At 43.6% G+C, this 72,089-nt stretch overlaps 1 long non-coding RNA gene across 1 annotated transcript; it reads right to left on the minus strand.

Moving 5' to 3' along the window:
• Positions 1–21,777: 21,777 nt before the first annotated feature.
• On the minus strand, positions 21,778–24,246 carry LOC140217215 (uncharacterized). Its single transcript, XR_011893744.1, has 4 exons — positions 24,161–24,246; positions 23,852–24,074; positions 23,650–23,762; positions 21,778–22,052 (listed from the first exon to the last, which is right to left on the minus strand). It is a non-coding gene; the product is annotated as an uncharacterized lncRNA (long non-coding RNA).
• Between the last annotated feature and the right edge of the window lie 47,843 nt (positions 24,247–72,089).

Raw genomic sequence — 72,089 nt, forward strand, 5'->3', positions numbered from 1 at the left:
GCTTCTGCTAAGCTGAATGGATCTTGTTAGCCATATTCCTTACACAGTACAAACAAGACACTTAATGCAAGCTGGATTTGATGGCTTGCACTTGTTTTTCTTTAGACCAAACTTAAACATGAACAAAAAGCTGTACACAGTGGGAACACGAAGTGATTACAGTTGTCCGAATGGCTCCTGTGTGCTTTTAAGAGTTAAGAAAAATGTAACATTTAAGGGCAAGTAGGAGTGAACTCTTTGGAACAGTGGAGAAAGCAACTACTGAATTCTTTGAGGCACTACTACAAGGTGCTGCTGCTGATGATGACAGCAAATGTGCTGATTCTGTGGCATCACCAATAACACACAATAGCAGTTTACTGTATTGTCTGTACAAGCCCTCTGAAGTATTTTGAGCAAGTTTGGAAGGTGTTTTATCCTGACAACTGAATTATGTCGTACTGAGTATGCACATTACAGTTATCAAATTACAGGCTGTGTATTACCTTCTTCCTATAAGACTAGTTTGTATTGACTTCTGCAGGTGCACACAACTAAACTGTGCAGCTTTGTTGCTTCTTTAATTTCACCTTAACGGAGAGTCCACTGTACGTGTACGTAATGTGGATGTATTGCAGACTTCTGGCTATCACTGCACGGCCTGTGAGTGTTTTCCTTGGGCAATTCGCCTACTGTTTAAATGTGGAGATACCAGGGCGGAAGTATTTCAAGCAAAGGAAATTAGATGGTTGGAAACTTGAGATGCAATTTGCTTGCTTTGAATCCAAACTAAAATTAGCACGAAAAGATTGCACGAGGCATTTTCTTGCAGCATGTGTGCATGAGCAAAATTTCTCAGTCAATCCGCAATCATGATGCTGCACTCTTCAATGATCTTACAGGTGCACATTCCATCATAGGCTGCCCTGGAACACCTCAGCAGATTGTCATCATGCTACAAGAACATCAATGTCTTAATGCTAGTAACCATAATAAACATATTGTCTACCGATATCGCTGTCTACTGTACAAGAAAGCTACGCTAAACAATCTGGAAACAACCAGTGAGATTGTGCTTCTTAGCTAGATTGCGAATATCCACAAACTTCAATTAAGGAACAATACCACTAAGTGAGGTCACTTCACCACAAGAAACCACACTTTTCATCGAACAAAGATGGCATCACTGCACATATGAAGTGCCATTTAGCTTCAGAGGCCTGCAATTTTGCAAAATCTTAAAATGGTAGGTGCAAAATAAGTAATTTTAAAGCTGCTTTAAAACCTCAGTGCATTTCGGTGAGCTGCCACAAAATATGAAACAGTATGGGCAAAAAAAGAAATGTTGAAAAAGTCCCATAGCTGTGAAACAAGAACACTTTCTGTGGTAAGGGGTGGAAACCAGGTTTATTTTACAGACCATGATACAATACGTTGAATTTTCTAGAGGCCAGTCATTGGCGCGATAGTTCTTTTTTTAAATTACAAACCCATTTACTTTTGCCAATTGTGGGCTTCTCCTCCGTACTCCTGGGACAAAGGAACGACAACACAGTAGTGCAAACAAACACAAGGGCATTTATTGCACCTTTCATAGATCAATGCCTGCTAGCCGAGTTGCTATACACAAACATGCCGATGGGCGCGCGACAAATCTAGAAGTCCGACTCACCGCGACCGGATAGCGAGCGAATATGTTCGCCCCATGCTGGATCCTAACGGCTGGTCGTCCGCGTGTACGGTCACGAGAACAGTGGCGCGTTTGAAGGCGGCCACGAGAGACAGTCTCGCAGAAGCATGGATCGGCGCCCGCGCGGGACGTCCGCGCCGCTCCACGATCTTGAACCAAAAAAGGAAGTGCCTTGTCTTTCGGCGCCCAAGTAGCCCCGCCTGTCGGTGGCGTTAGCAGCGCAACACTCGCGCCCTCTCTCGTACTGCGCCTCAACCACTCCGACCACCGCGGGCGCCAGGAAACGCGGTGAAGCCGGATTACAGGAGACGCGCCGTGTGGGAAAACAACATATCAGAGGACGCGTGAGTCGCGCATCCCCACATCCCCCCAACCTTAAATCACTACATATTCTGGCGAAACATGTCCCACGCTCTAAAATCAACGCATGCTTCGCGAACAGGGTAGTACATACAACATTGGCCGCGCCGAGGAAATGTCCACACGCTGTCCATAACATGCGAGCCGACATTGTCCCTGGGTACTGGCGTCCGCCGATCACAGCAGCAGCTTTGCAGACTCGACGGCACGATTCCAGGCCAGGACTCCGGAAACGGCGACGCAGCAGTCGGTACGAGCAAGCGTCGCTCGCGCCCTGCTGGCGAGAGCCGCAGTAGCTGTCGGTGACCGCCGGTTCTTTTCTCCGCCGCCGAGGGTTGCGAGCTAGATGCAGGCGGCCGCCGTAGTCGCTGCGCCGAACCGGCCACAGCATCACCATCGCCCGGGGTGGCTTGATCGTAGTCCGGGGCAACAGCGCAGACGATGTGCACGTGGCAGCAAACCAGGGTGACTCCACTCAGGCTGCGTACAGTCAACACACTCGGCAAACAATAAAGTAGTGCAAGGGAGAGGAAGTCTGCATGCGCATCGCCCACGTGGTACGATGTTCAACTCGGCTAGCAAAAGATCGGGCAGCAACTCAGATGCTAAGTTCATGTGAACGAAGCTCGCTTCCTTGAGTCGAACGAGTAATTTCAATTCGTGCGAGGCTAAATAGAATGAGGGAAGCAAATCGCAACATCTCAACGCCACGGTCCACCAGGTTGTGTCCCTCCATGTGCGACAGGCAGCTTCAATACAATACAATACAATCTTTATTGTGCATAAGGAAAACAAAGTACATATAGCAGTTCGTAAAGCCTTAGGCCTAAAGCGTCGCTATCCTGACAACAACCGGCATCCAAAAACAACACCCAAAATGAGCGCAAAACAGGCAGCCGCGAGGAGACGTTAGCTCTGTGAGGTGGTCCTACTCCGCTCGGTGCACACAGCATCCGAGTTGACGGCGCCCACCGTCCCAGACGGTGTCGGAGCGCCCGGTGCCAAGCAGCAATACCAGTCAGCCCGTAGTGCACCCGTGGCCCGCGGCCACTCGGCTCCCAGAGCCGCAACTTCAACAGAGTCAAAGAGATAGAAGAAGCTATTTGCATAAGAAATTCGGACCACCCACGAGGCTTCCGTACTTACTTGCTTCGGGCTTGCCAATGCTCCGCGGGCGCTAAGCCTCCCTCTCCCAGGATGCAGACCACGTGGCTCTCGTACCGACGAATGTCATTAAAAAAGCACTTGCGAAAAGGCTTAGCATGTTGACATGTGCAAACACTACAGCCACCGTCGCCTCGCCCAAGAAAGCACGCCGCCAACGCTAGCGATCAAAATCCACGCTAGCCCTACGCTTCGGTTCAAACAAAGGTCTCGAACGAAGCAAAACTGTTAAATCTATCGTCCGATGCCCCAAGAGGTCCACGTTGGGCAGCCAGATGTGGGGTTCTCCTCCGTACTCTTGGGACAAAGGAACGACAACACAGTAGTGCAGACAAACACAAGGGCATTTATTGCACCTTTCATAGAGCAATGCCTGCTAGTCGAGTTGCTATACACAAAACATGCCGATGGGCGCGCGACAAATCTAGAAGTCCGACTCACGGCCACCGGATAGCGAGCGAATATGTTCGCCCCATGCTGGATCCTAACGCCTGGTCGTTGGCGTGTACGGTCACGCGAACGGTGGCGCGTTCGAAGGCGGCCACGCGAGACAGTCTCGCAGAAGCATTGATCGGCGCCCGCGCGGGACGTCCGCGCCGCTCGACGATCTCGAACCAAAAAAGGAAGCGCCTTGTCTTTCGGCGTCCAAGTAACCCCGCCTGTCGGCGGCGTTAGCAGCGCAACACTCGCGCCCTCTCTCGTACTGCGCCTCAACCACTCCGACCGCCGCGGGCGCCAGGCAACGCGGCGAAGCCGGATTACAGGAGACGCGCCGTGCGGGAAAACAACATATCAGGGGACGCGTGAGAGTCGCGCATCCCCACACAATACATCCCTCAATATCCGCCGACAAATGCCCAGGTATGTGTTAGCACCGACTCTTCGCAGAAGGAAAGAAATGATCGGAACTGTAAATTAAAGTAAAGCAAGAAGGTGTTAAGATGAGTAATAGCTTGTCCCCTTTCAAACGACACGCATTTGCACTTGTACCATTCAAAGCTTTGCATTATGACAAATTAAACAATGTAAGTTACTGTGATGAATACTACAACGGAGCAAGGTGAGCAGCTTAAAATGCGCTGCACCTTCGCACTTCCAAATATTTACATACAACAATATGCAGCACGTTCCAGCAAACATTCGGCAAGTCTTTAGAGAAAGATGGAGCTGTCAGTCTGGAAACACCAACTTGAGATTGCTAGCAGCAATACGCATAAGGTATTAGTATGTGTTTCTCTAATGAGTAGATAATAGCTTTTTTAATCTGCATTGTTGTAATTTATACCACTTTCACACAGCCTTCATTTGACTGTTTCCAAGAAAGCCCAGAATAGGCAAATGAATAAACGTGCCACATGCCTGACTTGCAATTGCATTGGTGTTTATGTGCCATTTATTATGGTGTGGCTGTCAATTAAGTGATATTCCAGATTTAAACAACCGTCAGCGGAATTTTTAAAGGGTAGCTTTCTTTAGCTCTTCCGCCCACTTTTTGGCTTCCGATTGCAACTGTCTTGCCGATTATACAACTTGGGTCACTAGTTATGTCCCACAGAGTATGTGTCAGATGCTGCCTGCTGTCTTAGACAATTGCCGTCCCGGGTAGAGTGCAGACCAGTACCGGATATAATGCAAACCGAGGTGTCTCGGGATGCCAAATGATTTAAGCAAGCGCAGATATGAACTCCTACACAAATGCACTTTCGACCTGCCCTCCCGCATAAATATGAATCAAGTACCTTGTTGCTTTCAAGCAAGTGTAGGAGATGACGATTTCCCATTTTCTCAAAGACTTTGCATAGACAGGTAATAAGCACATCAGGCCTGTAGCTAGCAGCCAAATGGATGACTCCTTTAATTTCTCTCCTTAAGAACAAGAACTACAATGACTTCCTTCATGCAGAACCTTAAATGTTTGCCATAATTGAAAAAAAACTATTTGTTTCGAAGTGTTTTAATATCTCATAAATGTTATTAAATCAGGTGCGAAGTGCAGACGTATCACAAAAATTTGAGGCCTTATAAGTACAGCAATGATAATGGCTCATCAAGGGCATAAAGTTTTCATTCAGCTATTTCATATAAATATCTCAATAATGTGCGGCTCTAAACAAATGTCAGAAATCTGCGCCAGGTACATTCGCCTGATCTTAAGTGTTCACTTGGTTATTGACCAAGGACAAAGCATAGGTTTGCTTCCATTTTAGCCTTCTAAGCCAACCAAGTCATCACTTTTCGTCTATAAGATCGGGTCATTTTACTCGGTGAAATGCACGACAGCCTGCCAAATCTCTGGAACGTGGGAAAAGAAAGCTTCAGCTTACAATTGTGCGCAACAGAGGTAACTACATCAGATTCTTCGAGATCTGAGTTGAGAATGTTTGCACGACTCAGCAAGGCTATGATGCCAACAATATGCACAGCCTTGCAGTAGACATGGCGTCAAGACTGGGTCACTGGGTTCTTCAATCTCACAAACGGCTCACAATGGCATACTTTCATATGGTAGACAGCAACTCACTCAGGGCCTGACCCTACTAATGACAGTGCGAAAACTGCGGTTACATGGATCCATTGCAGTGAATATAAGTCCATACCGCGGCAATCGGTTACTGCTCTCAACACAGCACATGGCGATGTCAACGTGGGCATGCATGCTTGCCACAATTGTCTGTAGAAGAATAGCTTACAAAACCCAGCCATGGACAGAGGAGATAGACATACAAGCGCTAACATTCAACACATTTATTTGAAGCATGATGAAACATATTTGAACACGTATTCAAAGTAAATGTGTATGTCACACAGCTATGACTTCCAAAAATGATCTAAAATTGACCCAAGGAAGTGCTGTTTCTTTTCCGAATAATCCTACAGATGGCAAGCTTACGCATTATTTTTTATTAAATTCTGGGATTTTAATTGCCAAAATTAAAATTTGATTATGAGGGACACTGTAGTGGCAAACTCCGGGTTAGTTTTGACCAGCTGGCGTTATTTAACATGCACCCAATGCACCGCACACAGGCGTTTTTGCATTTCACCCCACCGGAATGCGGGCGCCGCGATTGGGATTCAATACTGCAACCTCGAGCTTAGTATTGAAACGTCATAGATGGTCGTGCATTGTGTGCCCAACCTGTCAATCATCATCGCCACAACAATTAACTAGCTTTTTTTCCTTTGATGTTACGCCAGCTTCTTCAAACAGCGGATGATATCCGCACATTCTGTAATGAGTAGGAAGAAAGCTGTCCTTCTGCTACGAGACGAAACATCTAAGAATGAAGGCTGACAGTTGCGGCCAAAGTGACTGACAGGTTGGGCACACAATTTTTAAGCTCACCATCTGTAGGATTATTAGGAAAAGAACTCGAGTTTCTTTGAGCCGTTTTTTTGCAGTTATGGCTGTGTGACAAGAGCACTTGCTTTGAATTCATGCTATATACGCTGTGTCGTGCTTCAAATAAACATTTGTTGAATGTTAGCACTTGTGTGTCTTGCTGCTTCCATCTGTGTCTTGGTTTCGTGTTACTCATCTACAGTTGCACACCAAGGTGAAAGTGGTCTAGTCAATATTATCATCTGCTGGTGGGAGAAGTTCGTGTGCGACGACGCCAGAGATATGCATCTGTAGAACATCCCTCGGGCTCTGGGATGCCGCATGGTGCACAACATGCTGCTAAAAAATCGCTTTTTTGCTCTGCAGTCTGCCATCAAATGTAATATATTGTACTTCTCTAATATTGAGTGCTATTATTATTAAAAATGCATGGTATTAGAAACATTTTGTGATGACGTCACTGAAGTGTTTTTTGTAATTAATGTTTAAGGCAATGCTGCCTTATATTTTTGTAAGGTAAATGCACTTTCTAGCAGAATTTTATATATTTCAAAAATTTTTAAGTGAACTTATTAAGCACAGGAGATCAGGAGCTGCCACTGTGTGGGTTCATCTGGGATCGTTGAGGTGAGTAGTCAAACCTATGGTCTTTTGGTTCGCAGCTGGATCTCTAAACCGTTTCAACAAGAGACATGCGGAGTGATACTACTTGATGACCAAACCTGCACAGCTTCTACAATGTTACATGCTAAATATGAAATGGAGTATAGTAAGTATTGTGGTAGCTGATAATAGGCTTGTATCTGCTTGGCAACACAGCAGCCAGTACACGTAAAGTATAAAAGACAAAAACATCACTTCAAAGGAAAAACAAAACCAAAAAACAAGAAAGCATCATGCTTATACTTTAATTAGAAGTTTCAGAGAAGCGGGACACAATTTGCACACCCTCGCAGTTCTAAAAATTCCGTTAAAGAAGTCTACAAGCTCTGAAGGAAATGCTACGAACATCTTTGATAAGCTTTTCAACTACATCACAAAAACGGGGGTCTTATAAACCATCAGATGATTTTTCAAGGGTGTGTGCACCACCAGCTAGACTGTGCTTCACCACCGATTCACAGTGGCAATGCGATTATGCCCATGAACATGCTACCAGCGACGTGCGACTTTTCCGTGTCCTGCATGGCATGTTGTGAGAGCTGAAAAGGTTTATCTAAGAACCCAGTGCAGGAATCGCCCATTTTGGAAACTGCGACATTATTTCATCCCTTTCATTCTCTATGTCCTTAAATAATGATAAAAAGTGGCTGTGACATTAACCATCCCGGCACACAGCAAGAGCTCGCCCTCGTACATTAGACAAATTTCATGAGCTTAAGGAACAAAATGTCCTGTTCTTTAATGTCATCTATGCAGATATGTGCTGTCAAGCAGTTTTCCCAGTGTGATTACACTCTTGTAAGGGCAACATCGCTACGAAACACGTTTAGTTTGCACCAGAATTTATTGACCTACAAGCTACACGGTAAAGAAACAGTAAAAAATCTGAAACATACTGAATGCTCTACGATCACGGGGTAACAATAAACATTAAAATGGAAGTGTTAATAGCTCCGCAAATCGTCACAGAAAGCTAACAGTCATTCATAAAAACACCCAGATTTATTGTAAAATAGAGCAAATGTATTATGTTGATTTAGAGATCCAGTGCACGAGAGTATATGTAGTCTATGTTCGAGGACATGCACTAAGCCAAAACACAAAAACGTCTACTCATTCGCCTCGATGAAATGACTGCATAATCAAATGCGCAAACCTCGAACACTGCCGCGCTGCGAAGCTCGAGCGCTTCAACTTGTATCGCAAGGCATTTGCATCGGTAGGCATGAATTTTCACGGCACGTTCGCTAAATCGTTGTCAACTCTCCCGGTATTCGCATCTTCGAAGACATAAATAGTCGTAAGGAAAGAACAGGACTCACCAAAACAGATGGCTGGATTGTTCGCGGGATAGTTCGACTATTACACAAGCTTTTGAATATTATTTATTTACCAACCAGTCCTAAAAGAACGGTTACAAATGATCGTATCGCGAGGTCGAAAGCGCAGAAAGCAGCATTCAGTTTACTCACGTTTACAGGGAGACGAGAGTCAGACACACAATTTTCGCTGCGGTGTGTGCACTTTAGGCGTTTAACCGCTTGCAGAAAAGAATAAATCAGATTTGATCTGTTATTTACCGCGTAGCATGAGATCGAGACTACTCATATCATATATGAATGAATGTATTTGGTTTGGTTTGGTTTGGTTTGGAGCCTGTAGATATAGCACAACCCACTACGAGGGATTGGCCATGAATCGGGTGGCAGTGGGTTCAAAAAGAATAAATGCCTAAAACGTATTTTTTTTTTACTGAAAATGTGATATTAAATTAATTCTAATCGTTAATAATAATTTTCATGCTATAGTTTCTTAAGATTAGAAGTTAATATTTTTTTTTTGGTTTCTTGTTTTGGAAAATAAAACAGTAGAATTAGCATGAAAGTCTCCTTGTTTCCATTATAAAATTATATGAATGTAAACAACTGCCATGTCTTTTTTTCTTCACCACTGCAGGTGGCGCTTCGCAACGCCATCATCATCATCGAGGCAGAAACTGAAACCGTTATAAAAACGCAGCATAACGTCTTCAGGCTTGTTAATAAATAAAAATAAATCAAATTATTTGTTCTCGTGCACGCACTTGCAGCATAGATTTGCAGCTAACACGCGTACGCGTGCGTTCTGGACACACACACGAACGCTAACTACAAGGATTGACCTAAAGATTGTTCACGCGTATTCCAATATAATTAAAAAAGAAAGTAATTTAAAATCACTGCGCATTTCAGTCAGCAAAACCAAGATGAAACTAACAAAAAATGGAAGTCTGTAAAATGCCGCCCCCTTTGAATGAATTCAAACTCAAGAGAGGGAGAGAGTGAGAAAGCTCTATTGAAAAATATTTGCGCAGAGTATTTACGCCTATATGCTACTCTACAGGGAATAGGATGAAGGAGAAAGGTGCTAGAAGAAAGTGGGCAGGAGAAAAGGGGGAAAAAGTATGCAGGTCTGGTGACGTTATCAGCAGTAAGTATCTGATGTGATTAAGTAGATGGTAAATACAAAATAAAATAAAATCACAGTCTTGATGAGGCAACGTGTGAGTCACAGTTTAGACAACAAACCAATTGACTCAATACATAAAACTTTAGGGCTTTGCGCTGTTTTGATGGGCAAGGCCAGGGACTCGGCATCGATGTCAATGTCAAGGGGCCTTGGTCAAGCTTTTCCATGTTCATCTTATATTGACTTTGCTCGTCCCTGTAAGCTGGGCACTCAAGCAAGGTGTGCTCTAGAGATTCCATGGAGTCGCAGTTGTCACATGGATTTGTGGTCTGGCCAATACGAAAAAAGAGGATTGTTCATGTGTGCAACGTTCAGTCAAAGCTGGTGATAGAGGGTCTCCAAATGCTGTGGTAGACATTTTGGTAGCCTTGATTGTAGTTCTGGGTCGATGTTGAGCAAAAACCTTCAATTCCCTGAAGGTGAGGACCATCTTCTACGCCGTTCATTGAGCACATAGCGCTTCGCCATAGCTGAAGCCTCACTTTTAGTGAAAAAACACTTTTATAGATTTTACGTGAACACGTCCTTTGCGGGCTGCCTCATCCACTTTTTCATTACTTGTTATACCGCAACGTCCTGGAAGCCACTGCAATGTTTTCACATGTCCAGCGTTAGATTCCAAGTGGCGTACGTATGCTATGTCCTGAACCGAAATGTGATGCTGATTTAGTGCTTTTCGAGCAAAGGCTTTGGAATGCTGCTTTTAAGTCTAAGATTGACCATTGTTGTTGAAGCTGCCGTAGTATGTATTTTAGCGCCTGTTTCATCGCGTACAGCTCAGAGCTCAAACAATGTTCATGACGTTACTCCCTCTAAGCACCATGAAAATGTCGGACCAGTGGACGGAACGAAAATACCACAGGAAGAGCTACGTTGTGTAGACGAGCCGTCGGTAAATATGTGCTTCGTAGTGAAGTACTTGACGCTCAAGGTGTAAGACACTTCCATTGAATATGGAACAGTAACTCGAATACTTGGATTTTTTAGAAGTTAGAAGAGCCACAGTGAGGTCTGTGACCCAAAGAGAACAAATCAAGCCAATTCGTCTACTCGGTAAAGTACTGTAAAATGTGGGGCTATGTAAGATGGAAAAACATTGTCACAATGATCGCAAAGAAATTGCAGGAGACTATACGAGGTGTGTTCAAAAATAAACTTAACTTTTGAACTAGCGTGCCCACCGCCAGAGGGAGCGTGCTGCTAGTGTTCCTGTATATGCTCCCGCAGGGAACAGAGTTGCGCATAGGTCCGCCGCCGTGATCCAGCTCTGCAGCGAAGCCAATGCTCGCGCGCGCAGGAGCCAAATGCCGCGCGGTGTTCCGCCTTTTTCTCTAGTGGTCGCGAGCTACAAGCGCCAATTGTTCGCAGGCGCTTAGCAAAGGGCACTTCTTAATACAGGCTACGCTCGAACGAGTCATTCGTGCAGCCGGAGGGGGTGGGCTTCCAACCAACCGAAACTTTGTATGTACCTATGTAAATACGCATATACAAACAGACACACGAACGTACAAATAGGGGGTAGGACCGCCTTCGATTCCCCAAAATAAGGTATTCCCGTGGCTCGAACAGCTCCAAAGTTCGCTCGCAAACGCGCAGTACGTTGCCACAAAAATCGGTGTAATGATTTTCAGCATGCATATGAAGTTGTCTTATCATGGTCAGAAAGCAAGAAATGTTTTAAAGAGTGTTTAGAACTTCACACACGTAAGGTGGACACTTCGCGCATTTTGGCTGCCGAAACCAGCCGATTAATGACCGTCGACAAGAGAGCTATCGTGCCTGCAGTTATGTCAGTGACCGTTAACAGAGCGCCATTTATCACTAACCATCGTTCACAACAGCTGCATGTTTTCGATACATGCGGTGCAGACACAGATTTAAGCGAATTTCAAATGTTGACATGCGCACATTTTAAGCAAAGCTTACTTTTATTTACTATTACTATTCAGTAGTACTTACTATTTAGTAGTGCTTACTATTTAGTAGCAGCAAATCTGCAAGTAGAAAAAGATTCAAGATGCAAGAGCTTCTAGCTGCTCCTCTCAACGCACGATCGACGGTCCACTGATTGCAATGGCGATGGTACTGACGGAAACGACGAGTTTGCATGAGTCGGCGATGCGCCCGTAAAGTTGGCTTCGCAGCGGCGCGGATCATTTGACGTCATTTTTCGCGCTCGGCCAATAGCGGTGCGAGCGGCGCCGGAAAAGGTATGCGCAACTCTGCTCCCTGCGGGAGCATATACAGGAACACTACGTGCTGCGGCTGCTGAGCGCACGTAGCGGCAGGTTTAGACAACAAGCTGCTATTTACCATGTATCGCTCTGACCGTTAGTTGGTGAGCTACAGCCGCTGAAGTGAGCACGTTCGTAAGATTAGTGCCAAAGTGACAATGAAAGAGCTTGAAGAACAACATTTGTGTGCAAACTTTTGCTACAAAACTTTGAAAACCTTTCACAGAGAGATTTCAATTGCTTAGCCAAGCAAACGAGGAGGACTGTATGTGTCGCACGTAATGCAATGAATGGTTTAAGTGTAGAACACGGCAGAATGTCGATCGGTGACGATTACTGGCCTGTACGATTTTCCACATCAACAGATGATGACCATGTGAAGAGAGTTCGTGCTATGATTCATGGAAACTGTCGTTTAACTGTTCGAGAAGTTTCTGACGAAGTTGGCTTTAGCGGACAATTTTACCATCAAATTTTGAGTGACAAACTTGAGATGCATTGTGTCAGTGCAAAATTCGTGCTGCACTTGCTGACTGCCGATCAGAAACAGACCCGTGTTGAAATTAGCCAGGAACTGCTTGCCACTGCCCAGTAACAATGAAAACTTCCATAACAAAATCAAAATAGGTGATAAGACGTCGGTTAATGGCTATGATATTGAAACGAAGGGGCAGTCGTTCCAGTGGGTGGCAAAGGGTCTCCTCCTCCAAAAAAGCATGGTCAACGATCAAGGTGAAATTGGTTGTGTTTTTTTACTGCAATGGCATCGTTCATCAGGAACTTGTACCACACAGTCAGATGGTAAGCAAAGAAGTCTACCAGGAAATTCTAGCACGTTTCAGGGATCTTGTATGCAGTAAGGGGCCTGGATTGTAGGAGAACCAGACTTGGATGTTGCATCATGACAATGCACCGGCTCACGCGTCGCTCCTTGTTCGCAGCTATCTAGCAAAACATTACACTTTTGTTGTGCCCCATCCACCGTATTCTCCAGACCTAGCCCTAGAAGAAGTTTTCCTGTTTCCCAAACTTAAAACCACATTGAAACGACATCGTTTCCAAACCATAGAGGAGATTCAGGACAATGAGACAACAGACCTGCGTGCCATCCCAGGAAGTGCGTGCCAGGAGGCTTTCCAAAAATGGAAGAAACGATGGGGAACATTGTATTGCCGGTAGAGGGGACTACGTTAAGCGGGACAACGCTTAAAATGTTGTACAATAAGCAACAAAAATGTTAGAGGAAAAGTTGGGTTTCTTTTTGAACACACGCCGTACACTCAGTGACAACCTAATAATTACACAGAAGCTCCACCCGCAAAACAAGAGTGCATTTGCCCCCTGCTCAAGAGAGATGAAGCAGGACTTTGATTTGGGTGAGTTGGTTCAAAGTTAGTTGGGGAATGCAGCGCAAATAACACAGTGACAAAGAAAACACGGAACACTAGACGAGCACTGTCTAGTGTAATCTAATTTCTGCAGTTATTCCTTGTCTCGTGCGCTGTGATTCACTTACTATACAATAACTGCTACTTCAGTACATCTGTTCAGCAAAGTAATTTTCGAGTACATTCACTGAAAAAATGCTGCAAGATTGGCTTAATATTGCTAGCATGGTCAAAAATAAGTCATACTGTAATCAATGAATGTGTGAAAAAGAAATTATAGGCTTTAATGTGCCAAAACCACAATCGGATTCTGAGGCACGCCGTAGTGGGTTACACCGGATTAATTTTGACCGCCTGGGATTCTTTAACGTGCACCTAAATCTAAGTACCCGGTGTCTTTTCACTACGCATTCGTCGAAATGTGGCCGCCGTGGCCAGATGTGTGAAAACCATTGAAAAACAAATTTCTGAAGATATCATTGTGAGGGCCCTAAATCATATATAAACCAAATAGTGCAAGCTATATTATAACACAGAGTCCTGAATGCTGGTGCGCCTCTGAATAACAACTGCGGTGGGCATGCTACTCATCTTGTATACAATTTGATTACTGCTTGTATTTATTTATTTATTTATTTCATAATACTGTGAGCCTTTCTCAGGCTCTAACCGGAGTGGAATGTACAATAGGTGGTACAACAGGTTTGGTGTTCCGAAACATGAATGAAAAGATACATACCTTTTATAAATAATAGAATCAAAAAGTGTGCAGAGTTGTAGAATCATACAATTCATGACTCATAATCAAGAAGGCTATGGCTACAACACATTTACGAAAGCATTTTCAAAGAAAGATTCAACATTCGCAACAAAAACATCAATTGACAAATCATTCACAATATGGCGGGGCAGGCTATTCCATAGTTCTATGGATCGAGGAAAAAAAGAAAATTTGAATAGATTACATCTAGCAGCAAATGGCCGTACGCACAAGTCGTGATTGATTCTTTTGGAGCGGTGGTGAGGTGGCTTTAGGTACACGTCTTTAGTTATGCTGATGCAATCATGATATAACAGGAAAAGAAATTTCATACATGCAGTTAGTCGTCGGCATTCTAACGTCGAGATGCTAGCCCTTTTACGGAGAAGTGTCACGCTATCGTAGCGGGAGTAACGGGAATAAATAAAACGGAGTGCTAGGCTTTGAATTCTTTCAAGTTTCGTTTTCAGGTAAGACTGATGGGGGTTCCAAACTATAGCGCTGTACTCCAAGATGGGTCTTACTCGAGTCATATAGGCGTTTAGTTTTACATGCGCTGATGCAGCTGACATTTTTCGTCGGATGAATGCAAGTTGTCGGTATGCTTTTGTACGTATGTTATCTACGTGGGATTCCCAACTCAATTTTTCAATAAACGTTACACCCAAGTACTTTACTTCATTATTACGCGTCACAGCAGATCCTGATAAATGGTAAGTAAAATAGATGGGAGTTTTTTTCCTTGTTATGGTGACAGATGACGTTTTGCTTACATTTATTTTCATATCCCAAGTTTTACACCAAGAATCAATGTTAGTTAGTGTTAAGTGCAGATTATTTTGGTCATCTTGTGAACGAACTGTATTGTACACAACGCAGTCGTCTGCAAATAATCTCAGTACAACATCTGGAGTGACACAGGAAAAAATGTCATTTATATAGATTAAAAAAAGTGTAGGTCCTAATACTGATCCCTGTGGAACACCAGAGCAAACGTCTAGGCTACTGGATTTGGCATTTTTTATTTCGACGTATTGAGTACGGCCTGAGAGGTAAGCTGCAATCCAGGAAACTATGTTTGAATTAATACCAACCATTTTAAGCTTCGCTATTAATTTACAATGTGGGACAGAATCAAAAGCCTTTGCAAAGTCTACGAACACTGCATCCACTTGCAAACCAGAGTTAATAGCAGCCGCGAAGTCGTGTAATTTCAAGTAATTGCGTAACTGTTGATAGTCCCTTCCTAAAGCCGTGCTGGTTTACATATAAAAGCTTGTTGCTTTCCAGGTAAGTTATGACTGCTTTGTTAATTACATGCTCCATTAATTTGCAGCAAGAGCTATTTAGTGATATAGGCCTGTACACGGTCGTCCACTTCCAATTTGAACACGGCTCCGGGCGGCCGGCGAGGCCGGCGCTCCGCGGAGCGCCGCTCGTGGGCGCCGGGGTAACTAACGCGCCGGCGCACTGGCAGCCACAGGCGTGGCCTCAGCCGCCAGCACACACTAGTGCAGGCGCGCTGTAGCAGACGACGCGGCTGCGGCCACGGTTGTGGCTGCCAGTGCGCCGGCGCGTTAGTTACCCCGGCGCCCACGAGCGGCGCTCCGCGGAGCGCCGGCCTCGCCGGCCGCCCGGAGCCGTGTTCAAATTGGAAGTGGACGACCGTGTACATGCTTACCAAGAGCCTATTCCCATTTTTTTTGAACACCGGGACCACTTTCGCACAAAGCCAGTCGGTGGGCACGGTTGCTGTTTCCATGGATACGGAAAAAATTTTTTGAAGAAGGGGAGACAGTTGTTGCGCGTATCGCTTTAGGAAAGCATTGGGCAATCCGTCGGGCCCAGGCGATTTCTTTTCATCAAGCTGTAGCAGTAAGTTAAGAATGCCGCATTCTGTTATGACAAGGTCAGGCATGCGGGAGTGGTATTCCGCTTGATTGAACTCTGAGGTACAAGCACGGGTGAACACAGACTGGAAATAGTGATTAAAGGCGTTCGCGATACAGTTTGCGTTATCCGTAATGGCTCCGTCTATTTCCATTTGGTCGATAGACGCCCCCGGTTTTGCCAAGTAATGCCAGAACTTTCTTGGCTCGTGTGTCATAAAATTGGTCAGCGTATTTGTGAAGAAATTGCTTCTTGCTGAAGAAATTTCTGCTCTGAGCATTTGCGAAAGTTCATTTATAGCATCGACGTTGGTTTTCTTCTTACGCATTCTTTGTAACTTTCTTTTGAGGTGGATAATACTGCGTGTAATCCAAGGTGTCTTCCTGTTTACGCGTTTTTTTATTGATGCGATAAATTTTTCTTCACAGTACGCTACTATTCGTTTCAGCTTTAACCATAAGTCATTCGCGTTTTCAAATCCCGACTGTAAAAGACTATCGAGCGTTATTTCAATGTAATCAATAACACTGACATCGTCTGCCCTGCTGTAATCCTTGACAGATATACGAGGTATACTGGTGATTTGGTTGGGACTGAAACTGAAGTTATCAAAAGTCAGTAAAAGCATTTTATGGTCCGAGATTCCATTTTCGATACTGATATCAGGGTTTAGCGTCTTGGAAACGAAAGCAAGATCAAGAATGGAGCTTGCTTGCCCTTGTATACGCGTACTTTCTTTCTTTAGTTATGCACATTACTTCACACAGAGTCCACTCAGCTACTTCTGAAACCTCTTAAGCTCTAAAAATAAATTATGGAGCGAATCATTTCAAATTAACACAGGGGTTATGGGGGGCACTGTAGTCACAAAGTTTCCTACAGAAATTTCTAGAGAGAACTCTGTCACTATTGTCACTGGAAGCTGCAAGTATAGCAGTTCAGCCAGAATGGGAATGACGGTGTAACGACTGGTAGTACATAGATTTGCATAAACTTTGTCCTTCTGACTTCTAATCGCTTTGTGACTTGACGAGTTTATCATACTCAACAAAACATTGCTTTATATATACAATTCACAATGGTTACGCATTTGAACAAAGACGTATTAACTGGCGGGGTTCGAAAAACTAGTAAACTAGTATGATTGCGTGGATATTTAGAAAGTGCAATAAGCAACACCACAAGACTATTTAAAGCCACAAGCACAAACAATAGACAAATACGTGTACTGCCCAATGTTCTCTTGGCAGCTGAATGATCGCAGCACTACAGTTTCTTCTAGCCATTCCTGTCGGAAAATTTGGCTATAGAAGGGAGGGCATCTGATTAATTTTGAACACCTAGGTTTCTTTAATGCGGACACAAATCATGGAACATAAGTACTTTAACACTCAGCCCTTCAGCACTACAACTGCTGCGGCCAGCATCACACCTGTAATCTCATGCTGACCTCATAACCTTAAATTCAAGTACTTTACTTTTTTAGAACGGAAGTACCACATCTCCCAACAAAAGACATAAATACATGTTTATCAAGCACGTAAACAATGCTTGCCGTGTTCGTCCTTTCTTCATCCTGTTTTCCATCAATTTTGCGCTGTTTCACTACTTTCGCACCATACACCAACTAGTCCAAGCCACAACCCTAATATAAACCATACTACCATAAAATAGTGCATCATTATTCTTAATGATGACGGGGCCAACTGTAATTTTCCTGTTTGAACACATGAAAAATGAAAAAAGTAGATATGGCTTGTAAGCAACCATCCCTAAATTGATTTCAATAAAGTTATTTAAAAAAATTATTAATCTAATCAACTTAATCTTTTAAAATAGACACTCAAATATGTTTAATACTTCTGAGCCTTTTTTGTCACCATGAAGTGCCTAATCAAACGTACAGGGTCTTGCTTAACACATCCACTGTGATGTGGGTTACTCTCCCTGTACAGAACTGAACATGCTGGTAATTGTTATGGTGCAGAAGCAACAGCATTGTGAAATATAAATACAGACAAAAATATTCATGCTACATTTGATTACAAATGGCTTGAAGAAGCTGTAACGCAGCAGAAATTATGCGGACATTCGTTTACTCAATAGAAACTGTGAATATGTCTGCAAAATGCTTGATGGGTCATGGATGGCCAATGTTTGTACCAACCATTGAAGCTGTGATATCTACACTATTCCATGTAACACAACAGTGAAAATTTAACTGTTTTTGACTGGAACACAACAACAAAACAGCAGCAAACAAATGGTATCCTAGTACGCCTGCCAGCAGAGTGTGGTACAGCAAAGTAACAATAGAGGTGTTCTCCCAACATGCTTGCACGAATACACCAGTAATATCTGACATAGTCAAAGGAGGAAGTGGTGTGCTTATAGCTTTGAGCCAATTTGACATGATGACTTTTCAGTATTTTTACCATGGGAATGAAGAGACATGCAGGAAGAAGTGCTTCCACATGCTGTATAAAGATGATGAAACAGCATGCCAAATTAAAGAAAAGGTGCACCGAGTTCTATGTGTCCATTATTGCCAGCAGCCACACTCGGGAGGTCAAGGTTATAAAGCAAATACAGCAGACACTCTCTGCAACAAATGTCAGGCAAACTATTAAATGTGAACGTAAAACCCCATAATTAAATTTTTAATTTAACTCCTGCGGGGACGGTAGAGTATCCGGATCCCGTGCAAGAGGACCGTGATTCAAATCCCGGTGCCGCACAATTCTCCACCGGAAAATACAAAAAAAGAAACCGTGCCTTGAGAAAATTGCACAAACAGGCCTGGAGTGCGGCCTGATCCCGGTGACCAGAACCGGTAACGCACTCTCTCACCAGAGCAGGATTGGCCACCCTGGTGCAGTACTTGGCCACAACCTCCTATATGAACACAACAATCAAACCCCGGCCCTCAGTCCCCAGCAGCTGCGAAGCAACTGACCACGGCGGCGGTCAGACCTGCGACGCTGCAGAGGGTGCTAAGAATCCCTGGCTCCGGACAGGCCGCCATTGGAATATGAACCTGGCAACGTTTAACGCTAGAACGTTATCTAGTGAGGCGAGTATAGCAGTGCTGTTGGAGGAATTAGATGGCAGTAAATGGGATATAATAGGGCTCAGTGAAGTTAGGAGGCCAAAAGAAGCATATACAGTGCTAAAAAGCGGGCACGTCCTGTGCTACCGGGGCTTAGCAGAGAGACGAGAACTAGCAGTCGGATTCCTAATTAATAAGAACATAGCTGGTAACATACAGGAATTCTATAGCATTAACTAGAGGGTGGCATGTCTTGTTGAGAAACTTAATAAGAGGTACAAAATGAAGGTTGTACAGGTCTACGCCCCTACATCTAGTCATGATGACCAGGAAGTCGAAAGCTTCCATGAAGACGTGGAATCGGCGATGGGTAAAGTCAAAACAAAATACAGTATACTGATGGGCGATTTCAATGCCAGGGTAGGCAAGAAGCAGGCCGGAGACAAGTCAGTGGGAGAATATGGCATAGTCTTTAGGAATAGCAGAAGAGAGTTATTAGCAGAGTTTGCAGAACGGAATAATATGCGGATAATGAATACCTTTTTCCGCAAGCGGGTTAGCCGAAAGTGGACGTGGAGGAGCCCGAATGGTGAGACTAGAAATGAAATTGACTTCATACTGTGCGCGAACCCTGGCATCATACAAGATGTAGACGTGCTCGGCAAGGTGCGCTGCAGTGACCATAGGATGGTAAGAACTCGAATTAGCCTTGACTTGAGGAGGGAACGGAAGAAACTGGTACATAAGAAGCCAATCAATGAGTTAGCGGTAAGAGGGAAACTAGAGGAATTCCGGATCAAGCTACAGAACAGGTATTCGGCTTTAACCCAGGAAGAGCACCATAGTGTTGAAGCAATGAACGACAATCTTATGGGCATCATTAAGGACCCTACTAAAAAATCCTATTTGTTTTCAAACGGGTTTCATCAAATAGGGTTATGGAACGGGACCCCGTTTGACCCTGTTCAGTCCTGACCCGTTTAAATCCTGTTTAGGCCTGTTTAATCCTGACCCGTTCAATCCTGTTTAATCCCGACCTGTTCAATCCTGTTCAATCCTGACCTGTTTAATCCTGACCTGTTTAATCCTGACCCGTTTAATCCTGACCAGTTTAACCTAGTCCTGTTTACTCCCCTACCGAGACGGTGTTCAGTTACTATTGTCTGATTTCGCTCAATATAATTCCCCCGTTAAACTTATTTGGTAAACTTATGGATTTGCAATCAGCCAAGCAAACAAGTAGATCTGCATTATGTTTGCTCCAAGAATGACATTGTCACAAACAGGTTTGCCAGTATGTTGCTTGATTCAAAGATGAACACATTCTCAGCATTAATTCATAACAAATTCATAAGGAACTACTAGTACTCGATATTTTATGTAATACATAGACAAAAAATAGAATGAATGCCAGATTGAAAATTGTGGGATAAAATTGGAACAGTTTGTAAAGACGCACTTGTATTTGCTATAGGAAAGAAACGTAACAAATATTATGAGACATACAAAATGTATTGCCGCCAAATAGGCACCATCTCCAAAAAAATAAAAATTTTTCATTAAACAGGTCTTCCACTACAATAATTTAACTGCAAACACCACAGTTGGGCGTGCCATACGACGAAGCAGTTCCTCCATGTAATACATAACAGAACATTGCATATCTTGCAGTAAACTCTTGTTTTCTACTCCGTTTTCTTGCCGGCATAGCATTTCTTGTAGTTTCTATAAGTCTCCATCTTGGCAGGCTCTCAAACACTTCAAACAACCACAGACGGGCCAAAGCAAAATGCAAACACGAAACTAACTGGGCTTCAGCTGCCAGTATTCAGGGACTGTTTGCACTGTTGTTGCTCTAGGAGTCAAAGTCCAATGAAATGGCAGCATCCTCTGATTCGCTGCTGCTCACTCTATCAATAAAATCGGTTGCAGACACAGCGAGATTGCGAACTCTGCTATCTTTCGAAGCACATGCATGCCGCTTCCGAAGGTGGCCATTTTTGCCTTCTGCTTTGATGTTCGCAAAACTTCAGAGTGCGTTTAAAAATCACCGCCTTGTGGGAAAAAAGTGAACTGCTTAGGAAACAATATAAGTTCTCCTCCATGTCCAATGGCAGTGTGTCTGTGAGCAGTGCAGGTCTCAAAGCGGTGTTTCAATCCATTAACGTGGGCTATAACAACGCCTAATGGCGCGTTAGAAGAGCTAACAGTAGTTGCAGTTCTAACGAACCAGTTGGGAGCATCGTTGAGGCTGCTGGTAGTTTTCCTTGTCTAACAGCAGTATGTCCATGACTGGCATCACACGTCACATGTATACTGGGTGTCGAGCTCTGGCAGACCAACCGTGTCAGCTTGTGCTCACACCGTTGACAGGAAGAGCTTTAGCTTGTAGTGGTGCGTCCATGCCCAGCGTTGCAACCATTGGCACGTACACAGCTTTTGATTGATGAGGCTTAGAATTGACTTTTACTCCAGGTGTCACTTGTCACATGTGACACAACACCCCCGCAACTCCACACGAGTTTTCACTCCTTGATGACTACTCACATACCTCAGCGCCGTGCCCACACTTTTACTGCACCCAACACTCACAACACTGAAGTTCACATGAGAAGTCACACCACCACATAAGCTATCATGGCACACACAATATGCTTTTTCACACACACAAGGACGATGCCACTCGGTGTCCATTGAGCTCCACCAGATCAACCATGCAACACAGCAAGTTGTGCTTATGCCTGGGACAGGAATAGCTTTAGCCAGTGGTGGCATCCATGTCAAAGGCTCAGAAGTGTCCAAAGAGATATAACTTTATTATATCTGATTGGGTCCAGGGGTGGCGGTGGTCGGGTGACTAACCCCCAGTCCCCCCTTCCTTAGAAGGCGGCCATTCAATACTTGCTGCCGGCGTCTTCGGACAGTCCAGAGTTCCTCCTCTGGGTCCAAGCAGTCAAAGCTCCCATGCAGTAGGCTCGAGCAAGGATCGGTCATGGCAGGAGTGCCACCTCGCCAAGCCTGCCTCTGAAAAAAGATGTCTTAGATTAAGCCACAAATATACTAACTGTATTTTTTCAACATACTTTACAGAAACAGACACCATATTTATTCAAATGTAAGGTGATTCTCAATTTACTTGGCTTAGAAGTAATCTCCCACCTTATTGTGAGGCTGATGGCTTCAGTTACTGTTAATATGGTAGCAGCAGTGCCATGTTTTAAGTAATCTAGTTGTAAACTTCGGAAAGCAAAACTGCACTTGCCACCAAAAATACAAAGGGAGTGCCTTTGATAAAGTCACAGAGAGAACAATTTAACTGCCCGAAAATAATGCAATGGCAGCTGTGACATTGAGAGGCTTCCATAACTAAAGCCTGGCATGTTTACGGTAAACACTGAAATGCTGAAAATGCAAGCAAATGCACCACAATTGCACATAAATAATGAAACCACGAACATACGGCAAGGGTGTACTTTGTCTCGGAAATAGAAAAAATATTACAATTAAAATGCAAAACGATGCTACAAAGAAATGGGAAAGGACACACAAAAGTGCATGCCCACAGGGCTTCATTCATTGTTACTGTCAACTGCAGTCTCAAAACCGAAAGGAAGGATGAGTGCTGTATGCCTGTCCCTGTCAGCAAGAACAGGTCATCTTCCGTGAAATCCACCAAGGTCTTCAGAGGTGCCCATGACACAATAGAGCATGGCAAAGTTGATTACACAGTGAGCTGCCGCACAACTTCGAACACTGCTTCTATGACACACCTGCATAAGTGCCAACTGCACTAGGTCACGTTTAACAAAAGAAATCTTTATATCTGTATCAGGGATCCAAATGTAGGGCATGCTCAGAAGTGGAAATATTGCAATAAAAGTAAAGGTTGCATTATATTCATGCAAATACAATACGTCAACAAGTGTTTGTAAGGAGAGGCATAACAGATATGCAGAGCATGCCCATGTGCCCTATTTGTTTGTTTTTTTCCTTTTAGAGAAAGCCAGAAAACAATATATGCAAGCAATTGCCCAGCACTTGTCTGCGATTACTTATTACGCGATATAAATAATGCATGCCAACATGTATTTGTAAACACAAGTTTGTCACATGAATTGTGAGCACTTCCTTTGGTCACTATAAAGGTCATGCAAGTTATTTCATTTAAGTAAATCTTTTGTGTCCGAAAGGAAGTGCTCGGGTGGGAGTCAAACCATCGACCTTGTTGGAATTAACAGGGATGACTAAGCAAATTAAGGGGAACGAGCAAGTAAATTAAGAGGAGGACAACCAAGAGGGATGACCAAGCAAATTAAGGGGGATGTGTACATCATGTCTCCATCGTTAACGCATCAGCACTTGGGTCTTCGCCTTTAAGTCTTAGGGATAACATAAGAGACCATGTGAATTTTCTTTATGGCCTTATTCTTATTGGCTAAACAATGAAAGTAAACACATACCGAGAAAACGGACAAGACACGGTGCTGCATTTCGTTACACTGTTTAGCCACAACGAATACATACCAACTAGGCCACTTTACTGCCTCTACACCTTATAATAGTTTGCATATTCTTCTTCCCTCTCTGAACTGAGCAATCGTCTCATAAGTGAATAAATTACCTATTTTTTTCTCATATCTTGGAGCATTTCTCCAATGAAGTAATTCAGTTTTTTTTTTCTTTCACCCGGGTCCTTGTTTTCGGGATGCCGATCCACGAAGTGGGAAAATGCGTCTGTTAGAGGAAAGAAAACATATTCGGTGTGAGTGTCAGCACTGATACTATAGTACCGTATGTAAGAACAACTTGCAAGCGGCACTTACTGTTTAAGGCCAGCAGTTTTTTTGGCGTCATTGGCTTTTTGGCAGTTGTGTCAGGGTTGTTCACGAACCTTCGGCATATTTGGCCCTTGACACTGCGTTGTTTTAATTCGGCCGCTGTCCACAAGCAGCGGGCTCCCTCTTTGCAAAAGAGGGAGTCCCGCGGCACACACATCAATGCTGCCCACTTGTCCGACGGTATGACAATGCCGTGTCCAATGTGGACCTGTGCAATTATTAACATTGAGAAAAAACTAAATACCAAGGGCATAAGATTGCAAAAGAACTAAAACAGTAGTGTCTCTGAATTACCTGGCCATTGTCATCCTCAAAGAAAGGTGGCAGGTGCCACGGGACATCGCCCCCTTGTTGCTGCACATTCAAGACAAATGAAAGTGTGGTGTCCAAATACTTTCCTATAATCATATATCTAAGGCAGAAGCAAGCAACACAACACAAAAGACAACCAGTAAAATTAAGACACAGGTGCAAAATTCAGCAATAAGCAAAAAGTATAAAATAATAGAACTTCCTTCTTGGGCATTTTGGGGAGGTTTATTAAACATTTTTGGCATCCTATCTAGGGCCCCCCAAAAAATGTTTAATAGATTGGAATCTAGAGGTGTGCCAGCAGCTGTTTGTGATAGGGATGTGCGAGTAGTACCTTTTCCTGTATCCAATACAAATTGAATAGTACCAGAAGTGAGTCATGCTGAATATTGAATGTTCCTAACAATTTTGTTTTGTTTATGTGAATCAATCCCACAGTGCCAACAGGCATTATCTTGGGGCACATAAGGTAGTGTACAACATTATCAGTAGTTTCATCTCACAACTCCCACCTGTCACAAATTCCATTCCATTCCACATAAATCATGTTGTAAACACAGATGTAACCAGCAATGCAATTGGAAAAATTAAAGATAGTCATTTTTCTCAAAGAATACTTAGTATCTTTTCGTCAAAGATATGCATATAGTTTAGAAAACGTATTCTAGCCCTGCGAACTGTTTTTTAACATTCCTTTAACATTTGACTCTACAATTAGGGAAATGCAGAATACCTGTGGCAAAGCTGCGCTGATTGCAGCTGGTGCTGCAGGCACATTCTGAAACTGCAAGGACATCAGCAGCATGTCAGAGTGGCATATATCAGCATTAATTCACAGTTTACTCAAACAAGGGACAAGGAAAGTTTCTATTAATGCACACATGCACAGTGCACCATAACATTTCACTCCACGAACACATGCAAATCACCTCTGCCGAGGCCCTGCTGGCTGCAGCTGGCACTGCAGGCCACACATCCTAGAACGTGCAAGGAGCGACGTCATCAGGATAGCCACAGCATGTCACAGTGACACATCAGCATTCATCCCCAGTCCACTCAAACATTTTCTATTAATGCACACGTGCACAGTGCACCATAACATTTAACTCCACGAAAACATGCCAATCACCTCTGCCAAGTTTCTGCTGGCTGCAGCTGGCACTGCAGGCCACACATCCTAGAACGTGCAAGGAGCGACGTCATCAGGATAGCCACAGCATGTCACAGTGGCACATCAGCATTCATCCACAGTCCACTCAAACATTTTCTATTAATGCACACGTGCACAGTGCACCATAACATTTCACTCCACGAACACATGCAAATCACCTCTGCCGAGGCCCTGCTGGCTGCAGCTGGCGCTGCAGGCCTCACATCCTAGAACGTGCAAGGAGAGACGTCATCAGGATAGCCACAGCATGTCACAGTGGCACATCAGCATTCATCCACAGTCCACTCAAACATTTTATATTAATGCACACGTGCACAGTGCACCATAACATTTCACTCCACGAACACATGCAAATCACCTCTGCCGAGGCCCTGCTGGCTGCAGCTGGCGCTGCAGGCCTCACATCCTAGAACGTGCAAGGAGAGACGTCATCAGGATAGCCACAGCATGTCACAGTGGCACATCAGCATTCATCCACAGTCCACTCAAACATTTTCTATTAATGCACACGTGCACAGTGCACCATAACATTTCACTCCACGAACACATGCAAATCACCTCTGCCGAGGCCCTGCTGGCTGCAGCTGGCGCTGCAGGCCTCACATCCTAGAACGTGCAAGGAGAGACGTCATCAGGATAGCCACAGCATGTCACAGTGGCACATCAGCATTCATCCACAGTCCACTCAAACATTTTATATTAATGCACACGTGCACAGTGCACCATAACATTTCACTCCACGAACACATGCAAATCACCTCTGCCGAGGCCCTGCTGGCTGCAGCTGGCGCTGCAGGCCTCACATCCTAGAACGTGCAAGGAGAGACGTCATCAGGATAGCCACAGCATGTCACAGTGGCACATCAGCATTCATGCACAGTCCACTCAAACATTTTCTGTTAATGCACACGTGCACAGTGCATGCACCGTAACATTCTACCGCACGACCACATGCAAATTATATGTGCTGAGACTCTGCTGGCTACAACTGGTGCTGCAGGCACAACATCCTGAAACATGCAAGGACAGACGACAGCAGAATAGCCACAGCACGAGATTAATGTGTGGCACAACTGAGACTCACAACCCATTACTGCACTCACACAGAATCTGGAACCCTTGACACTTTAACAGCCAAGTGGCTGGGCACAATACAGAATCTGGCCCCAAGTGCCCTACAGTATGCTACATTAGGGAGTAGCAGCTACTAAAAATGCAAAGAAAAAATTATCTACAGTTCACCACTGCAAGAAGGCATATTAACCATAACCACTTCTAAAACACAGTTACTGCAGAAGAAACATACGTGTCTCAGTTTGCAGCGAGATTCAAAAAGGGGAGCTTTCAATGCTGTTGAAACTTGCTGTATGTTGTTAGCAGCAACCTTAAAAAGCATCCTAGACTTCTAGTGTACTTTCTAATTACCTTGACGTGATTATCAATTTTCTTATACTTACAGCAGATATGTCAATACTAGGTTTACAGCACCTACGAAAACATCAAATTGTTTGCAGCATGCTCTATTGCATAGCTTTGATTTCCCCATTAAAAAGAAAGCTTGGGAATTCCAAAATTGCACTCTGCAACAACACACTCACGTACAGCAACAACAGCACTCTCAAACGAGCTCAGCAGAGGGGAAAGGCAATTGTCTTCCACACCGTCCTGCACAGCAGATGTGCGTTTGCAATGGTTCAGAAGAACTTTGGCAGCATTGTTCCATCCCTCTCCCCTAACACAATGTGACTATGCAGAAAGCTACTAAAAAATTTAGCTGCCCAAAAAGCTATCCAATCCTTCTATGCATGTTACTGCCTTGCCATAGCCACCTTCAGTCATGCATTCATTTTTTCCACCATGAGCCACTGGTATGCAATCAACGTTTCAGAACCAGTGCACATGCGACACACTGTGCAGGATAGTGCACTAGAGGCAAGGCAATTATTTTCACAGTGAACTTATTTGAGTGCTATCGTCATTGCACACGGGAATATGAAGCATTTTTAAATATCTTGTTGGCTTTCTTTTAAACATGATATAAAGAGCCATGCATGAGAGAGTGCTGCAAATAAATAGTGTTTATAGCGGTGCTCTAACAATGTTAGGTAATGTAAAGTAATAATAATAATAATAACCAATAGGTAAACATAAGAACACATAAGGTGTCAAACAATTTTTCAGGTTGCTGCTAACATACAGTTGGTTTGATCCACATAGGTTTAACTTTTTGAACATTGTGCATGGTAGACACCCTGTTTACTAATACACGTCAACTTTTGTGTGAAATATGGAATGTTTTCCCTCCTGATGGCAGATGTTGCATCCTGAAGCACAAGACTGTGTGAGATGCAAGGAAAGCTGCTTGAGCAGCAGGCATGCTGTGGTCAGCAGAAGCTGATATGCCTGGAGATATGCCTCTGATATGCCTCTGCTGCTTTCTGCTGACTCACAATGTATAGCATGTAAGACTGTTAGCAGCAGAACGATTTAGCAACAGAATGACTATGCCACAGACAAAAGATGCCGTAAAGTAAGGTAGACTATAAGAGGAAAGGTTTTAAAAGCCCAAAAGAACCGCACTACACACCTCAAAACACTCGCTAGTCATCATCTCGGAGTCTAATATACTTTTAGGCTGGAAAACAGAGTAATATCATGGCATCAGCTGCAGCAGATGCCGGCTTAACAATGACAGCTCATATTGCACCTCAATTAATGGTGAATGAAGAAAACACTGCCAACTTACCAGAAAAATGTAATCATTATTTGAATAATCAAAATCCTGGAAAACAGGGTGATAAACTACATAGTCGTCATGTCACAATGTGCAGCTTAATCAATGATAGTACTATGTGAACTGCACAATAATGCAAGCTTAGTAGGACAATAATTCAAATAAGTACTACTAAACCCCCTCCTAACGACAAAAAGGAATGTTATCTTTTTACTAAATGAACCTGACATGAGATTGTAAATTTCTTGCTGCATGCACTGTAATATTTGGCTCACATGTTCACAGGAGCCTCATTTACAGATCAGCAACATTTTCTTATTAAGTTAAGAAAGTGTTTCAATGCCCTGTTAAAGCAGGACACTAAACATGAAGGCTTGCTGCATGCTCACAGAGCAATGACATTTTTATTCAGTGTAACAAGCACTGCCAATGTGTAAATGCTTTCTTCCTTATACTTTTTCTAGTTAATTTTTCCTTGCACAAGGCATGGTCAAACTTGAATGCACAATAGCATGTAACGTAAGCCTGCAGGAAGTGTATGTACAGGCATCGTTTAGGACAAAGATAAGCAAACCTCGAAATCTGCTTGGAATTATACAAATTAAGCCCCATATAAGCACACTAAAAAGATGATAAAATAAATATTCATGCTGTTTACTGTATATAACTCAGATTAACAGTTAAACGAAACTGGATATATAGAAATACAATAGAAACAAAAACTAAGCCACAACAGTGCTTTAAATTTTTACTTACCATTCCACTATCAACACAAGCCAACTTGGGGCGGGCATCATTGAGGTGTGTCAACAGCAGATCTAAAAAGGTATAAGCAATCACACTGATCACATGTAGCAGCTGGAATAGGGCAAACAACTTCAGACACTGTTTCACAAGCAAGATGCGTTGCAGTGACTATTCCCAGTATATAGCAAAGTTAAACCAAGTGTGCTTATCCCAATCAATAGATGACCAAAGCAATCCACATGAAGCATATGACCAATACACCCAATTCATCAACAACGAACTTTGTAAGTGCCTCCATGACATAACTAAGACAAAGGAAAAAATTTTTTCTTAATTTCTTTGCCGAGTCTTCATTTGGCCATGCACTGCTATCATGATCAAATTCCAACTCGGCCTATTCGGCATCCTTTTGCTATCAATTAAAAGGCCTCCTGCTATTAAGTAGTTATTTTACAGAATGCGAACATATCTAGAAATTAACTTGGTTTAAAGAAGCACTCACTGCTGCCCAAGATGCGAGAGCTAGTGAACACTCGTTCACTAGGTTTTATAACTTATGTCATAGCGAGCAAGCACCACGTGATCAGCAAAATTTCAACTCAGGGGCACAGGTTGAAAGAGCATCTCATTTTTTAAAATATTTTATCGAAAAACTGCACAACTATAAGATCACTTACGGCAATACAAGATTAAACTTCGTAGTACAAAGTACCTCCAACTGCTGTTCATGTGCATCAATTACTCCTGCAGTGCTTTGGATTGCTTTAGCACACTTCTCGGCTTTAACAGTGAAGGTTCTTAAAATTCACAACTCCTGTTGAAGTGCAGCTGTCAAGACACATCATTTGCCTTTTTTCCTTAAGTGTTTACTCTTTCAGCCACTTTACTTACTGCATATGGCTTCTGTTTTTTGGTGCTGGCTGTGCATGATCGTTAACACTAAAGGTATCCAAATAATTTATCCGTGGCTGTGTGCTTCCTTGGTGTCAGGGGCTTAATAATGCACTGACTTAGCAAGAGCACTTTGTAGTGTAAGTTTTCAGGCTCCCTTTCATATGTATGCAACTAATATTTAATCAGGTGCTCACAGTATTTACACCTAGTTATTAGTGTGTTTATCCTGTTTCAGGGTCCCCTTTAACAGCTCATATCAAAAAGAAAGCAGGAACGCACCAAACTTTGTAGTCAGGAGTGACTGCAATTCTTCATTTTTCTTTTTTTCTTTCTTCAGTCTTTCAAAGAGCACTCTGTTTTTTTCCTCAAGCTGTTTGTTTTTCCGTTGCTCCTTCTTCAGGAGACTTTTTTCCACAACTTCGTCGTCACTTTCCGAAAAATGGCTGCTGCCCCGCTTCCTTTTCTTCTGCAAGATTTCTCTTTGTTTGGTGCTTTTTGAGAGCTGAAGCTTCTCCTTAGTCACCTGCCGAGCAAGCTTGGGATCCTGTTGTATATAAAAAGCACAGTCAATACCAATTAGTGCAATCATGACAGATTCTCCCTACTACAACATCTGCTGAATTTTCAAATGACGTCACATTATGAAGCTGGATTAAAGGATGAGGCGCATTTGACCCTTGTGAAGTCACGTGCCCATTCGTCCTTTAAAGAAACTGATTATGGAGTCTTACACAGCTAAACCACGACCTGATTATCAGACCTGCAATAGTGTGGATTAACGGAGTCAGATTTTGACCACCTGAAGTTCTGTAATGTGTGCCCAATGCACGTTAGACAGGCGTTTTTGCATTTCACCCCCATCAACATACAGCCACTATGTCATGATTTCATCTCACAACCTCGTGCTTAGCAGCACAATGCTAAAACCACTAAGCTACCACAGCGGGTCATTCTTGCTTAACTGTGCTATATACATAATTTTCTTTTTCTTATTTTAAAACATTACCATAGCATGTAATACAACACATGCTGTGTGTAAGGGATAATGAAATGCTGTGTGCAGGACCACAATGGCCCTCATTCATAATTCCATAGCACCTCATCAAGAAGCGTCATTATCGACTTACCACAGCTGACTTGACCAGGAGGCTGGGTGGGCAGTCGAATTCAGTCTGTGGCACGGCCATCCTTTTTCGTGTCATCGAGGAGATGAGATCCCTCTTGGACACTGTATGAACAAAATTTGTTTAGTCGTCTTTCGTGTGAATAAAAGAACAGTATAAGGGGACATTATGCAGCGACACCACACAGTTTCTCACCCACATAACCAGATTAAGGCTTTTATTCATGCAGCTTCACACACTCTCTCTCCCTATGCATATATATATATACACAATAATTCTATAACTAATATAGAACCATATAAGTGCAATCAGGTAAAACACCCTGCTTTATGATATAAAAAATTACTCCATGCTCATTTGCATACCGACCACATGATGACAAGCCCATCGCGATTCTTCTGTCGAAACGATAGCGAGCCTCACGAAACAATCACGCACACGTCGCTGTTAGGCCACCTGTTTAGATATGACCAGCGCGAAAGTGGGCACGGAACACAAGAAGAAGCGACTAGGTCAAGTACTGAGTTCCAGTTGCCCTTTATTGCAAAGAAGCATGAATGTATAACCTCGCGCACGTGATCACAACCACACAGTTGTGCAAGTAATCAAGCCCACCACAAATCAACAAGAACACACCAAGGCCTAAGGCGGCTCCCAATTTATCCGTAAGCACTATGGAAGGTTTACCTATGCAGTTGACTTCTGCAATAACTGCTGCTACAATGGTGTGTTATATTGTCATATGCATTTCATGCTTATTTGCAATAAACCGCAGTTGGAAGTCAGCGCTTGTCCTTGTCACTTTTGTGCTCCGAGTCCACTATCACGCTGGTTATAACATTATGGAATACCAACTAGCCTGCTCACACCTTGCTTCAGCTGCTTAAAGACGAATAAATAGACATAGGAGTTATTTTTTATGCTGGACCGGAGCATACCGAAAAGGCTTTTTTTATTTTTTTTTCTTACCGGTTCTATACCGAAACTTCATTTCCAAGTATTACTTTACAGCGTCAAGGTAATTAATCGCAGAACAGTACGGGTGGGCAAATCTTATACAGGGTGTCACACGGCGCAGTTTTTATCGCGATCAAGACCGATCCGGATCAAATTTCCCGGTCGTGATTTGCATTTCTGCGCAAGCTGGGCGAGTGTGCCAATCGCAGTCATGAATTTCGACCCGGATCGGGCTTCATCGCGATCAAACGTGGTCGTGTGACACGGCTATCAGTGATGTGCGGCAACATTAAGTTTCAAGATTAGCTTTCGGCAAATGTGCGTGAATGTTACTCACCACCAAGCAACACCACGTCGGCCGGGTAATAATTCTCGGCCGCTTCTTCACCTTCCAGGCCTGGTGCCGCCCAGTACACCAGTTTGTTTTTCGCCACGTCGCTCACCGATTGTGGTGAAAACTCGCGGATCAGCCCAACCGCGACCAGTGCGCTCGCGCCATCATGGTAGCGAACATAAGCGTGTGTCGGCACTGTCATGGCCAACGAGACACAAAGATGAAATGGAATATATAAATGAAGAAATGAAAGAGAAAAAAGCAGAGTATTAAAGAAAATGCACGATTACAATTAGTATGGAATAGTATGAAAAATATATGAGTAGTATGAATAGCAGCACAATAGTATATATGAATAGTATGAAATTAGTATGGAATAGTATGAAATGGAATGTATAAATGAAGAAATGAAAGAGAAAAAAGCAGAATATTAAAGAAAATGCACGATTACAGTTATTACAAGTTAAAGAATGAGGTTAGTATTACAAAAGAATAATTATGCAATTTATAGAAGCACAGAGATTAAAGAAGACACATAGAATTGAACGAGCAGGAATCGCAAAGGCACACAAGTTAAAAAATCAACGTGTAGCACACAATGCGCGCTGGTTGTCTAGACTTGGCCCTAACATGGTTGTTGAACATGTTTTGTAGATGGCGCTAGCAACGTTTTTCTTTAAATAAGGAACAATTGGAGGATTGGTGGAAGAAAAGTATAGAAACGACAAAAACGGAGACGTAAAAAAGCACAGTTCGCAATAGGAGATCAGAAAATTTGGTTGTAGAAGTTAATAGTGTTCTTTTTTCTTGTTTAACTTAGGTAGGACATTAAGCACTATAATAGCAAGCGCTTAGTGGCGCAACCCACCGCCCCGTTCCAAAGGGGACCCTCATAACATCCATCCATTTTTCTGTTTCGTTTTAGTTTTGCGTTTTGCTATACTGAGTAGCGCCGCCGAGGGGTGTTATATTTGATTTGTTAAAGCTGTAACGTTGAGGATTATAAGGAGCCATGCCAAAGTGTAGCGTTACTGAAGTTCACGTGAACATAACGTTTTCTTTTTTTTTACTAATTTAGTGCGAGGCCAAGAAGGCCACCTTACCAAATTTCCAAAATTATATTTAATTATGTCGTGTTATACATTCTAAATTATTTTGGGTCGGCATTCATGATATCTTTCATCCCATCTCCGTATTTTTGTTTTCTCGCCCACTCTGGTATTTAAGTTTATTCTTTTTGTTCTTTTGATATATTAGGTTAGTAAAGACGCCTGGTAAAACCATCTACATCATCTCCAGTAGCCCGGTTGAAACGTTGGCTGGATTTACTACTTTTCACTAGCTAATGCACAAAAGGAAAAAAAAAAGAACACGTATAACTCAAACCTTGCAATTATGCTTTGTGCAGATACAGTATCAAGGGTCATATGGTATTTGAGATTCGTATTCCCTATTGCGCATATGGCTTCCAGGTTAATTTTTATTATCATTTGGGCGGGCTTAGAAGGGGCGTGCAGGCAGAGGTGGAATGGAAGGAGGGGGAATGCTTACCAAATGCATGACCGTAAGTACGATACGTATTAAATTTTCTGTGTACCAGATTTCTTGCATAAGAACGACCTATGACAACCTGTCGTCCAACTAAAAAAAAAAAAAGATCCCTGGCTACGCCACAGGTGCGTAAAACCACGGTGCTCAGGACATACCAACAACACCGCAACTGTTGTGGATGATCAGCATGGGTTGCAGAAGATAGTGCTAGCCTTTCCTCCTTCCCCACAAGAACCACTTCTCTCTCTCTCAGTAGACACAGCAGCAAAACAATTGGTTACTGCATATATATATACGCTCCTCGGATGGTGGAGCAAAAAATCAAGTGCCGAAGACTCCAAAGTCAGATGTGGCCTGCAGGCGCCGGAAATAGTTTTCCTTAAATTTATCCAAAACAGATTGCGCGGAAACATAGACATGCAATGTAGCACGTGACCTCGAAGGCCAATAGGGAATAACGCCCGTATTCAGAAGCTTAATTGATTTGATCTAGACAGCTCCTGGCGTGAACGTGCCCAAGAAGGTCAGTCATAGTGTTTCTTTGAGCGCGTTTGCGTCAGGTGACCAAATGAAGCGTGGGCTTCAAGTTAAGGCGGATTTCTGAATACTGGAGTTAGGGTTCTTGGTCAGCAAACTTGGTCTTTTACAGCTGCGCATGACCATGTCGACCAGTATATTCGAATAGTGAAAGCTGCACTGGCCGGGCTTGTTCACAAGTGCACAGAGTTGTAATGACTTGCTTAAACTGCTTAACTGCCCACTGCTTGAGTCTAGTGTGGTTCTCGTTGAGGCTTGAAAACCGAGCATGCATGGCATGAAAGCGATCGAGTGTAAAAGAGACTACAGCAGAGAAGTGTTCATTAGTTACCACAGATTTAGTTATGCTGGAAAACAGTGATGTGCATCACAGTGGCATCCTGATGTGCATTATCCGTCTTTTATCAAGCATACTAAAATACAGCGATCTGCTAATCATACAGGGTCCTAATATATCGCTGCGCGTGTTCGAAAAAAGGTTTTGCGCTCACCGCTGCGCTGTTCTTTCTCAAAATTTGCATAACGATCAAGTTTTGGCGTCGACTTCATTTAGTATAACACCTGGCACAGTTAATTGCTTGGTTTTTAAGAAGAAAGTGCAAAATTTTCTGCACTTATGATGGTGCGAGTTGTTGCCGCGACGGCGCAAGCATAAACTTGTGTCGCCGCCCGCCGTCATCTGCAGAAAGCAGCACTTCAGCGAGGGAAGTCACCTGTTCTAGCAGTGGGCAACAAGCGGCAGCCTTCCCTGAAAGGCTGCTTTCTAAAGATGACGGCAGGTGGCGAGACAAGTTTATGTTGCGCCGCCGTGGTCGAAGCTCAGCTCGCATCCCCATAAGCGCAGGCAAATTTGCACTTTTTAGTGCACTCTGTAGTCCGTTCGCCCTGTGGACACACAGGGAAATAAAGTGATAAAATACTGTACTCTAGTTGGAGTTCATAGTTTACAAAATTGTTATGCAGGACAGTTGGCAGGACACTCACTCGACCTCACACACGGGTATACCCTTGTTTAAACGAATTGAAACAAGTCAAAACGAATCGATTGATTCACCTGCGTTCGTAAACAGCTGTTTTAGAGCGCAAAACGTACGTTTGAGACTACTCCACGCTCAAAAAACCACTACAGAGCGATTACACGTTGAGCTTCCATGTAATTAGGCATAATAACTTATAATACGTTATTTTCTGTTCGCGCCTCCGAGAGTGCACATCCGTGTTAAATCTAAAAAACCATGTGCTTTTCCACATTTTTAGAAACTCGGCAGTCGTGGTTTATGGCGGCGCTTGCAATAACTACGAATCAAGAAAACAAGTAGCCCTATCATCATCAAAAAGTATGTCTATTTATCCTGTACTGTTGTTCAGGTCCAATTTGTCGTGCGAGCAGTGTGTGTATTCTTTGTGCTAGGCTTTTTCCATTTCATTTTTTATTTGAGAGTTGGTGAACTTATTTGCCGCATTTACAAAGTGCATCATGAGCTCCGCGTCTTCAGAAAAACGACGGAAAGTTTATTTGGAGAAAGACCAGCACTTCTGTCTACCTCGTTCGACGGCACGCAGACGTCGGCGAGTAGCGTGGTTGCCCCAAGATCAGGCGCCAGCCAGCGCTGCGTCTACGTTCATGGACGATGCCTTCGCTCCATCAACCAGCTCCGGTGTCAACGCACAGGAGAACGAAGGACCGTCGATGAACCAGAACACAGGTGAAGCGGGACCGTCAGCGGAGCTCTCCAGTTCGCAAGACGGGAGGCAGGACGCGGACGCAACTGAATTGTCGTCGGAGCTAAGTGATCATGACGCAGAAGGGGAAGACGATGGCGTGGGCCCTTCGCCTACACCATTGGATGAGAACGATGGGTTTGCATCATGCCTTAAAGAGTACGGCGAAGAAACACTGCCAAACTCCACTACGACGAAGGGTGCCGCAATTTTGCTCATAATGGCGTTCGTCGTCGCCTATGGCCTGCCCTGGACAGCCCTGGAGGATTTGTTGCGGCTAATCAACGCCCTGTTTGGCCTGAGGCAAGGAGTGCTGCCTACAAGCGCTTACCTGTTTAGGAAACTGTGGGCCGTACAGAAAGAGAAAATTGCTGAACATCATTATTACTGCGATGTCTGCAGCAGCCTTTTAAATAGTAGTGGGAACAACCAGCTCGAGTGCCCCATATGCAAGAAAACAACAAATGCAAAAGAAGCCAGGAGTAAAGGAAATTTTTTTAACATATTTGATGTCAAAGAGCAAGTAAGGCATATCGTATCAAAAACAAAGGCCTTGCTGGCGGACAGCCTCATCGCCATTCGAAATAGAGCAACAGGACAGTCTACCGGCATCACTGATATAACTGATGCCAGACTGTGCCGTAAGATACGGATGAATCAGGCGTGCAACTGGGCAGACCTCACCATTGTTATCAACACCGATGGAAGCCCGCTCTACAAATCATCAAATTCATCTATCTGGCCCATCCAGTTCATTGTCAATGAGCTCCCCCCAAGAGAGCGCCTACAACATGTGGGGCTTGGAGGGCTGTGGTACGGAACGCGTCACCCTGACATGTTGTTGTTTCTTGACAAGTTTGTGGACATGGTGCGCAGAATTGGCACTCTCACATGGGAACATGCATCAGGGACCGTGACATCTGCTGTACATGTCATATGCTGTTCTGTCGATTCACCGGCGAGAGCACTTGTCTGCAACCAGCTGCAGTTCAATGGACATTTCGGGTGCCAGTGGTGTTTGGCATGTGGCCAGCATGAACAAGGTACGTTTTCTTTCTTGCCTGTTACTTTGGTTAGAAATCCAAATGCAACAGTAGCACATGACATGTATAAACTATGACACGAATGATGCAGAAACACGCCTGTAGGAGACGCAGGGTTACCTATAATTTATGCTGGTATGTCACCTTTGTAGTGTGACCAGGGAGCAGTTGGCTTCGATATTAATTTCAACAGCCTTTTGCTGTTTAAGAAATATTTGCATCACTCATGGCAGCAATGTGCAGCACAAACTAAATATGTGAGGACATATATGTCTACATTGTACGGTGATGAGCACAGTTAAAGTCAGCACGTGAGTGCATTGCCGTGTTTCGCACAGCACCATTGCAGTGATGCCTGGAGGTGTGACTCCATGTGTGTCGATTGCTTCATTGTCTCCACGTCCAAACAGCTTGCGCTTAATCACACGTCGCTCGCAGCAGTGCTGTGCGAGCACTGTCGTACCTGCAAAGCCAATTTTGCGTAAGCGGCTGACAGATATTTCACCTTGAGCGAAATGAACTATTTCCGCTCCTGCAAACTGTTCCCTCTTGAGGAAAAATTCTTTGGCTCTGTATGTGCAACCACTAACCTTTGAACTACTGTATGCAAACACAAGGAGGGACTGGGATATGCTGCGGAAGATGGAATTATCTTCAGTGAAACACAGGCTTGTTGCACTGAAAATTCGTAGCAGATAACATATGGCAATGCCTTCAGGCATCATTACACCTGTGCAGCCTTGTTTTGAAGTGCAGCTGCACTGGCTGCACTGGTGCTTCACGGAGTATCGCCACACACTTGCGTATTCACTCTAACTCTGCTCATTAATGTGCTTACCTTAATTCAACATGTTAATTGTAGCAGCATCAATCTTTGTGAAGTCTGGTTTATTTCATCATGATTTGCATGTGAACAGCAATTGTTTGTTGATTTTATGGTTGCAGTGACTTAAGCAAACCTTAGTAATGTGGGTCGTTTCAAAATAAAGCAAAGTGTGTGATTGTGCCACACTGTTGACGTTTAAACAGAGTGATGGCAGGGAAGAAAAATTTGTGAGAAAAAGAAATGAACTTCTGACACATAAGGAAGTGAAAATGACTATGACATTGTTGAATTGGCAATATGTTATGTATTTTTTTTTTCAGGAGCATTCCGATACGTTGACACTGAGCCAGCCCAGGAGAGGGTTTCATTAGGTGTCCTAAAGGACATGAAACGGGCCATGGAGCTTCAAATTCCTGTGAATGGACTCAAGGGACTTTCTCCCCTTGTAAACCTTCCAGAGTTCGATCTCGTCCATGGTCAAGCAGTCGAATACATGCACTGCATCTTGCTGGGCGTCACGAGGCAGATTGCAGACCTTTGGTTTGATCCCTCAAATTCTCAAGAGGCTTTCTACCTAGGTAATGTCTGCATAATGTGTGTGCCATTTTCTTGTACTGTTTAGAATAGGTGTTGAGCATTTGCTTATTTTACATAGTGAGCCACATACTGCACTCTAATGAAGGTAACATTTCATGTGCTTTACTTGCTACAGTAATTCTTCTGTGAGAGCCAAATGTAAGCCACGAGTGTTGCTAAGAGCTGGCTGTTTACTCATAGAGTACATTTATTGCTTTCAGTATAGCCTTCCCCATTTGTATGTACTTTCTTGATGCAATTCTTCCAGGAGCAACACACGAGATGAAAGTAGGAACTGTTTTCATCACGCAGTATATCATGGCAATAGTTTGGAGAAATTGGTTTTGTTTTCAAACTTCTATGTGCTTTGGCATGCATAAACCTCATTTTCAAGAATTTTCATTGGCATGGCACCATGAGTAGCATTTTATGGCATATAAACTAAAATATGCTAATGTACCAGTCTTTGTGCAGCTGGTAAAAAGGTCCTGGGGGTGAAAATTAATTCTGAGCCTTCTAAAACAGCATGTGTTGGTCTTACGTGTGACTAATTCACTAAATCACTGTATTGTGCGAAATGCATACTATAACCTGGTATATGAACTCATGGCATTATACACAAAGTGCCAGACCAAGAAGTTTTTACTCGATATTCTATGTGTGTAGTCAGGCACGTTGCCCTCAAGGGTCACATGCTTGTTTTCACTTTCTGACTTGCCAATGGCCACACATTTACAGCTGTAAAAATACTGGTATAAAAGTTTGGTTGCAGGCAAAGTTTATGATCAGCTGTAATTTAAGGACTTTTTAAGGATGCCCAAGCAACGGTGTCGTAACTTAATGGGGCCGTCATTTTTAAGTTCTTAATTTTTTGCTCTAGACCTATGCTCAGCATGTCGGAAGAACTCAGAGCGAGAGGAATTATAATAATTCATGCTCACAAATATAAGTTATTAGTTGTAGAAAATTCTAACTATCAAAATACAAGTAAAATGTAAGCTACCGTCAACGTGAATGTTCGCGTCTCTAGATCCCTCAACTTGGCACCTGGTAATAAATTTAAAATATGTCCAATGTTTGGTTTCGGACCAAGTAGTTCCAGCACAGAAGCCCGACACAATTAGACCGCACGCTGGAAAAGTTGGGATATTACATCCTTAAGAATTTCGGACATGCTAGCCAGTGCTTTGAGACACATTTCATGTTAGCCATGTTGCATAGGAACAACTTATATAAAGTGAGTGTGTGCATCATCTAGCTGACACTGAAAGTAGCAGTTACAGGCCGTGTTTGTTGCTGAAGTTCATGGCACGTCTCTCAATGTACTGTTGTGCTTTGGTAAATTTCTACAGGGTTGAGCAAATCTTCTTTTGATTCAACATTTTAAATGCTGCGTAAATGTTCCGCTTTCTTAGGAAGATTCGCCATGGTGGCTAAGGGATGCGTTCATCACTGATATCTACAGGGGGTCTGCTGTCATAATTCATTTTGCCTTAATGGCTCATGAGAGACTCAAACAACGTGTCATGAATGCTTGTATGAGTGAGATGAATATTATGGTGTATAAAAGGGTGCTCTGTTGTGTCCTTTTCTCAGTTCTTTGCTATGAATTGCCCTTTACGAATTTCCCTGTGGTTACAAATGGTATGAATGATGCTATCATGTACGACTATTAACCCAAGGTTTTTTTTTGCTGAGAATTGTTTGCAGTAAATTTGAGCATCTACAGGTATGAGGAGTGCACATGATTTAGCTATACATATAAACAATATAATTTCATGTATGCATAATGTTGCAAACTGCCTGCAGGTAGTCCTTCCCTGGTGGCAAAAGTGGACGCACGGTTAACAACAATCTGCCCACCTGATTTGATCACACGGCTGCCAAGGTCACTTAGAGAAAGAGCTTTTTGGAAGGCAACAGAGTGGAGGAATTGGCTCTTATACTACAGCCTGCCATGCTGCCTTGGTGTTCTTCATTCCCGGTACTGGAGCCATTTCGCCCTCTTAGTTGAAGCCATCTTCACTTTGCTGACAGAGGAGCTGTCTCCTGGAGACCTTACTCATGCTGGTAGGTCTGTTTACCTTGTTGTGATATACTTGTTTTTGTTTGCTATATAAACACTTAAAATGCTTAACAGCAGTTAGAACAAGACACACTTATTTTATATCCTCATACTTCAATGGTTCATTTGTTTCATGTAATGATAAGGCCATGCAACATTTGACTGCCATACGTCCACTTCCTTTTCTTATTTTTCTTTTTTTGATGCATGGTACATATTCAGTGGTGATATTGCCTGTTCTGTACTGACTTGCCAAAGTCGTGCGATAATCGATGATGCAAGCGGTGGGTTTTATGTAGAAGTATTAGTGCTTGGGACCATGACTCTGAATCGAAGTGAAGCTACGTCGAGATCTTGAAAACGTTTTTATGTAGTGCATTGGGTGCATAGATACAGAGAAGAACAGGACACACACACAGTGCATCTTGTTGTTCTGTGTGTCTGGGTATTAATTGCGCTACACCAAAAAGCCTCCAGGACGATGTACCAACAAGCCCTAATCTCCACACTGGTCTCCCTCAAAAAGAATGGCGCTGTTCTTGCACCTGAAGTTTGATATTTTGCTCGCAAGAGTGCCACCAAGTCACCTGCACATGACACGTGTGTTTTCAATGGCCAAACCAGTGAGGGACCCTTTAAATAGCACCTAAAGAAATGACACGTATAGCTTGTGGTTAGCAGAAGGAATGTAAATTACAGTAAATTGCCTCCAATATTTTTCAGCACACAGCAGGTAGTACCCAAATTGGTCACACAAAGCAGCCATGTATTCTAGGCAATGCGTTCAGTTGCAGTGTCAAAAAAGTTTACTTTTGTAAGCTTTTCACGATTCATACAACTGTATTTCAAATGTAAAATTTTGCTAGGAAACTGCTGTTGGTACACAGTACAAAATTCAGTGCAATCAGCCTTAAATGCTGCTGCAGACAGTTTAATTCATTTACACAATCAGGTATATTGTATGGTTCTCCTTTCAATTTGAACAGTTGCATGAATGACTCAGGGGATAACTTTTTAAAAAAGCTTTAAAGGTATCATTGACTACACTTGATCAGTGTTCTTGTGCAAGACATTGGAGCAAGAATATCAATTACCGAATTTACTTGATTCTAACGTGCCCTCGATTGTAACGCGCACCCGTTTTTCTTGACCAAAAAATTTAAAAAAATGAAAACCTCGATTGTAATGCACACCCATTTTTCATGACTGAAAAAAAAAAACAGGAGTACAAAAAACAAAAGCACCTCGTGCTTTCATTCAGAAATACTATTTTTTCTCATTAGGAAAGAACAGATTTATTCTCAATACTCTAAAGTTGCGATGAATGAAAACACAAATAGGAGTGGCCTACCTTGCCGCCAAGATTCTCACTGCGCCGGTACGAGCCACGTGGGGCAATAGATATCGCTCGTCATTGCTATCAGACAACTCCTTATTGCTATCAACAGACCAAAGCATTTCATCCTCGGTGCCGTCCATGGCATTCGAAATCCCGCACTTTTTAAAGGCCCTGTTAACCATGGCAGACGGGATCGTGCACCATGAATCTTTTACCCATCCAGCAAAGTCCTGCAGCGAGGCACGCTTCATTTTATTGGCGGGCATGAATTCGTCGCAGCCACTGACAAGCCATTTGGTGTACAGCGCCTGAATTCTATCTTTCACTGGCTTGATAAAACATTGAGCGGCTGGAGCTGCGATGTTACGCCACCAGGTATCACAAGGTCGGTGTTGCATGCAGCCAGCTTGTCCTTGATGCGCTGGTCAAGGTGGCACCTGAACGTGTCAAGCACAAGCATCCCACACAGACCCAAACTGCCGCCGGGTCTCTTCCACCAAACTTTATCAATCCAGTCAGGGACCAAGTCCGTGGTCATCCAACCGTTTCCATTTTGCACGCACAATCACGCCACTCGGAAACACGATTCCTTTCGAGAGCGTCTTCCATCTGAAGATAAGATACAAGGGCAGCTTGGGCCCATCTGCAGTGCAACAAAGCAATGCGGTGACTCTAGTTTTTTTCATGGCCGGAAGACAAAAGACGCTCTTGCTTCGCCCCCTTCTTTCCAACGGTTGTGGTAGCAGACACATCAAAGTACAGCGGCGTCTGATCAGCATTTCCAATTTGTCCGAAGTGGTAGCCGTTCCTATGGTGCAACTTGAAAGCGTACCGCTGAAAACTGTGCAATTTCTCCTCATATTCTCTGGGCAATTTTTGGCATATCCCTGTCTGCCTTCGAAGAGAAAAGCCTTTTCTTTTCCTAAAATTTGATAGCCAGCCCCTGCTCGCTTTGAAGTCACTCTGCATTAGCCCTTTCTGTAGGGCTAACTGCATCGCCCGTACTTTGAGCAGATTGGTCGTCACAGGCCGCTGTGTCGCTCGCTGCTCTTGCACGTATGCCGCGAGCAGCTCTTATGTTTTGGCAAAGTGGCCCTGCTTCGGTCCACTGAAACCCTTCCTTGTTGCTTTTCTGGCGAAAATATGATTTTTCTGTTTGCGCCAGTCCAGCACACAAGCTTCGGGAACTCCGAACGACCGTGATGTGGCCCGATTTCCGTCCGTCTCCATGCACATAATTTTCCTTCTAATGCGGCGTCATGGTGGCCTCGGCATGTCTTTGCAGTCGGTGCTTCCATGCTGATTGAATAAACGCAGAAAACGGGAAGAAAGGTGGTAGACTAGGTTACACTAGCGTCTCGGTTCACGTACAACACACAAGTATGCACATGGAGGAAGCTACGGCAGCTAGGCTAGAAGTGCATACGAGGCGGCCATTTTTCGAATGCCGATGGTGATATGATAACGTGGATTTAGGGTCGTACTTGATTGTAACACACATGCAATTTTCGGACCCATTTTATTGGAAAAATGTGTGCGTTAGATTCGAGTAATATGGTATATTGAGTTAAAAGTTGCTTAACTTTGCTGATATGAGGAGCATCTAATTATAATTAATCCTTGTATGGCTATTGCGCAGCTATGCGAATGTTAAGGCTACCTTGCATTTGTTTTCATTCTTTTTCTTCCAGGAAACCTGCTCCAAAGGTTTGTAAGCCGAACAGCAGGGTTATATGGTGTGAAGTCCTTGACCTTCAATGTCCATCTCCTACAACACATCACAAGCAGTGTGAAGAATCTTGGACCTTTATGGTCCCATTCGGCTTTTGTTTTTGAAGGTGGGAATGGTACACTTTTGAAGCACGTGACAGCAGCGAAAGGTGTGCCAAGTCAAATTATTGAGCGAATAGCCATGTCGCAACAACTGACTGAACATCTATTCATACATCCACCTTCTCCAAACATTTTGGAGCTGTGTCAGGATATGCTAGGCTACAAGAAAATTATCAAATCAAGGGTTATTGACGGAGCACGCATCTTTGGCAATCCTAGGCTGTCCGTATTGTTGTCAAATGCTGAAAATCTTGCACTTAATGCATTTTGCCCAGGGTGGAAAGATGTGGTGGAATACTTTCGCTTTGCCCATCTTGGCACTGTTTTTTGGAGTAGTCAGTATTCAAAAGGAAAAAAGAAAGACTGCAGTGTTTTTGAGAGCAAAGATGGCAAGACATACATAATTGACCGCATTTTCGAAATTTCAGGATTTCATGGCACTCCCTCACTTTTACTTTTGTGCAAAAAGCTAGTTGCCACAGACAGCTCTGTCAGTTTCCCTTGCCACATTATTGAATGCTTCATTTCATTAGAAACTCCCATCACTGTGGTACCCTTGTCAGACATAGTGAAGCCTTCTGTTTTCATTGATTTCCGGGATGAACAAAAGCAGTACGTTTGTGCTGTCCCAAATCTGGTAGAACGTGATTAAAGGGACACTAAAGAGAAAGAGCTGAAAAGTTTAAACTGATAGCGTATTTGTTCAAAGCAATATTTTACTTAATTTCACAGTAATAGGTTGAATATTCAAAGCGAATGAAAGTCAGTGCGCCATGGCATGAACTTGAGCAGAAATCCAAGCATCAGCACAAATGACATACTAATTTTAAATTGTGGCATCACTAGTTTTAAAGAATTTTGTATGTTTCAGCCATTTTGGCAGAGTACAAGTGCTCTAAACTTGCTCAGTTCAGTCTTTGACCCTTTCAAAGTACAATGCAGTCGATCTTTACTGACAAACTTAACTAGGCCTGAGCAGGCACCATCAAAATTCCTGACATCATGGCTGGCTGATGCAAAAAACTTGGAACCTGTCTTTCGTCTTTGCTCCTTCTGGCTTGCCAAGCTTCTTGCAGTAAGAGTTTTTTTTTTTGTTGTATTGTCGAAGGATAATTTACTACTACAGCTCGCGTTGTCTTTCTCTTTAGTGCACATGTCCATTAAATGTAATGTTTATTGTATTTGCTATGATAAAGAATGTAGAAGCACGTGAAAGAAAAATTGTCATCCACTTAAAATGTACAGCATGAATCTGCAAAGGAAACCCATATGGCTTTCCCAGAAAAAAAGCCTCACAGTTGAAGAAAAATTTGTCCTTGTCCAGGATATGAACCCAGGACCAGTGCCTTTCCAGGGCAATCACTGTACCATCTGAGCTAACCAGGAGGCTAGCAGATCACAGCGCAAGGGTGAATTTACAACTCATGGGACTGAAACACAGAATATGGCAAATCAGTTCCGCAGCCTGCAAGGTGGTGGAAAGTACATTAACGAGAAAAATTGTCATCGATCTTAATGGTAACACAAAGCTAGAAAGGAAACCCATACAGGTTTCTCAGAAAGAAAACCTCACAGTTGAAGAAAAATTCATCCTGCACAATGGAACCTTGGTAGTATTTCATACCAGGCAGCAATGTGACATAAGTACACACTAAGCAATATTAGACAGTAACCAGCAATTGCAGATTTGTGTTTTCTTTCAAGTCCACTGTCAGCAACAAAGCGTGCAACACTGCAGTAAATGTTACCTAAAATATGTAGTGTCTTCTACTTTTTTTTCCAAAGCAATGAAAAGCTAGCTCAAGTGTTTCACATGAGAGTGTGATAGAGGAGAGCTGTAAATAGCACTGAAAGAGACCTTGGTCAGAATCGTGCGCTACATTGAAGGAAACTGGCATGCTTGTATTCTACGAATAAGAAATCTTTAATTTGGCTCTGGATGTGATGCACAAATAACATGGAGTGTTGCTCGATAGGTAAACAATGCAGCCAATCTGTGCGCCATCGCTTAACCAATACCCATGCAGGGGGAGTTATTTTGCTTGGATACTAATATATTGTATTGCCAGAAATAGTAAACCATGAAGGAGACATTAAAATCTTGGAAGTCCTAAAACTTCGGGAATGCATGCATTTCTATGTTGTATTCATTACTGCTCTAGACCCAAGGTCTCAAACTGGCTCGAAATACAGGCAAATTTACAAGGACATTTGACCGTTGCAAGCTATCCTCACTTTTAGGCAGTATAGCTTAAGTTCATCAGGGTGCTTCTGTTCCTACCAGGAAAGAAAGATGTTGCTATATTCTTTGTATTATATTTGTACCATGCAAGATGCTATGCAAATTTTCTTGTTTGGTACGTTGCTTTTTTGCAAATGCAATTTAGCCGTCATGAACATTGAAGCTTGCAGATTTATGTCATGTGATGTGTAATATGTGCCCCATTCTGTATTTCCTGCAACCATACAATTAATCTTGGCCATTTCCAGTTATATAAATGCATAGTTAAGTGTCAATTTTTCCTCATGTTGTCTATTGTGTAAATTGAGAATACTGATTCTTGAGTTGCAGAGTTGAGTGATCTGTGACATAGGCTTGTTTCACCCAAAAAAATCACTTAAAAGCCTTCACCTAAAAAGATCACATTCTCGTGACGCCTGCGGCAAAAAGGACATTCCACGTCCGCCGCCAAGGTCTGTGAGTGGTGGCGCTGGCTAACACTCCCAGTGTTCTACTGGGACACATAAATACCCAAGAAGGTGGATGAAAAAGCGGCGTCGCGGTAGCTGAATTGGTAGAGCATCGCATGCGAAATGCGAAGGTTGTGGGTTCGGTTCCCACCTGCGGCAAGTTGTTTTTTCATCCACTTTAATTTCCATTAATTAATCATTTCTTTATTTTTATTTACTAAACACAAGTAATTTCCCCTATCTTGTCCTTGGTTTCAGTGTTTGTTGGCTTCTCATGATATGACTAATAAAAATTGGGCCCCTCGGTTAACCCCCTTCTCGTTCTAAACATTAGAAGTAATTAAAATTTTTGTTTTAATACATTTGTTAGATTCACAAAAAAAACTTGTGTTTGCAAAACAGTATCGCAGGCGCTTTATCAATGTTTGCAATTTTAACATTCTTTTTTGTGTTGTTTTCTTGTTGAAATATGAAACTGCTACTTATCACATTGTTTTGTTTATATCCTAGATTCCTATTAGCCTTTACGGCTATGGATTCAATCATGATCAAATTGTGCTAAAAAATACATACTGATTCTTGTAAAATAGTTCAACCTAGAGGTGTGCAATGAAAGAGTTCATTCATGCTTTTTCTGAAAAGTCAGTGCATTCTGCTGCTTTGATTTGTACACATAATTTGCATCACAAGTAAATCCGGTTATAAGATCTTTAGTTTCTAGATAATGAAAGATGTATGATGTGACTGTAGATTGTTATGCACTGTTTTGTGGAAGAAGTTAACAATGTATAAACATTTCAGGATTGTAAGGTGTTGTCAATGTGCGAGAAAGATTGACTGTAAATGATGCACACAGTCATCTACTTTTAAAGAAAACGCAAGTGGCCGTGCTCCAAGGAGCGTCAGATGCGGCCATTGGACAAGCTGCTTGCATATGCATGTTGAGAGCCAAAGGTGGGGCATGTGGCTTGTCATCTGCTACTGTTCTGGCACGTGCAAAACTCAAGCATTGAAGCAATTTCTTGGATGCTTGACAGCACACTTCTATTAAAAATGAGTCCGGGACAACTTGTTCACCATTTCTAGCAGTTTGTTGTGCTACTTTCCATAAAACACTTGGTGCTTTATGTAGGGCAATATGGAAGACTGGTGTTTGTGTGCTGCAATGCAAGCAAAATCTTTGATGCCAATATCAGGTGAGGCTGTGCACATGCTGGCAGAGTAGCAGGTGGCACGCTAGACGTGCTCCCTCTGGCTCAATGCACCTGCATAATTAGTTCTAGTGGCCACATGTGGCGCACCGTAATTGTACGGGCACTCGCATGTTTCCTTTTATAGCTGATGCCCCTGTACATGTTTATCAGAGCTTATATATATATATAAGCTTATACACTGGAATCACGTTAAACCATACCTGGCAGGGATGAAGGAAAAGTATGCACAAACTGCTTGTACAGCTTAACAGGTGACAAAAAATTTGCAGCCACGTACCTAGAAAAAAGTTCAGATACATTGCTCAATGAAAAAAGCATCTGAAGATGCTTTTGTTCTCAAGTGCAGCGAAAAAAATGTGACACTTCAGCAGCCTGAACGAGACAACTGCAGCCTCAAATTTGTTTATTACTGGTGTCAGCTTCTTCAACAGCTCTTTTTGAATCGCAAGGAGGCACATAATATCCAATGCCTTTGCAGCATCCACAACTGTTGGGCATGGCACATCTGACATTGCATCTTGCTCGTCATTGTCGCATGCTCCCAGCGATGGTTGGGGTGCAACAATACCAACACTGTCGTCAGTTAAGTCTGGACGCGTTGCAATATTGCTGTCAATGTCACGGAAGGTACAGAATGGGATGCTACTTGCTGCACATTGCTGCTTCAAAACCTCCACTAGGAGGCTGTCGCAAGCATTGATCGTCCTCAATGTCACTTCGTGTCCCACCTTGCAAGCATCACCCGTTCATGAGTCAAACTTGGCATAGCTAAAGTAGGGCTGCACAGCTGGTTGCTCTCCTTGCTACCGCGAGTAAGTGAGCAAGTGCATGCAGGGCTCCGAGAAAGGCAGTGGAGTAGAATTTCCCTTGTTCCATCGCAAGCAGAATGCTACACAGCAGGTTCTTGTAGTTTTGCTTCACAGTGCGGATGACACCCTGGATCAAAGGTAGTGCAACAGTGGCTGTGTTGGAAGGCAGAGAGTCTATTGCCGAGAGGTTTTGCACTTCAACGTGTGATGACAAATTACCTAAAATGAAAAGGATGTTTCTTCCCAGCACTGATGCTATCCAGGTTCCTCACATATTCTTCAAATAGCTTGGTCATCATCCATGCTTTCTTCTTGCAATGCAGCATGCCGATGGCAGTCGGCTACCCTTAGAGCATCTAGGCTTGCCACCCTTTCCAATTACCAAGAGAGGCGTGTGGTCACTTCCTGTCATGTTCGCAACCAAAGCAACACAAATTCTGTCTCGCATGCTTGCAGCCTATACAACTTTCCCCTTTAAACGCAATAGTCCTTTCAGGCAGCAGCTTGTGGTACAGGGCAGATCTGTCCGCATTAGATATGTCCTTGGTGGGATAGATTTCCAAGAACTCGTGAAGTTGCTAGTGCTTCCAATCCTCTGCAGCATGTGTGTCTGCTGCTGCGCCTTCTCTGGACATGACTCTCACCTTGATGCAGTAGCGGTTCTTAATTCTTGACAGCCACCCATTGCTACAAACAAGAATCATGTGTGAGCTGCAAGGCAAATATCTTAGCTTTATTCTAGCACGAGGGGTCTGCTGACAGAAAAGTTTTGTGTCCAAGCACTATAATGCCTCTTCGACATCCAAATACATTGATCCCCATAAACGACACCTTTTGAAATTGCATACCAAAGCCGCACTGAGCCAAGATGGAACTGGCCCTGGTCGTGTCTGCAAATTCGTTGTCGCCATTTTAGATGCTAGCTTTACATCGTGCTTTTAAGAAGAATGTTAATTCTAGTTGAATCTGCAGTATATCCTGAAAAATCTTGCACTATAAGAAGGTTATATACCATACTACACCATACACTATAATGTGTATGGTAACCTACAGCTAGGTACGAAATAAATCGTGATTTAGGTGGTCACAAAATGCATCAAGTTCAATGGTAGCATTAGCTGTCACAGTTTCAGGTTGCACGGCTACTGTTTGTGCATGGAGCTGTACAGCTTAATCGGATATGGTTTGACGAGGTTCCACTGTATATAAGTGCAATGGAAGATTTCTGCATTGATGATGTATATAAAATATACACAGGTTAATAAAGGACATTGCTTGCAAGTGTTTTGTGTGTATGTCTCTGTGAATGCTAGCATGCATGCAGCTTTATTAAAAGCCATAATGCTAGATATTGGTCACAATTTCTATACAGCTAAAAAAATGGCCCCTGTGCATATACCTTATTTACTAGGTGTTAAAATTGTCTGGACAGCCAAAGAATTTAAAAGTTTCTAAACCTGTTCGAGCATTAAATTGCATGGCATGATTTCATCCAGTATGGCTGCTACATAGGTGAAGTTTGATTAAGGTTTTCTGCCATACAGGCACCTGTATGGTGCCAGAGGGAACAGTATGAGTCAGTTTAATTACCAAACAGGACCCCTGTTTAGGCCCATTTCTGTGTCGGATCTGAGGCCTGTTTAAACTGGTTTGCAGGCTAAACGGGTCCTTGTTTAGACCTGTTTGTTGCCAGTGTCCAGTATATACCAGTTTATTTACCAAACAGGGCACCTGTGTAGACCTGTTTATATATGTCAGAGGGTCCAGTTTAAACCTGTTATGCATGCAAAACTGGTATGCATGATACCACCCAGTAGGGTTGCCACAAAGCTCCAGATTAAACCAGCTTTTGTGCCAAATAGGCGCCCTGTATGGTGCCAGCTGCGTCCAGTATAAGCCAGTTTATTTGCAAACAGGGCCGGCCCCTGTTAAGACCTATTTCTGCGTAAACTGGTCGTGCCTAAACCTGCTTGCATGCCAAACGGGACCCTGCTCAGACCTGTTCGTGTGTAAACCGGTCCTGTTTATACCACTTTGCATGCCATACGGGACCCCGTTCAGACTTGTTCGTGTGTAAACTGGTCCTGTTTATACCTGTTTGCATGCCAAACGGGACCCCGTTCAGACCTGTTGGTGTGTAAACTGGTCCTGTTTATACCTGTTTGCATGCCAAACGGGACCCCGTTCAGACCTGTTGGTGTGTAAACTGGTCCTGTTTATACCTGTTTGCATGCCAAACAGGACCCCGTTCAAACCTGTTCCTGTGTAAACTGGTCCTGTTCATACCTGTTTGTTGCTAAACAGGTCCCTGTTAAACCCAGTTTAAACCTGTATAATCCAGTTTGAATTTAAATAGGATTTTCCAATAGGGGAGTGCGCAATAGAAGTCGGTGGTAACGCCGTTAAACAGGAAACCAGTAAGCTATCGCAGGAGACGAAAGATCTGATCAAGAAACGCCAATGTATGAAAGCCTCTAACCCTACAGCTAGAATAGAACTGGCACAACTTTCTAAGTTAATCAACAAGCGTAAGACAGCGGACATAAGGAACTATAATATGGATAGAATTGAACTGGCTCTCAGGAACGGAGGAAGCCTAATAGCAGCGAAGAAGAAACTAGGAATAGGCAAGAATCAGATGTGTGCGTTAAGAGACAAAGCCGGCAATATCGTTACTAATATGGATGAGATAGTTCAAGTGGCTAAAGAGTTTTATAGAGATTTATACAGTACCAGTAACACCCACGACGATAAGGTGAGAGAGAATAGTCTAGAGGAACTTGAAATCCCACAAGTAACACCGGAAGAGGTAAAGAACGCCTTGGGAGCTATGCAAAGGGGGAAGGCAGCTGGGGAGGATCAGGTAACAGCAGATTTGTTGAAGGATGGTGGGAACACTGTCCTAGAAAGATTGGCCGCCCTATATACACAATGCCTCATGAACTCGAACGTACTGGAATCTTGGAAGAACGCTAACATAATCCTAATCCATAAGAAAGGGGACGCCAAAGACTTGAAAAATTATCGACCTATCAGCTTACTGTCCGTTGCCTACAAAGTATTTACTAAGGTAATCGCAAATAGAATCAGCAACACCTTAGGCTTCTGTCAACCAAAGGAAAAGGCAGGATTTCGTAAAGGCTACTCAACAATAGACCATATTCACACTAGCAATCAGGTGATAGAAAAATGTGCGGAATATAGCCAACCCTTATATATAGCCTTCATTGATTACGAAAAAGCATTTGATTCAGTCGAAACCTCAGCAGTCATGAAGGCACTACGGAATCAGGGTGTAGATGAGCCATATGTAAAGATACTGAAAGATATCTATAGCGGTTCCACAGCCACCGTAATCCTCCACAAAGAAAGCAACAAAATCCCAATAAAGAAAGGCGTCAGACAGGGAGATACGATATCTCCAATGCTATTCACAGCATGTTTACAGGAGGTATTCAGAGACCTGGAGTGGGAAGAATTGGGGATAAAAGTTGATGGAGAATACCTTAGCAACTTGCGATTCGCTGATGATATTGCCTTGCTTAGTAACTCAGGAGAGCAATTGCAATGCATGCTCACTGACCTGGAGAGGCAAAGCAGAAGGGTGGGTCTGAAAATTAATCTACAGAAAACTAAAGTAATGTTTAACAGTCTCGGAAGATAACAGCAGTTTACAACAGGTAGCGAGGCACTGGAAGTGGTAAGGGAATACATCTACTTAGGGCAGGTAGTGACCACGGATCCGGATCATGAGACTGAAATAACCAGAAGAATAAGAATGGGCTGGGGTGCGTTTGGCAGGCATTCTCAAATCATGAACAGCAGGTTGCCACTATCCCTCAAGAGGAAAGTGTATAACAGCTGTGTCTTACCAGTACTCACCTACGGGGCAGAAACCTGGAGGCTTACGAAAAGGGTTCTGCTGAAATTGAGGACGACGCAACGAGCTATGGAAAGAAGAATGATAGGTGTAACGTTAAGGGATAAGAAAAGAGCAGATTGGGTGAGGGAACAAACGCGGGTAAATGACATCTCAGTTGAAATCAAGAAAAAGAAATGGGCATGGGCCGGACATGTAATGAGGAGGGAAGATAACCGATAGTCATTAAGGGTTACGGACTGGATTCCAAGGGAAGGGAAGCGTAGTAGGGGGCGGCAGAAAGTTAGGTGGGCGGATGACATTAAGACGTTTGCAGGGACAACATGGCCACAATTAGTACATGACCGGGGTAGTTGGAGAAGTATGGGAGAGGCCTTTGCCCTGCAGTGGGCGTAACTAGGCTGATGATGATGATGATGATGATGATGATGTCATTCATAAACATTGGTCAGAAGTCAAGTTTATTGACTCCCAAGTAACCTATGACAATGATAGCCGGAATTTCCTATAAAAGTTCACAACATATCTGAAGTATTGGGCTCAATGAAATGTTTCTTTTAATTCAATAAATGCTTGCACCTCTCCAAAAGCATCGTATATAATTTGGTGATGGCATATACAGAGCAGTGTGGGTTACCAGTTAATTAAGCAGCGTGGGCACAAAACGCCTCAATGTAATTCCAATTAGACATACAAAACACTAACCCCAAGCACAGTGGTATGAGCCTGTGACAAAGCTTAGCGTGTAATAAAATTTCGGTGTTCAGAGTCTTTGTGTAAAAACATTATCGAGCTCGACCGTGCTGGAAAGTGGCCGTGTGAAGCCGGTATAATTCATGTGATAAAGTGTGAAAGGCTGGAACCTATGGGTTCACATGCGTAGCTGTGGTTATCTTACGTATACATATTTCACTGGGAGCCACGCGCGGTTGACCAGACCTCATTTAAATGCTGCTTTGAGCTTTGAGAACACCGATAAACATCAGAACCGTGGTCGCACTGTGTTAACAAACACGAAGACGCGCGACATCGTCTGTCGCCAATCTACATGACATACAAACAGTGTACATGGAAAATGTTCATGAAGACCACACAGACATCGAAAGCAAACATCGTTAAGAGAAGGAATAAACAGAAGGCATACGAAGGCGCACATCAACGCGCGTAATGCCACACATACATGAAGGGAATTTAAACTGCTCGTTGTTTAAACAACTCGTTGCCACCAAACGTGCGTTGAAGACATTTCGAAACGAAAAATCCTTGCGCCGTTTTTGATAGTGCACCGCCGTGATCTGGTTCACAGTGGTGCCATAGAATAAAGAACAAACGTGCTGGCGAATCGAACGGAACGACGGAACATTCATCTCTGAAAACCATGGCTGAAAACTTTTGCCATGCTCCTCGCGCCATACATGCGCTGCGCCGTTTGCGCATGTTGCAAAGAGCAGAAGCCAAAGCTAGGCTCGTATCCAGCGAAGACCGCGACTTTAGGGACGTTTTCGAATATTTCAGGGCATCAATTGTACCTAGGGGCTCCCTATATCTTATGCAGAGAAATACCCAAGTGCATGGATCATTTGGTCACGTCACCAAATTCACCCATATTGGTCACACATATTCACCCATATTGGTCACCCATATGGTCACGTGACCTGAGGATCGATCCTCTCTCTTTACCGCGACGCCGCGAGGGCTCTATGGTCGTTTCGCATGCGTTAGCTGAGAGAAAGTGAGAAAGGAGAAAAAGTTTGTTTTACCGTATGTGACGTCACATGGCTTTTTTTTAAATTACTACTCTCTAACTCAGATGGCATGTATTCCTATGTGTATTCTTCACAACACAGCGAATCTAAGTGGTACAAAATGGGATGACGTGAAGGTCAGAGTGCGTCAGTGCTTCAGGTCTTGTGGCAGGCGTCGAGGAGCGTGAGGAGATTAAGATCGTCTCCGATGCGATCCTTCTGCTCTCGAGGCCGCTGTCTGGCGGGCCTGGTGTTGCTCCGGCGCTGGCCTCACTCCGAAAGGAACTTCGGATTCTCCTGCAGCGACGCTGGGATGGCTTGAGGGCCACAACCCGAGCAGAGCTGTGAGAAATGGAAGCGTGGTGCAGCAGAAAGGTCCTACGTAGGCATTTTTCAAGGAAGAGCACAACTCTCTCTTCCTAGTAGATCCAAGTGATGGTAGCATAGTTGATTCACCAGATGGAGTTCTTGCACTGGCGAGGCAGTTTTACATGACCTTGTATGCCGAACCATGCAGTTGCCTCTCCAGCTATCTTTCCTTTTGCTTCACCAGCTGAGCCGCCGCAAGTATGTGACTCAGCCATAGATGAGGACGAGCTATTTTCGGCTTTGAAGCCTATGAAGCGTAATCGCAGTCCAGGATCCGATGGTCTGACAGTCGAATTTTATGTTAAATTTTGGACACTGTTAGGGAAGCCGTTCACATCACTGGTGAACAGGCTACTCAGTGAAGGGACTTGGTCAGCGTCTCAACGAGAGAGGCTAATCACTCTCCTTTGTAAGGGCGAGTCGAGGAGCTCCGATGTGAGAGCATGGCGTCCAATCACGCTTCTGAACTGCGATTATAAGCTCATAGCAAAGTGCCTGTGTATGCGACTCACACCAGTGCTCAGCACTGTTTTGGGTCCATACCAAGCATGTAGTGTCCAGGGGTGCTCTACTCAGCTTCACGGTTTAGCAATGAGGGACTTTCTCCTGTTGGTAAATACCAAGAAACTTCCAGGTATTATTTGCTTCTTCGATCAGGAGAAGGCTTTCGACATCATTAGCCATAGGTACCTTTTCCGTGTTCTGGAAGCTGGTTTTGGTGTGGGTTTTTCGGCAGATGGTCCAAGCCTTGTATTCTCGACCGACTTCTGCTGTTCTCATACGGGACCGCGTCTCGGAGGCATTCACTGTGGGAAGTGGTGTACGGCAGGGGGACCCTCTCTCACCTGCCCTCTACGTACTCGCTTTTGAACCACTTTTGCAGAGGTTGTCCTGTGACAGCAGAATTGGTAGGTTCCTCCTCCCACCAGGTTCCCCTCCGGTTCCACTCTTTGCCTATGCGGATGACTTGTCCATTGTCGTCCCGGACGAGGCATCAGCTTGCGGCGTCTTGGAAGTCATGGACAGTTACTGCAAGGCGAGCGGTGCAAGGTTGAATAGGTCGAAAAGTGCAGCCATGTACTTGAACTCCACTCCGTCCTGTCCGCAGCCCGTTCATAGCCTCCCCGTGAAAACGCGGCAGTGCATTCTAGGTTTCCAATTCGAACCAGACGGTCTCTCTCCTGAAAACTGGCAACAGGCTAATGAGAAGCTTGAAACCAGGATTCAGGAATTCAGCGCGTTGTCATGCCCATTGACTGCTCCAGCGACAATTCTGCGCTCACTTCTGTTTTGGTTACTCACGTATGTAGTGTGTGTGTCTCCTCTTCTAACCAAAACCAAGCTTATCTTGGAGAGGGTCCTTTTTCGCTTCCTCTGGAAGGGGATAAATGGTTGTGTAGCTAGGCGGGTGCTCAAGTTACCCAGGCATAAGGGAGGACTCGGAATTCCCGACCTGGGCATCATGGCTACTGCACTACACGTCAGATGGACCCAGGTCGCTCTTAACTGGGATATGCTCCCGACTCGAAGCTTTACTTCCTTTTTTCTTAGCACCGGACTTCGCTTGTTTTCGCAGAGCACATTTTCCCATTGTGTGCCTCGCTCGGGTTCCCCGTCCACCATTTATGCGGCGGCTACCAACTCTTTGGTCAGCCTCCGCACGGTTCACCCCGACATCGACGTAGTATCAACTACACTCCAAGAATTAGTCGATATTGACACGTGTACTTGTCTTCATCGGGCGACACGTTTCACCGCCTAACAAATGTTATCGCAGAGCACAGGATGCACCTGCATGTATCGGAAGTTTCTGGAATGTTATCGATGGTTCCATCTGCTGTCTGTGACCGAACCTTGTGTAATCTGATTGCATGTGTGCGCGACGCGCATAATGTAGAACTTTGTGGAAGGTACGCGGGTCCCAGCGATTACTCTGGAACATTCGACGACTGATGTATAAAAGCGGACGCGCTTGACCCGCTCATCAGATTTTCGACGATCGACGACCGTGTTCACCGCTATCGTTTTGCTATAAGTGTAGCCTGTTTTGTGGGCACAGGTTCGCCCAATAAAAGTTAGTTTTGTCGTTCACAGTATTGCTACTGTGTTCTTCAACTTCAACACCACGTGACAATACCCTCACCCCAGGTCTCCCCCCGTATTGCCAAATGTATGATCTGTCCATTCACAGGCCAAACTGGAAGCTCATCATGGCCAGTTTCCTCGACGCTAGGCGTGCTACGTTCATGTACCGCCTGGCTCGAGGGTGCCTGCCGTTGAGCTACAGGCCCTTCACAGCCGTCCCGGCTCGTGGGGTGTGCCCTTCTGTGGCGCTCGTGAGAACTCGGTTCATACATTTTCGCAATGTTTGCTTCCTGCAGCTCTTCTCCGAAGAATTGCTAGTCTATTTAACCTGCCAGGCGTTCCTTATCAGACAGTTCAATTTTTGCACCCTTTGCTTAATCAGGCGGTCAACCAGTTCGTGCTTCTCGCCGAGTGCTCATATCAAGTTTGGTTGGCACGCCGCGATGCTGTTTTCGGGGGACGGGCGCCGGGCCTTCACGAAGTGCTTGCGAAAGCACGGAAGGAGGTCTGGTTCCATCTCACCCGGGAGCGGCACCACTTGGGCGAAACGAAGTTTCTCGATCTGTGGGCTCGTCCTGCCGTGATTTTTGATGAGTCAGGTGGAAAGCTATCCATTAAGTTACGATGCATGCTCCTACGGTCGCTCGACTCGGCCGTTTGTGCCAGTCGATCTACAGGGTTTTGTTTGGCTCAGTGGAACCCAGAGCTGGAACCGGTGGTGGCGCACACTCGTGTGGTCGCGCTGCTCCGCGGACGGCTTTGGTGCTCTCCATGGTTGTACGCCTTGGCCTCTTTTGTGCCAAGGTAGTCCGAGGGTCAGTCAGGCTTGCGTACTGTAAGACCGACATGGCTGTTTGTGTGTTGAGTGCAGTAACTCAGTGGCGCTGCACCACAACAGTCCCCTTGTCCAGGAAGGACCGTTGGCCCGAACCAAAGCCGCCCGCCCAGTCAACCCGGGTTGAGGGGGAGAGCCGGGGCCAATGTATCGAATGATGCTGAATTGATGAGTACACGAAAGCTCATGGACGCGGCACCTTCAAAGGTGCCAAGTGCTCTTCCCATCTGACAACGGCTCGTATGTGTATTCTATGACGTGGCTCGCGTCTCGTTCGCGCGTGAACCGTGTGCATGATGTGGCTCGCTTTTTGGTTTTGGCGAATGTTTAGAAGCTTTAAGTTGCGGGCACTGCGGTGGGCCAGGGCTTGATGACATTTGTTGCCCAGCTGCCGGTGCTGCCACGACGCACTTGGAGCAAAGGTGAGTGTCGTGCGATTACTCTTGTCGACACGTAAAAAAACTGGTTGCGCATTCGAGCTGTGGTCGATGCGATCTCGGAATCCGAAGGAGCACGAAACGGTTGTCGCAGCTCCCGCAGTGATTGCAGGATAATAGATTCGTTCGTGCCTTCAACAATTACTACTGCAGTTCCTACGCGTTGCACCCATGTTAAATAAAGAAACGGCGACAGCTTCCACGCGCCAGCAATGCATGCGCTCAACTAGTGTGGATGTCGTCCTGTGATATTTATCGCGTGCGTTAGTCAATTTTTCTCCATCTCTATGGGATTACTACGCTATGCGCCTCTTATTTACCCGTGCAGCGCATGGCTACATTTGATTACCTTTCTCGCTGCTTGCACTGACCGCGGTAGGGGCATCAGGAGCTTTCATTCGTTGCAGTGAGATAACGAAAGCGTATTTCCTTCACTTAAAGCTTCTTAGCAGCTCCTTTGTGAGCCGTGGAGTTAAATCATAGAATGCGTACGTTATGAGCGAGCTGGTAAACGAACCCACTTTACTTCTGCTGCTGTCGCTTTTACGGGAACTTTCAATATTAAACATATGTGAGTGTATGAATCGGCTCACAAAGCTTTATATACACATCCGTTGACTTCGTTCATAGATCATGTGCATAGCTTTGCAACTGTGATGGATATTGTAAAAGCAGCAAAAAAGGTAAATGACGCATGTTGTGTGTCTGCTTTAATTGTTGTGTGTGCTGTTTTTAGAATATCAACCAACTCTATGCACTCGTGCTGTTTACAGCTAAAACATGTTTTTTTTTTCTTGTTGGTTGAGGAGCAGTTGCTTCTAATTATGGCAGTAACGTTGTGAATTCTCCTCGACCCAGATCGCTGACTGTGTGCAAATTTGTCGAACTTGTTTCACTGTGCTGCTGTCTTTACAGCTTCTGTTTATTTCATCCGCCTGCACCTTATATTTGTTGTGTTTATCAAGACCTGGCCTGTCTGCCTCGTTGAAGACAAATGGACACAAGTACTGGTGGCTGTTGGTTTGTTTGGTTTGCTCAGTCTGAACCTGGCATGTATATCCATTTGCTAAAAGGGTATGCTGCTGCGTCTAATGCAGGCACTGCTAATCTAAAGTTAGATTCAATTAGTAGTGGTTTGAGTGATGTATGACACCAGAGAGTTATTGTTTTAGAAAGGTGGCAAAGCTTGTCCACAAATTTAAGGTATGGAGATGCTTAACCATTTAAGTGTTCTAAGTTACCATGAATTATTACACACATTTAAAATTTCAGTCGCAAAAGACATAGTAGAAAAAGAATCCAGAACATTTGCTGCCACATGTCTTGAGACAATATATTGTAGAGAAATAATTATAGTGTGAGCTGCCAATGATTGTCGTCAGCTCTAACCCATTTTTTATTAGTCACTGTTGCTTCGTTGTCTGTTGCCATCACATGCTTGCTATGAACAAAAAATTGAGCCGCGTGGTTCTCCTGATTTTTCTCGCTCATGAGATACAAATGTCTTGACTTTGGCTGCCTTGGTGCATCATGGTAGAAAATGAGTTTTTATTAGCCAGTTGCCTGCTTTTAAGATCATGTGCTTTGTAATGTGGGTGTTTTAAAGGATACTTCACATCTGCCATCATGACTGTGAGTGCTGCTGCCTAGCACTCCCAGGGCTATGCTTAGTACACATGCGCAGTTATCCAAGAAAATGGACGCTGGGACAACAGCCGCTGGAGCTCACTTGCTAGAGCATTGCAAGCACAAGTCAGAAAACGTGGGTTCAGCTTCGTTGTCTCTTGTGCAAAGCATTATCATGATCTGTCTCCGGGCTTCATTGTACATCCGGTCAGGTAGGCTCACTAATAATTAGTGACGTGCCTGATGGTGTGTCGTGAATCTGGATTCCTGCAGCAATGCAGGAACTGCAGCAGCATACAAACTGCAGCAATGTTCAGAATGTGGTATGAGGTACTCTGTCTGACTGGAAGTTGAAGATAGAAATAATATTAGTAGTTAAAATATAGTAGCCAGTATTGAAACTAAACATGCACTCAAGGCTGAGCCACATCATGAGAACAGAGAAGAGCAGACACACACGGTGTCACCTGAGCTGGCATTGTGTAGCTTTACCAACAAGCCCAGCTGTACACTGAAGTAAGGCATGTTGTTGGGCTAGTCAGCTCGTAGCTTCAGCAAAATTTTAAACTGTGCGAGGAAGACAGGAAATGAACAGAAACATAGATGCATGCACAAAGGGTAGACTTCCAACTGGCTTTATTTGGTGAAGGCAGAGAACTTATAAGGTTCTTCAAAAAAGCAAAAGAAAGAACATTCGCAAAGAAATCGTGCACGAGGCAGCGACGAAAAATAGCAAGGCCATCTGCGCATTAAGGGCGCAGTAGAGTCCCAATGTGCCCATCTAAGAATTCTATTTCTTTCTTTGATAGGGATAAAGCAGGTGAGCTAACTTAGTTGTCAACTTTTAGCAATGTTGAATGCCTTGATTACTTGTCTTTCTGTTTTTGATTTTGCCTTCGAAAGGAATTTATTCTGTTCCTCATAAGGTAGGCAGCTTTTGCTGTCACAGCTCTTGCACTGCAAGAGGAGATTCTGAAGGAAGGAAATAAAATTGTGAGATTGGCACATTAACACTCTCCTGCACTCTTAATGCATACATGGCCTTGATATATTTTGTCACTGTCCCGTGCACGATTTCTTTGCAATTGCTCCTCGTTTTGCTATATTGAAGTGCCTTATATATTCCCTGCTTTCTCGAAATAAAACCAGTTGGAGGCCTGCACCTTGTGTGTGCGTCTAAGTTTTAGCTAACGTCCTGTCTTCCTTGCGCAGTTTAACATTTTGGCTAACCCCCTGTATAGCTTGTGTATACGATGAGTAATTAATATTATGATGACTGCAGCACAGCAGTGGTCTAGTGGCATAGTGTCGATATCGTATAGAGATGGTACTTAGTTAAATATTTGGAAATGCCGTAAATTGTGCATTCAACCCTTATCCCTCGGTTTCCTACAGCTGCAAAGCACTTGACCCCTGCAGCAGTCAGGCATATTGGGGAGTGCCAGGAATTGCGAGATTGAGACCGGCTGCCACTGGAAGTTCCTTGGGCCAGGTGATAACTCAAATGCATCCAAATATTTCTATATTTCACTATATAAACCTTTGTAGAATGATAAACTTTTCAAGGGTCAAGTTACACACACAAAAAAACTATTACTAAATAGTGACCAGTTTCTTTTGTTTTGTAAGCCAGATTGCATGTATTTGACATTGCTTACTGACTTACTTGTTCTAGCTGTCCGATACAAGCATATGCACTCACATATGTTTTCAAAAAAACTATTGTGTGGAGCCATGTTTGTGGTGGAATAAAATTGGTCCCAATACAGAGCTCTGCGGATCTTACTACAGAGCCCCGGATCTTACTAGCGATCGCGGAGAAGAAAGTTCATTAGTGGTTACAAATTGGTACCCATTAGGTAAAATTTACTAATCCGATTCATAGTCCTGTCAATTCGAAGTTTACTGTCGTTTGTGTATCGGACCAAGCCGATGTCCCCTGACCAGCTGGGCGAGCCCTGGCGCTTCACCTAGTGGTGGCCTTTGAAAATAGCAGCGTGGTACCAGTGGTTGCATAGGGATCTAGGCTCATGAAGATAGACAGCAACGTTCGCAGGGCAAGGAGTTTGGTGGCTTGGTACTCGTGACAGTTGTGGAGAACACTATAGTTTTTGCGAGTCCTAGCCCCAACCTAGGGTACCAGTTTGCGCACTGCGTATATATATATATATATATATATATATATATATATATATATATATATATATATATATATATATATATATATATATACATATATATATATATATGTGTGTGTGTGTGTGTGTGTGTGTGTGTGTGTGTGTGTGTGTGTGTATATGTGTGTGTGTGTTGTGCAGGATTCCTCGTTGGCAGCACGTGATCGTGCGGCAGCTGAAGGGCCTTTGATGCGTTTCGCCCTGGTAGTGCGGTCATCTTCGTGGTGCAGAATTGCAGAGTAGGGGTGCTCCATTGTATTCCCACTCCATCCCTTCAGAGTTGTGGTTTATATGATTCCAGTCCTTTTAACTCGTCGGAATTGTGACAGTTGGACCATTCCCACTCCTTGACTGGTCGAGCTAATCTACTCAAATCCTCCAATTCCAGTAAATAAAACGCTTCCTGTGTAATAACTTACTACTTGCGCCCCGGTGCTGCGATGGCGTAGAGGTAGAGCATCCGCCTTGCGCTCAAAAGGACCGTGGCTCAATTCCCAGTGCCGCCCAATTTCCCACCAAATAAAAAAAAATCCGCGTGTTGATAAGATTGTGTAAACAGGCCTGGAGTACGGCCTTACCCCGGTGACCAGAACCGGTAATGCACTCCCTCACCAGAGCAGGATTGGCCACCCTGGTGCAGTACTTGGCCACAACATCCTATATAAATACAACAATCAGACCCCGGACCTCAATCCCCAGCAGTTGCGACGCAACTGACCATTGCGGTGGTCAGACCTGTGACGCATCGGAGGGTGCTAAGAATCTCTGGATCCGGACAGGCCACCATTGCAATCTGAAAATTAACCTGGCAACGCTCAACACTAGAATGTTATCTAGTGAAGCGAGTCTAGCAGTGCTATTGGAGGAATTAGCGCGCATTAAATGGGATATAATAGGGCTCAGTGAGGTTGGGAGGACAAGTGAAGCATGTACAGTGCTAAAAAGCGGACACGTCCTGTACTACCGGGGCTTAGTAGAGAGACGAGAACGAGGAGTCGGATTCCTGATTAACAAGGATATAGCTGGTAACATACAGGAATTCTATAGCATTGACGAGAGGGTGGCAAGTCTTGTTGTGAAACTTAATAAAAGGTACATATTGAAGGTCGTACAGGCCTACGCCCCTACATCCAGTCGATCATGACGACCGGCAAGTGGAAAGCTTTTATGGAGACGTGGAATCGGCGATACGTAAAGTCAAAACAAAATATACTATATTGATGGGTGACTTCAGTGCCAGAGCAGGCAAGAAGCAGGCTGCAGACAAGTCAGTTTTGGGAATATGCCGTAGGTTCTAGGAATAGCAGGGGATAGTTATTAGTAAAGTTTGCAGAACGGAATAATTTGCGGGTAATGAATACCTTCTTCCGCAAGCGGGATAACCGAAAGTGGACGTGGAGGAACCTGAATGGCGGGACTACAAATGAAATAGACTTCATCTCTGCGCTAAGCCTGGCATCATACCAGATGTGGACGTGCTTCGGCAAGGTGCGCTGCAGTGACCATAGGATGGTAAGATATCAAATTACCCTAGACTTGAGGAGGGAACGGAAGAAACTGGTACATAAGAAGTCGATCAATGAGTTAGCGGCAAGAGGGAAAATAGAGGAATTCTGGATCAAGCTACACAACAGGTATTCTGAGCAGCAGAAGCTTGATGTGGGCGAGTTGGTTTTGCATACTTAATGAAAAGAGCGCTACGAAGACGCGGACTAAAAAAAAACATGTACGACAGACAAAGCGCTACTTCCAACTAAATGTTTTTTGAAGAAACAGGACTTTAAATAGCAAATGGCACATCGTGACATCACGGCCTCCCTATCTCATTAGAAAAGCTATCTCTTTTTCTGTAAGCGTCACTGAAGGGCAACTAATGCACGTGCCCTCGGTCTTTGCAATGTAAAAAGCTTCTAATATCTCCCGTTCTAGTCTATCTCTAGACCGTGCCAGAAACCTGGTGTCGCGAAGATACGGACGCCAATTGTGACGTTTACAGTGTTCTGCCAGATGGCCCCCCGCATTGTTATTTACGGCCCAATTGTGCTCACGTGCCCTTTCATTAAAACACCGTCCGGTTTGACCGATATAAACCTGTTGGCAACTTAATTAGGGGTATCTCATATGCGACATTACTTTTGCAAGTAGTGTACTGCACTGTATGTTTCTTAGAGCATGATTCGGGTTTTGCTTTTGTCATCATACGGCATATCTTGGCCAGCTTACATGGTGCACTGAAGAGAAGATTGATACTGTGCCTTTGTGCCAGCTTCTTGGGGTTGTGGGACACCCTGTGCCAATAAGGAATCACATATGTAATCTCTTCCTATCAAATGGCTTTTTTGTGTTAGTGCCCTCTCTTGCCTGTTTGATCTTTTGAAGAAGCTTATCGCAAACGCTAGAGATCAAGAGTGAAGGGAAACCAGCTAGGCGTAGCTTTGAAACTTGGTTATTAAAACTGATCTCTATTTAGTGGTTGCAAGATTTGTTTAGCGCTTCTTTTAGACAAGTCATTGCAACTCCTCGTTTTACTAGCTTGGAGTGCGCAGTGTCGTATGAAATTAGCTGCTTGTTCAACCTCGGCTGGTATTCGAAACAGACATGCGTGTTCATCAGAGTGAGATTGAGGTCCAGAAAGCAAATGCTGTTATCACAAGGCCTTTCGCACGTGGAGTTTAGAGCCTCCGATGCATTTCCAAATGTGTTAATTATCGATTCTACAGTGTCGTCTAGTCTAGACCCTGGAACGTCGTTAACAACCACCAGGTAGTCATCGACGTACCTCATTATAGAAGGAGCACATGACTGATTCAGAATGCTGCTTACACACTTGTCAAAGGCGCTGAGAAAGATGTCTGAAAGAACGGGAGCGAGCGACGATCCAATGCGAATGCCCTTGCGTTGTACATAGCGTTGGTTTTTGAAACTAACGACAGTGGAATGAAGATAAAAGCTTAACAGTTCTAAAAACTGGCCACTATTCCCTCCGGTTGGACAACTGAGCCTAACTTCACCAAAGTCTTCGGTTTTGTTCCTAATGGCACTGAGCAGTCCGTCATGAGGAATCGCATAATACAATTCTTCAACGTCCAGTGAAAACGCGTACACATTGCTCCAAGTTCCTTGTTCTAAAGTCAACACGACTTCTCTAGAGCTCCGCACAAGGAAAGGGTCACCTAGGGGTAACTGGCATAAATGGCGCTTCAGGTAGTGCACTACTTGCATCTGCCATGTCTTCTTCTCAGAGACAATAGCCCTAAAGGGGCAATCAGGTTTGTGGGTCTTGCCGAAGAAAAATACTTCCAAGACGCCTGTTCAGCCCTGTTCGTCGGATTCCGAACAGCATCCAGGTTGAAGTTTTCAATCAGCTTGATCGCTTTGGCTTTTTGCTTGTTGTGGTTGAAATCCACGGCCTTGAAATTCTTCTCAATCGCGCTAATGGCCCTCTCTCCATAGGCGCCCTTGAAAAGGATGACGATGCAAGTAGGCCAGAAAAGTAAATTAAAATTACAGCTTATTGAACAAATAGTAGTAGGGGAGATGTTCCACAGGACTGGAAATCAAGCAGAATGATATTAGTTTACGAAGGTAAGGGAAGCAAGGACAACATTAAATCCTACAGGCCAATAACTGTCACATCAGTGATATACAGAGTAGCAATGCAGATGGTGAAAATGAGAATGGAGAAATGGGCAGAACGTGAAGAGATCTTGGGAGAACTGCAGAATGGATTTAGAAGGAACAGAAGGCTAGATGATAATTTGTTATAACACAGGGCATAGAGATAGCGACAGCCAGGCAGAAACCGCTATGGATAGCTTTTTTAGACATTAGAGGAGCCTATGATAATGTAAACCGAGAAAAGTTATGGAGCCAGTTGAGGGAATATGGTCTAGATAGAAAGATGATTGAGTTCCTACAACAAGTTTATACAGATAATGAGGTAGAGATAACATGGGAGGGGGAAACTACAAAGCCAGCTAAAATAAGAAGAGGTCTCAGGCAGGGCTGTCCATTGTCGCCTCTGCTTTTTATGATTTACATGAGCCAAATGGAAAAGAGACTAGAACAGAGCACAATAGGAACTGACATAAGCTATATGCTGGAAGGGCAGAAGGTAGCTCAAGTACTAGCCGGACTGATGTATGCAGATGATATTGTACTGCTTGCTGACACCCGAGTAGGGCTACAGGAACTAATGAGCATATGTGGAGAGGAGGGAGAAAAATTGGGACTGCAATTCAGTAGAGAGAAGTCTGGGATAATAGTATACAATTAAGAAAGGGGGAACCACTTGAAATACAAAGCACTAAGATTGATCATGTTGAAAAATACAAGTATTGGGGCATATGGCTAAACGAGGGCAAAAAGTACTTGGAAGAACATGAAAAAATTATGATTGAAAAAGTGAAAAGGAACTCAGCTGTAATGAAACACAAGTCGCTATGGAACTATAATAGGTACGAGGTGGTTAGGGGCGTATGGAAAGGGGTTATGGTACCTGGCCTCACATTCGGAAATTCAGTACTGTGCATGAAATTGGAAGCTCAGGCATGCATGGAAACGAGGCAGAGAAGTGTAGGCAGGTTGGCCTTAGGAGCACACGGGAACACCCCTAATGAGGGAGTGCAGGGGGACATGGGATGGACGTCATCCGAAGGTAGAGAGGCAATAAGTAAGCTAAAATTTGAACAGAGACTCCCAGCACTGGAGGAAAAAAGGTGGGCAGAAAAAGTGTACAAATATCTATACATGAAAAGTTTGAACACAAAGTGGACATTCAGAACGAGGAAACTGGGGAATAGATACCTATAGCCGAGGGAGGGGGTACAACGTGGTTCTAGTGTGGGAAAGGAGGTGAAGGAGACGGAAAGAAAAATGTGGGAAGAAGCAATGCTCGGAAAGCCAGCGCTATCTATGTATAGGTCACAAAAACAGGAGATTAAGAGAGCTCTTATTTGATAACTCGCGGGGCAGCTCACTATTATTCGAAGCTAGGACGAGGGTTTTGAGGACGAAAACATACAGGGCTAAATTTGAAGACGTGGACCTTCGGTGCACAGCTTGCGGAGCCGAAATGGAGACCACTGAGCATACAGTGCTGAGATGCACAGACCTTCGCCCAACCCTGGCAGAGGGAACAGTGGCAGATCTGTAAGGGGGATTAGGTTTTCCCGGGGAACGAGGGCAAATAGACGAGAAAAGAGTGGCAGTAACGAAGGGGAGGCTAGAGGATTGGTGGAGGAAGTCAAGGGAGAGATAATACCATAAATCTGGGAGATAATGTTTTCTATACTTTTTAGATAGTTATTTTGGGGGGAGGAGGGGAGTGAAAACTAGTTTAAGGAGAAGGGGATATAAAGAAAGGAGAAAGAATAGGAGGGGGAGCAAAAGGCTAGGTGGCGCCAGCCGACGCCCGTTACAAAGGGTGTAGCCGCCATCCATCCATCCATCTGTGGATAGAATTGAACATGCTCTCAGGAATGGAGGAAGCCTAAAAGCAGAGAAGAAACTAGGAATAGGCAAGAATCAGATGTCGGCAAAGCCGGCAATATCATTACTGATATGGTTGAGACAGTTCAAGTGGCTGAGGAGTTCTATAAAGATTTCTACGGTACCAGTGGCACCCACGACGATAATGGAAGAGAGAATAGTCTAAAGAAATTTGACATCCCACAAGGTAAAAAGCCTTGGGAGCCATGCAAAGGGGGAAGATAGCTGGGGAGGATCAGGTAACAGCAGATTTGTTGAAGGATGGTGGGCCGATTGTTCTAGAATAACTGGCCACCCTGTATACGCAATGCCTCATGACATCGAGCGTACCGGAATCTTGGAAAAACGCCAACATAATCTTAATCCATAAGAAAGGAGACGCCAAAGACTTGAAAAATTATAGACCGATCAGCTTACTGTCCGTTACCTAAAAGTATTTGCTAAGTTAATCGCAAATAGAATCAGGAACACCTTAGATTTCTGGCAACCAAAGGAGGAGCAGGCAGGATTTCGTATAGGCTACTCAGTAGTAGATCATATTCACACTATCAATCAGGTGATAGAGAAATGTGCGGAATATAACCAACCCTTATATATAGCTTTCATTGATTACGAGAAGGCATTTGATTCAGTTGAAACCTCAGCAGTCATGTAGGCATTACAGAAACGGTGTAGACGAGCCGTATGTAAAAACATTGAAAGATATCTATAGCGGCTCCACAGCCACCGTAGTCCTCCATAAAGAAAGCAACAAAATCCCAATAACGAAAGGCGTCAGGCAGGGAGACACGATCTCCCCAATGCTATTCACAGAGTGTTCACATGAGGTATTTAGAGACCTGGATTGCGAAGAATTGGGGATAAGAGTTAATTGAGAATACCTTAGTAACTTGCGATTCGCTGATGATATTGCCTTGCTTAGTAACTCAGGGTACCAATTGCAATGCATGCTCACTGACCTGGCAGGCATTGCAGAAGGGTGGGTCTAAAAATTAATCTGCAGAAAAGTAAAGTAATGTTTAACACTCTCGGAAGGGAACAGTAGTTTACGATAGGTAGCGAGGCACTTGAAGTGGTAGGGGAATACATCTACTTAGGGCAGGCAGTGACCGCAGATCCGGATCATGAGACTGAAATAATCAGAAGAATAAGAATGGGCTGGGGTGCATTTGGCAGGCATTCTCAGATTATGAACAGCAGGTTGCCATTATCCCTCAAGAGAAAAGTGTATAACAGCTGTGTTACCAGCACTCCCCTACGGGGCACAAACCTGGTGGCTTGCGAACAGGGTTCTACTTAAATTGAGGACGACAACGAGCTATGGAAAAAAGAATGATGGGTGTAACGTTAAGGTATAAGAAGAGAGCAGATTGAATGAGGGAACAAACGCGAGGTAATGACATCTTAGTTGAAATCAAGAAAAACAAATGGGCACGGCATGTAATTACCAGGAGGGAAGCGTAGCAGGGGGCGGCAGAAAGTTAGGTGGCCGGATGAGATTAAGAAGTTTGCAGGGACAACATGGCCACAATTAGCACATGACCGGGGTAGTTGGAGAAGTATGGGAGAGGCCTTTGCCCTGCAGTGGGCGTAGCCAGGCTGATGATGATGATGATGATTGTGGTATTGCAACACAATATAAATGCTGTGTTGCATGGCTCTTTGATAATATTGATAAGTTTTAGAGAATTCTGACCTATCTTAATGTTTGGCTGTTCTTTACCTGGTTTCTGGCGAGTTCATGGAAATTCAGGTCAACAGTTACTTTTTCCTGTCGTGTGAAGATACTAGAAGTTTTTCTGTGAAGCTCTCTTTCAAACCCTAGCAGCTAGCATGATACAATCACGTGAATTGAGAGTGCGTGTACATCATACAAAATAGTTCATTTCCGCCTGCCCTCTTTGTTTTATAACTGGACCCTTGTTAAAAAGGTAGCAATGAACAGATCCACAGCTTCCTGCTCACAGGCAAGTAGATAGACAGAGCTGTCTCGGTAATGGTGGATATCTCCATTTTTGGGAAAGACGATGTAAGCTACTATTTATGCAAGTATTGTGCAAATGCGGCTCGCTTTTAAGCACCCATTTTTATGTCTAAAAAAACAACAAACATCCAGTATTCTTTATACTTTTAGTGAGCTTATCATATTTCTCAGTGTTAACATACAGCGTATACAGGTGAGGTTACAGAAAGCAGTAATAATTAACAGTAAACACTGCTTGGATGGTAAAAAGCATGGGAATCAGGTCATTTTATTTTGGACGACAAGTTATTTTTTGGCATAGGAGGCTAAGAAAATGGTGATGTAGCAACACTGTAAAGACTGAATAAGATGGATGTGCAATGCCTTGATGACTTCTCTTCTTGTTTTTGATTTCGCCTTCGAAAGGAATTCATTCTGTTCCAGATAAGGGAGGCAGCTTTTGCCTCTGTAACAGAACACCTGTGGATGTTGTGTGAAGCACTTTTTCCCTACTTTTTCACTAGCTGAGCAAGGTAGCTTTCCTGGTGCTTCATCATGTGATTTCTACAGTCCACTTCCATTAATTCTACCCTCACGAGACCAACGGGTCGAATTAAAATGCTAAAGCTTGCCGAAACACTGTTGATTCATTTGGCAGTATGTGCTTGAGTAACACGCCGCCGAAACGAACGCGCGTCTACTTTCTATTTCTCCAAAGTATAAAACTAAAGTATAAATGACTTAAAACTCCAAACCAAAGTAGAAACCTAATGCGTACCCGTTTTTTCTAGAATGGCAGCCGATTTAAAAAAATCGGCTGCCATTCTGTATTCTAGTCTGCTTCGCCGTATTACATCCATGATATGCGGCAAAGCATATAAATGCTACAACCACGGTTTTAGTTTCGCAATCGATTGTACAGCTAGGCAATTTTCGGCTCAATGTCTTTTGAAAACAAAAAGCGTTCGATAGAATCAGATACGTACCACAATCGGACATTGTCAGCTACCGTTACTGCTTGAAAATCTTTCTCGGGTGGGTCAAAAATATGCGTTTCAGACAGGAGATGTCGTTTAACGCATTCACTGTCCCCTATATGCTCTGCTGAGACAGACGCTGCCACTAAAAGGGGCCAATTCAATTTTCAATTTCAGTCTTTATTTTTCTCTTGAACAAAGAAGGAGACAGGACTAAAAGCTCGTAAGCTTGACAGAGGTCCTGCCCCCTTTATCAAATTGGCAGTACAGTACACAGGCAGAGATTGTCAATTTTCCAAATAAACACTGAAACAAAATAACAAAACACTTTGTAAAAAAGCAGCGCTATGCATTGCAGCACAAACATAGGTATTAGAAAAACAAATAACTGGTCATGGGGAAACGGAAAAAATACTAACAGGTATAGGTTTAAACTGAGTGCAATATTACGTAATCTTGCTAAGAAAAAATCGCTTAATAACATCACTTGAATGCTGAAAGGGGTCAAACAATTTGTTCAATTTATTTAATAATACTGGAACAGTACAAGAAAGAGACTACTCGGTATAATATGCCCTAGGCGTCGGCACTAACCAAATTTCTTTATGTCTAGTCTGCAGGATACGCGTGTTTTTCTCAAGTTTTGCCAGATAACTAATATAATGTTCATCACCTTGTGAAGAGCGTTTATAGATCATTAAAAGTCTATAATTGCATAAACTATAGATTGGCAGGATTTCATATTTTAAAAACAAGTCATGTGTGGGGGAACAATAAGGAACACCAGCAATGCATCTTACAGCTCTTTTTTGAAGAAGGTGAAGCTTGGATAAATTTTTACACCCGTAGTGCCCCAAACGGTACAACAATATTGCAAAAGAGAAAGAACTAATGAGTTGTATAGCAATAGCCTAACTTTGACAGGAGGAATACCGCGCAGGCGCAACATGACACCGACAGCTGAAGACACTTTTGATCTGATATAGTCAACATGATCATTCCAAGTCAAATGCTTTGAAAATTTAACGCCAAGGATTTTAACAGAATCTACAATTTCAACAGTATCAGAGCTTAAGAACACCTTCAACGGCCTAGAAATTATCTTCCCTTTTGGTAAGTACAATATTATTTTTGTCTTTTTAGAATTAATCTTCAAACGATTTGATTTTGCCCATGTATTTATTGCACTCAGTGTTTGGATTGCTTTCTCTTCAATGTCACTTTCTGATCTCCCGGTTATGAACACCGAAGTGTCATCAGCGTAGGATACAATCTTTCCATCAGTTACACATTGCACAATATCATTTATATAGATTAAAAATAAGAGCGGTCCCAATATGCTTCCTTGGGGGACTCCTGCATAAATATTTTGTATTGAAGACAACGAATTTTTAAAGTCAACATATTGTGTTCTGTTCGACAAATAAGATTTCATAAGATCGTGAGCTTTCTCCTCGGACACCATAGTTTGCCAGTTCATGTAGTAAAATTCTGTGGTTTATCAAGTCAAAAGCCTTAGTAACATCTATATATATGCCTGCACCTATTTCCTTATTTTGAAACATATCTATAATGATTTCTTTTTGAGTCAGTAATGCTGTTTCACTGGATCGATTCTTTTCAAACCCGTGCTGAAAGTCAAGGAGCAGGTTATGCTTTTCAAAGAAAGATAGTACCCTACCATGCATTAATTTTTCTATACCCTTCGAGAACACTGGCAGTATAGAAATTGGACGATAGTTACGAATCAAATTCTTGTCGCCGCTTTTAAAAACCGGTATCACTCGAGCCATTTGCAATGCCTTTGGAAATACAGCGGTAGATAATATGAGATTGTAAATGTGAGTAACAGCGGGGCATATTAGGTGAAGAACATGTTTAATGGGCGCTATTTGGAGACCAGTTGCATCTACTGACTTGCTATTTTTAATATTACTTATGCACGAGAAAACGTCTGTGTAGTTCGTGGGCGCAACGAACAGGGATGATGGACAGCTGCTTCCCTTCATGAATTCAATGTAATTTTGGCTGCACTCTACCTGACTCTGAGATGCCTGTAAAATAAAAAAAATTGTTGAAAGCGTCAGCTAAACAGGTCCCATAAATTTGTTTTCCTTCATGCTGAAAGTTTTCGGAAGTATCACGGGTGTTTTTTTGCAA

This window comes from Dermacentor andersoni, chromosome 4, assembly GCF_023375885.2.
Source record: "Dermacentor andersoni chromosome 4, qqDerAnde1_hic_scaffold, whole genome shotgun sequence".
NCBI classification, from domain to species: domain Eukaryota; kingdom Metazoa; phylum Arthropoda; class Arachnida; order Ixodida; family Ixodidae; genus Dermacentor; species Dermacentor andersoni.